Source organism: Bufo gargarizans, chromosome 3 (assembly GCF_014858855.1).
Source record: "Bufo gargarizans isolate SCDJY-AF-19 chromosome 3, ASM1485885v1, whole genome shotgun sequence".
In the NCBI taxonomy this organism is placed as follows: Eukaryota; Metazoa; Chordata; class Amphibia; order Anura; family Bufonidae; genus Bufo; species Bufo gargarizans.
In genome coordinates this window covers 281901468-281973556 of record NC_058082.1, presented here as the reverse complement: position 1 = coordinate 281973556, position 72089 = coordinate 281901468, and the positions used below count along the sequence as shown (strand labels likewise).

The 72089-nt window shown below is 42.6% G+C and overlaps 1 protein-coding gene across 1 annotated transcript; it reads left to right on the top strand.

Annotated features, from left to right (window-relative positions):
• The first annotated feature begins 29778 nt into the window (after positions 1-29778).
• On the top strand, positions 29779-58581 carry LOC122933224. The gene is made up of 6 exons (XM_044288079.1): positions 29779-29892; positions 34385-34540; positions 36499-36721; positions 42899-42975; positions 53875-54004; positions 57426-58581. Exons 1-6 carry the CDS (start codon positions 29835-29837, stop codon positions 57472-57474), a joined length of 693 nt encoding a protein of 230 aa, XP_044144014.1. The 5' UTR covers positions 29779-29834; the 3' UTR covers positions 57475-58581.
• Positions 58582-72089: the final 13508 nt, after the last annotated feature.

Below are 72089 nucleotides of genomic sequence, written 5' to 3'. Positions count from 1 at the left end.
ACTGCTACATTATTTTAATGTTTATATTTTTGTATTTTAACAGGTTTTGATTTATTTCGTGTCATATTCGGGATGCATGACGTGATTGTGTACGTTACGAGTTGGGAGTTGTGTGCCCTATGCCTGTTAACAGTGAGGTCTCGCTTGGAAGGATCCATATTGAGATGTTGGATACACTATATGGGGTGGTCGAGACCCTGGACACATGTGGCGAAATTCATGTCCCCCTAGGGGTGCGCTCACTCAGGTCTCCAGGTTAGTTCCCCTTTGAATGTTACTATTGATACATTTATGTATGTTTTCATGCTGGTTGCATATCTGGGTGCTGAGTGCAATTTGTGATTTATTATACCACTTGGTGCTAACAATCCTGTTGCACACTGCACCCACCCATACTTAGAATGAGGCTAGCATGGTGTTATTTATGTCTTTAAGCTGACGCCACTCTATGGTCTGGTTTATGAGATGTTTTATCTCAGATATTTTAGCCATTAGGTCTATGTAGACCAAGAGTGGACGTACGCTTGGGGGATAGTTTCATCATCTGGAACCTTGGTGTTGCGCTGGTCCACAGTGCCATTACATTACTGCTATTTTTGTTCATCAATTTTATCCATTATTGTCTTTATTGTTGTCCTTATGTGACTATTTAATAAAATATATTACTTTTGCATATGTGTTTTGTTGTTTTTCGGATTCATTCTACCAAATTTTGATTAAGGCCTACGATATACCTGCTTCCACAAAATACTGATTAAGGGGATTGATACACCTGTTTCCACCAAATGTTGATTGAGGCTTGCGAGATACCTGCTTCCACAAAATACTGATTAAAGGGTTTGATATACCTGCTTCCACAAAAATACTGATTGAGGGCTGCGATATACCTGCTTCCACAAAATACTGATTAAGGGGTTTGATATTCCTATTTTTTCCAAATATTGATTGAGGCCTGCGATATACCTGCTTCCACAAAATACTTATTAAGGGGATTGATATACCTGTTCTCACCAAATATTGATTGAGGCCTGCGAAATACCTGCTTCCACAAAATACTGATTAAGGGGTTTGATATACCTACTTCCACAAAATACTAATTGAGGGCTGCAATATACATGCTTCCACAAAATACTGATTAAGAGGTTCGATATACCTGTTTCCACCAACTATTGATTGAGGCCTGCGATATACCTGCTTCCAAAAAATACTGATTAAGGGGATTGATATACCTGCTTCCACAAAATACTGATTGAGGGCTGCGATATACCTGCTCCCACAAAATACTGATTAAGGGGTTTGATATACCTGTTTCCACTAAATATTGTTGGAGGCCTACGATATACCTGCTTCCAAAAAATACTGATTAAGGGGATTGATATACCTGCTTCCACCAAATATTGATTGAGGCCTGCGAGATACCTGCTTCCACAAAATACTGAGTAAAGGTTTTGATATACCTGCTTCCACAAAATACTGATTAAGGGGTTTGATATACCTGTTTTTACCAAATATTGATTGAGGCCTTCGATATACCTGCTTTCACAAAATACTGATTAATGGGTTTGATATACCTACTTCCACAAAATACTAATTGAGGGCTGCAATATACCTGCTTCGACAAAATACTGATTAAGGTGTTCGATATACCTGCTTCCACCAAATATTGATTGAGGCCTGTGATATACCTGCTTTTAGAAAATGCTGATTAAGGGGTTTGATATACATGATTCCTCTAAATAGTGATTGAGGCCTGTGATATACCTGCTTTCACAAAATACTAATTAAGGGGATTGATATACCTGCTTCCACCAAATATTTATTGAGGCCTGCGATATACCTGCATCCACAAAATACTGATTAGGGGGTTTGATATACCTGCTTCCAGTAAATATTGATTGAGGCCTGCGATATACCTGCTTCCACAAAATACTGATTAAGGGGATTGATACACCTGTTTCCTCCAAATGTTGATTGAGGCTTGCGAGATACCTGCTTCCACAAAATACTGATTAAGGGGTTTGATATACCTGCTTCCACAAAATACTGATTGAGAGCTGCGATATACCTGCTTCCACAAAATACTGATTAAGGGGTTTGATATTCCTGTTTTTTCCAAGTATTGATTGAGGCCTGCGATATACCTGCTTCCACAAAATACGTATTAAGGGGATTGATATACCTGTTCTCACCAAATATTGATTGAGGCCTGTGAAATACCTGCTTCCACAAAATACTGATTAAGGGGTTTGATATACCTACTTCCACAAAATACTAATTGAGGGCTGCAATATCCATGCTTCCACAAAATACTGATTAAGACGTTCGATATACCTGTTTCCACCAACTATTGATTGAGGCCTGCGATATACCTGCTTCCAAAAAATACTGATTAAGGGGATTGATATACCTGCTTCCACAAAATACTGATTGAGGGCTGCGATATACCTGCTCCCACAAAATACTGATTAAGGGGTTTGATATACCTGTTTCCACTAAATATTGTTGGAGGCCTACGATATACCTGCTTCCAAAAAATACTGATTAAGGGGATTGATATACCTGCTTCCACCAAATATTGATTGAGGCCTGCGAGATACCTGCTTCCACAAAATACTGAGTAAAGGTTTTGATATACCTGCTTCCACAAAATACTGATTAAGGGGTTTGATATACCTGTTTTTACCAAATATTGATTGAGGCCTGCGATATACCTGCTTTCACAAAATACTGATTAATGGGTTTGATATACCTACTTCCACAAAATACTAATTGAGGGCTGCAATATACCTGCTTCGACAAAATACTGATTAAGGTGTTCGATATACCTGCTTCCACCAAATATTGATTGAGGCCTGTGATATACCTGCTTTTAGAAAATGCTGATTAAGGGGTTTGATATACATGATTCCTCTAAATAGTGATTGAGGCCTGTGATATACCTGCTTTCACAAAATACTAATTAAGGGGATTGATATACCTGCTTCCACCAAATATTTATTGAGGCCTGCGAGATACCTGCATCCACAAAATACTGATTATGGGGTTTGATATACCTGCTTCCAGTAAATATTGATTGAGGCCTGCGATATACCTGCTTCCACAAAATACTGATTAAGGGGATTGATACACCTGTTTCCTCCAAATGTTGATTGAGGCTTGCGAGATACCTGCTTCCACAAAATACTGATTAAGGGGTTTGATATACCTGCTTCCACAAAATACTGATTGAGAGCTGCGATATACCTGCTTCCACAAAATACTGATTAAGGGGTTTGATATTCCTGTTTTTTCCAAATATTAATTGAGGCCTGCGATATACCTGCTTCCACAAAATACATATTAAGGGGATTGATATACCTGTTCTCACAAAATATTGATTGAGGCCTGCAAAATACCTGCTTCCACAAAATACTGATTAAGGGGTTTGATATACCTACTTCCACAAAATACTAATTGAGGGCTGCAATATACATGCTTCCACAAAATACTGATTAAGAGGTTCGATATACCTGTTTCCACCAACTATTGATTGAGGCCTGCGATATACCTGCTTCCAAAAAATACTGATTAAGGGGATTGATATACCTGCTTCCACAAAATACTGATTGAGGGATGCGATATACCTGCTCCCACAAAATACTGATTAAGGGGTTTGATATACCTGTTTCCAGTAAATATTGTTTGAGGCCTACGATATACCTGCTTCCAAAAAATACTGATTAAGGGGATTGATATACCTGCTTCCACCAAATATTGATTGAGGCCTGCGATATACCTGCTTCCACAAAATACTGATTGAGGGCTGCGATATACCTGCTTCCACAAAATACTGATTAAGGGGTTTGATATACCTGTTTCCATCAAATATTGATTGAGGCCTGCGAGATACCTGCTTCCACAAAATACTGATTAAGGGGTTTGATATACCTGCTTCCACAAAATATAGATTGAGGCCCTTGATATACCTGCTTCCACAAAATACTTATTAAAGTGTGCAATATATCTGTTTCTACCAAATATTGATTAAGGCCTGCGATATACCTGCTTCCACAAAATACTGATTAAGGGGATTGATACACCTGTTTCCACCAAATGTTGATTGAGGCTTGCGAGATACCTGCTTCCACAAAATACTGATTAAGGGGTTTGATATACCTGCTTCCACCAAATATTGATTGAGGCCTGCGAGATACCTGCTTCCACAAAATACTGATTAAAGGTTTTGATATACCTGCTTCCACAAAATACTGATTAAGGGGTTTGATATACCTGTTTTGCCAAATATTGATTGAGGCCTGCGAGATACCAGCTTCCACAAAATACTGATTAAAGGTTTTGATATACCTGCTTTCACAAAATTCTGATTAAGGGGTTTGATATACCTACTTCCACAAAATACTAATTGAGGGCTGCAATATACCTGCTTCCACAAAATACTGATTAAGGTGTTCGATATACCTGCTTCCATCAAATATTGATTGAGGCCTGTGATATACCTGCTTCCAGAAAATACTGATTAAGGGGTTTGATATACATGATTCCTCTAAATATTGATTGAGGCCTGCGATATACCTGCTTCCACAAAATACTGATTAAGGGGATTGATATATCTGCTTCCACAAAATACTGATTGAGGACTGCGATATACCTGCTCCCACAAAATACTGATTAAGGGGTTTGATATACTGTACCTGTTTCCACTAAATATTGTTTGAGGCCTACGATATACCTGCTTCCAAAAAATACTGATTAAGGGGATTGATATACCTGCTTCCACCAAATACAGGTCCTTCTAAAAAAATAAGCATATTGTGATAAAGTTCATTATTTTCTGTAATGTACTGATAAACATTAGACTTTCATATATTTTAGATTCATTGCACACCAACTGAAGTAGTTCAAGCCTGTTATTGTTTTAATATTGATGATTTTGGCATACAGCTCATGAAAACCCCAAATTCCAATCTAAAAAAATTAGCATATCATGAAAAGGTTCTCTAAACAAGCTATTAACCTAATCATCTGAATCAACTAATTAACTCTAAACACCTGCAAAAGATTCCTGAGGCTTTTAAAAACTCCCAGCCTGGTTGATTACTCAAAACCGCAATCATGGGTAAGACCGCCGACCTGACTGCTGTCCAGAAGGCCATCATTGACACCCTCAAGCAAGCGCCACACGCACTCATGCAACCCCATGCCATCAGAGATGCAGGCTTCTGAACTGAGCGTTGATAACAACTTGGGTTGTCCTTGTCCTCTTTGGTCCGGATGACATGGCGTCCCAGATTTCCAAAAAGAACTTTGAATCGTGACTCGTCTGACCACAGTCTTCCATTTTGCCACACTCCATTTTAAATGATCGCTGGCCCAGTGAAAACGCCTGAGCTTGTGGATCTTGCTTAGAAATGGCTTCTTCTTTGCACTGTAGAGTTTCAGCTGGCAACGGCGGATGGCACGGTGGATTGTGTTCACTGACAATGGTTTCTGAAAGTATTCCTGAGCCCATTCTGTGATTTCCTTTACAGTAGCATTCCTGTTTGTGGTGCAGTGTCGTTTAAGGGCCCGGAGACCACGGGCATCCAGTATGGTTTTACGGCCTTGACCCTTACGCACAGAGATTGTTCCAGATTCTCTGAATCTTCGGATGATGTTATGCACAGTTGATGATGATAGATGCAAAGTCTTTGCAATTTTTCGCTGGCTAGCACCTTTCTGATATTGCTCCACTATCTTTCTGCGCAACATTGTGGGAATTGGTGATCCTCTACCCATCTTGGCTTCTGAGAGACACTGCCACTCTGAGAAGCTCTTTTTATACCCAATCATGTTGCCAATTGACCTAATTAGTGTTAATTGGTCTTCCAGCTCTTCGTTATGCTCAAATTTACTTTTTCCAGCCTCTTATTGCTACTTGTCCCAACTTTTTTGGAATTTGTTGACACCGTGAAATTTTGAATCAACGCATTTTTCCTTTAAAATGATACATTTACTCGGATCAAACGTTTGATCTGTCATCTACGTTCTATTACAAATAAAATATTGACATTTGCCATCTCCACATCATTGCATTCAGTTTTTATTCACGATTTGTATAGTGTCCCAACTTTTTTGGAATCCTGTTTGTACCTGCTTCCACAAAATACTGATTGAGGGCTACGATATACCTGCTTCCACACAATTCTGATTAAGCGGTTTGATATACCTGTTTCCACCAAATATTGATTGAGGGCTGCGATATATCTGCTTCCACAAAATATTGAATAAGGGGTTTTATATACCTGCTTCCACAAAATACTGATCGAGGGCTATGCTATACCTGCTTCCACAAAATACTGATTTAGAGGTTTGATATATCTGTTTCCACAAAATACTGATTGAGGGCTACGATATACCTGTTTTCACGAAATACTGATTAAGGGGTTTGATATACAGTACAGACCAAAAGTTTGGACACACCTTCTCATTCAAAGAGTTTTCTTTATTTTCATGACTATGAAAATTGTAGATTCACACTGAAGGCATCAAAACTATGAATTAACACATGTGGAATTATATACATAACAAAAAAGTGTGAAACAACTGAAAATATGTCTTCAAAGTAGCCACCTTTTGCTTTGATTACTGCTTTGCACACTCTTGGCATTCTCTTGATGAGCTTCAAGAGGTAGTCACCTGAAATGGTCTTCCAACAGTCTTGAAGGAGTTCCCAGAGATGCTTAGCACTTGTTGGCCCTTTTGCATTCACTCTGCGGTCCAGCTCACCCCAAACCATCTTGATTGGGTTCAGGTCTGGTGACTGTGGAGGCCACGTCATCTGGCGCAGCACCCCATCACTCTCCTTCATGGTCAAATAGCCCTTACACAGCCTGGAGGTGTGTTTGGAGTCATTGTCCTGTTGAAAAATAAATGATGGTCCAACTAAACGCAAACCGGATGGAATAGCATGCCGCTGCAAGATGCTGTGGTAGCCATGCTGGTTCAGTATGCCTTCAATTTTGAATAAATCCCCAACAGTGTCACCAGCAAAGCACCCCCACACCATCACACCTCCTCCTCCATGCTTCACGGTGGGAACCAGGCATGTAGAGTCCATCCGTTCACCTTTTCTGTGTCGCACAAAGACACGGTGGTTGGAACCAAAGATCTCAAATTTGGAATCAGATCAAAGCACAGATTTCCATTGGTCTAATGTCCATTCCTTGTGTTCTTTAGCCCAAACAAGTCTCTTTTGCTTGTTGGCCTGTCCTTAGCAGTGGTTTCCTAGCAGATATTCTACCATGATGGCCTGATTCACACAGTCTCCTCTTAACAGTTGTTCTAGAGATGTGTCTGCTGCTAGAACTCTGTGTGGCATTGACCTGGTCTCCAATCTGAGCTGCTGTTAACCTGCAATTTCTGAGGCTAGTGACTGGGATTAACTTATCCTCCGCAGCAGAGGTGACTCTTGGTCTTCCTTTCCTGGGGCGGTCCGCATGTGAGCCAGTTTCTTTGTAGCGCTAGATGGTTTTTGTGACTGCACTTGGGGACACTTTCAAAGTTTTCCCAATTTTTCAGACTGACTGACCTTTATTTCTTAAAGTAATGATGGCCACTCGTTTTTCTTTACTTAGCTGCTTTTTTCTTGCCATAATACAAATTCTAACAATGCATTCAGTAGGACTATCAGCTGTGTATCCAAAGCAAAAGGTGGCTACTTTGAAGAACCTAGATATGACATATTTTCAGTTGTTTCACACTTTTTTGTTATGTATATAACTCCACATGTGTTAATTCATAGTTTTGAAGCTTTCAGTGTGAATCTACAATTTTCATAGTTATGAAAATAAAGAAAACTTATTGAATGAGAAGGTGTGTCCAAACTTTTGGTCTGTACTGTACCTGCTTCCACAAAATATTGATTGAGGCCTATGATATACCTGCTTCCACAAAATACTGATTAAGGGGTTTGATATACCTGCTTCCACAAAATACTGATTGAGGCCTGCGATATACCTGCTTCCACAAAATACTGATTATGGGGTTCGATATAGCTGTTTCTACCAAATATTGATTGAAGCCTGTGAGATTCCTGCTTCCACAAAATACTGATTAGGGGGTTTGATATACATTTCCACCAAATATTGATTGGGGCCTACGATATACCTGCTTCCACAAAATACTGATTAAGGGGTTTGATATACCTGCTTTCACCAAATATTGATAGAGGCCTGTGATATACCTGCTTCTAGAAAATACTGATCAAGTGGTTCGATATACCTGCTTCCATCAAATATTGATTAAGGGGTTTGATATACCTGCTTCCACAAAATTTTGATTGATGTCTGCGAGATACCTGCTTTCACAAAATACCGTTTAAGGGGTTTGATATACCTGTTTCCACCAAATATTGATTGAGGCCTGCGATATACCTGCTTCCACAAAATACTGATTAAGGGGTTTGATATACCTGCTTCCACAAAATTTTGATTGATGTCTGCGAGATACCTGCTTTCACAAAATACAGTTTAAGGGGTTTGATATACCTGTTTCCACCAAATATTGATTGAGGCCTGCGATATACCTGCTTCCACAAATACTGCTCTTCTCTAGGGACCTAGGCACAGGGTCATTTTGAAAATGACAGGCAGAGGAAGAGGCAGGCTGTTCCGCCAGGGTGGTAGGGGTCAGGCAGGTGCTCGAGGCCGGAGCCTAAGTGGGAAGTTGGAGAATGCTTGTGCGATTACTTCAAAGGACTCACCAGTTAGTTGAGTGGCTCATTCAGCCTTCTGCTTCTGCACCCTCCTCATCTGTCACAATGGGGATTGGGGGAAACCCCCACCGTACAATGTCAGGGAAGAAATGAAAGCCACCAGGCCTGAAACCAAGGATAAGGGAGCGGGAAACCTCCTAGCACATGCCTAATCCTCACCCTCCTAACTGCATGAGCAGACCTAGAGGGTAGGGCAGCTCATGCTCAGGAAACCTGATGATCCCTGGTAGTAAGGTCAGGGCCAGAGATGACCTGTTCTTCTAAGACACGGAAGAGCAGGAGTCTTTGCAGGCCTAACAGCAAGGAGAAGAACAGACAGTAAGCAGAGGACAAACTCGACAGGTAAGTGTCCTGTGGCAGAATGACAACAGACCACAGGACCACAACGTCACTTTCCTGCCCACAACAACTAAAAGGAACAAGTCGTCCGCAGCACAACAACTGGATCCTGTGAAAAGCACTGAAGTCCAAACACACATTCTGGACTCAGGACCAACACCAAACACAGGAGCAGTAGTAACTGCCTGGACCACTATGTGGCAAGATACATGGCGGACCCAGACAGCAATGCTTAACTAAGTTGTAGTTCCCCCTCCAGGGAACCCCAGGGACCCCCTTCCGGAGGTACAGGGGAAATGTCAAACAACCATGCTGGACTACAAACACCAAATAGACCAGACATGGGACACCAAATGACATACAACAAACACCCTGTACATCACATACCATACTCAAAACAACAAGGGAGGATAGGTAAAGGAATAGAAACAAAGGGAAGACAAGGGGATGACATCGCAGATGACATCGATGTCAAACTAGGATGGCCCTCAGATAGCATCCAAGAAAGGAGCAAGCTCCTTCTCATACAAAGACAGACATAACAACAATCTCAGTCTCACAGCAACAGTATATGAAGAGACCTGAGACCACACCCAGCTCTACCTTGCTCACACCTTAACCCCGTGCACACCAGAAAGGAAGGGCAACAGCCTGAAAGGGAAAGCACACAAGCATGCAATACAAAAACACGTTGCCACCGGCAACCAGCATGCGCAGGGAAAGTGTCACGGCAAACCACTTCAAAGCCGTGACATCATCTTCTGTATCTGCACCCTCCTCACTCTATGTTGCGTGCACCCCCAAAAACACCACCACCACCACCATAGCCCCTCCACCCGAGTCAGAGGAATTATTTTCCCATCCATTCCCAGACCTTACCGATGCGCAGCAATTCTTGACATCGGATGAGAAAGAGGAGGTAGCAATGGTCGCCACCCAGCGGTCTGATGACAGTACCCAGATCAGCCCAAGGAGGGAGGTCCCCGCTGTTGCTGCCTACTCCGAGATCTCTAATGTCAGTGGTGGTGATGACGTGTCGATAAAAAGCAGACTGCAAATGTATCTGGAGCGAGCCATCCACCATGCACGGTCACTTCTGGTGCTCCCAGGACGCCGGCACATGGCTCCACAGTGTGGGCTTTTTTTAACGTGTCAGCTGCTGACAATAGTGTTGCCATCTGCAGCCTGAGCTGTCAACGCCTAAGTCGCGGTAAGCCCAACACTCACCGAGGGACGACCGCTTTAAGAAGGCATCTGGCCTTCCATCACCGAGCCCAGTGGGAGCAACTCCATCAGAACCCACAAAGCCACACTCCTGACGCTCCACATCCTGCTTCTTCTCCTTCTCCTCTCTCCTCCCATTTGTCCTCCACTCCACCTTCCACCGTGCTGTCGTCGCATTCATCTGGCAGAAGGCAGGCTTCCGTGGCCCAAATGTTCAAGCGTAAAAAGTTTATGACGCCGGATAACCCTCTTGCCCAACGGCTGACCACTGGCTTGTCAGAACTGCTAGCCCGCCAACTACTGCCATATAAACTGGTGGACTCGGAGGCCTTCAGAAAATTTGTGGCCATTGGCACACCGCAATGGAAGGTCCCCGAAAAGGAAATATTTCTCCCAGAAGGGCATCCCAGAGCTATATGGCCACGCTCAGCAGCAAGTGAATGTATCTCTGACAGTGTCGGTGCCAAGATACATCTGACCACAGACACGTGGTCTAGAAAACATGGGCAGGGAAGGTACATAACTTTTACTGCCCACTGGGTGAACCTTCTGACGGCTGTCAAGCATGTAACCCGTGGCTCCCGTGCATGCAGGCCTGCCTCTTTTTCTCCTCCTCCTACTCCATCCTCCATCTCCTCCTCGGCTGACTCCTCCTTTTCCTCTGCAGTCACAGGCCGATCAGTGGCTAACCCCGCTCAATTTGACAGTTGGTAAAATGGTGTGCGACAATGGTGCCAATTTGCTGAGCACGCTGAAACAGGGCAAAATGACACCCGTGCCGTGCATGGCACACGTCCTGAACTTAGTCGTGCAGCGATTCGTTGCCAAAAACCCGGAGATCCAGGACGTCTTGCGGCAGGCCAGTAAAATCTCTGGCCATTTTAGAAGATCTTACACGGCCATGGCTCGCCTTGCTGATGTTCAGCGGCGACACCACTTGCCCGTCAGACTATATTCCAGTGGCCTACAGTAAAATTTGTATCCAGTGACCGCCTAATGTACCTCCAGCCACATAATCACAAGTTCTTTTCTGTCAGGTGAATGCCTAATTTTTGGGGCCTGTACTCTGGTGGCCTACAGTAAAACTTTTATCCAGTGACCGCCTAATGTGCCTCCAGCCACATCATCAAAAGTTCTTTTCTATGAGGTGAATGCCTAATTTTTGGGGCCTGTACTGGCCTGCAGTAACATTTGTATCCAGTCACCACCTAATGTACCTCCAGCCACATCATCACAAGTTCTTTTCTGTCAGGTGAATGCCTAATTTTTGGGGCCTGTACTCCGGTGGCTTAAAATAATTTTTTTCTAGGCTCCAGCAGGGCGCATTTTTGAGAGTTTCCCTTTAAGACGCATAAAAATGGCTTCTGATTAAAATACATATTTTTTTGTGGGAATTTTTGCCAATGATCCCCCTCTGGTATGTCACTGTCCATGTTGTGGGACTATTTGTGCACTTCTAGTAAGTATTTGGTGGCTCCAAATATGACCTGAAGGTTTTTCAGGTTCGCCTGCCATTAAAGTCAATGGGGCCCGCCACAAACCTGCGGTTCGTGAACATCGACCTGTGAAACGTCCAGGCCGATGTTTGTCCATCACTAATGGCAAACAGGTAGGCAACATTTAGGCTCATTTTTATGGGCAGATTTGGAGGAAAGACTTAGCCATGAGTATTTAATGACTGGCCTTGAAAGGGCATTCAAGGCCAGTTCTTTTAAAAATTTAGTGGCTTATAGCACAACAACCCTAGGTAATCTTAATTGGTGGCCTCCCTAGTATATTTGTGCCTGCTTCAATCTATCTCTGCTGCCAACCATAAACTTGTACCTTGGTATTCAAAACCCTAATCTAGTTGCAGGATACAGTAGCTAAAATAAAAGCCTTACTATTTTTATGTACCCTAAGCAAGATTCTCATTGTCAATGCTGTCCATAGTCATGTGACTTGCTTCTGCTTGCCTTCCCAACAGGCAACTTTTTGACCTTGATGATTGCTTTCCCACCTGACAGGTTCTTCTCTTCCCCTGATGGTGCCTCCTTACCTGCCAGGGGCCTCTCTTCTACTGATGATGCCTCCATTCACACTAGGTGGCTCTCTACATCCAATGGTGCCTTTAAACTCTTCAGGCACCTATCTACCCCTGTCAGTGGCTTCCCATCTGCTCCACTGCTTGATGGGAAATATATGTATATAGGGAACTGGTTGTTATACATTTGAATGCCACCCCAATGGATGTGCCATCAAAGAGATGCTCCATCAATGCTCACCTTCCTAGTCATTTCGCATGTAAAGACAGCGTAAATACAACTGCTCACATGAGCACTGTTACCTCATCAGCTGATCAGTAGGGTTTGGACCCCTGCCAATCTCATATTGAAGACCTATCCTAAGAAAACGTCATCAGTATTAACCCTTTTTCATTTTAGTTTTTTACTCCCAGCCCTCCCAAAGCCATCTATTTTATTTTTCTGTTCACATAGCTGTATAATGGTGTGGGACAAGATGTCCTTTCTAATGTCACTATTTATGGTTGCATACAATGCGGCGGGAAGCAGGAAAAAAATTATTAATGGGGTGAAATTGGACAAAAAACACAATTCCACAACAGTTCTTTGGGTTTAGTTTTTACGGCATTCCATATACCATAAAACTGACCAATTACTTTTTACTTTTACATTTAGACTTTTTTAGTCTCCATATTCTGACCAATATAGCTTCTTATATAACTTCAATATAGTACTTTTCAGTGATAACATTTTGGGGTGTGTACAACTTTTTGACTTTTTTTCACTTTTTATTATTTTTTTTTGTGATAGGAGAAGCGACTGAAAAATGACAAATCAGCCATTTTGACATTTTTTTTTTACGTTTTGACATTTTCTGTATCAGATTACATATTTTCTATATTTTAATAGCATAGGCATTTTTGCACGCCTGGATACCTATGATGTGTAGTTTTTATTTTATTTTATGTTTTTTATTTTTTTATTCCGTTTTGGGGAAAGGGTAGTGATTTGATTTTTTTTATATATTTTTTCATTTATAAAAAAAACATTTTACATAGGGAACTTTTAAGGGGTTGTCTCATCATGGACAATGGGGGCATATTGCTAGAATATGCCCCCATTGTCTTATAGGTGTGGGTCCCATAAAAGTGAATGGGAGCGCACCGCGCATGCGCGGCCCCCGCTCCCATTCATTTCTATGAGGCCGACGTAAATAGCTGAGCCAGCGCTTGGCTATTTTCGCCGGCCCCATAGAAAATGAATGGAAGGCTGCTGTGCATGCGTAATGCACCCTCCTTCACTTTCAGGACTCCGTTCTCGATATAGGTGCTGGTCCCAGCGGTATAAAACAGCAGGCTATGGCGCTTGCTCCGCTCAGGAGCAGGCGCCATCTTTAAAGTCCCGACCACCGACGTAAATAGCAGTATGGGGGTTGGGAACAGTGGCGTTGCGAGGGGGTGCGGCGGGTGCGGGCCGCACCTGGTGACACCAGTCCGATGGGGTGTCACCCGCCGGACCCAAGTTTCCAAAACCACTAGCACCCACCCACTTGTACTTGTGTCGCTGATTTGATCCTGTACTTGCCGGCAGGTTCAGTCACTTTGGCGTGCAATACCGCGAGACCCATGGCCTCCCGCGGTGGGTCTCGCGGGATCACGCGCCGCAGGACGGGATTGTGCGCCGAAGACACTGAACTTAACTGAACTCATGCTTGTGCAGCCGGCAAGTACAGACTGTACAGGATCAGCAACACAAGTACGGGGGGGATGGGGAGCAAACTACATAATGGAGGGCAGTGTGGAGGCACAATTACTTAGTGTGGAGGAAAATTACTTAGTGGGGGGCAAATTACATAATGGAGGGCAGTGTGGGGGTGCAAACAACATAATTTGGGGCAGTGTGGGAGGCAAAGTACTTAATGTGAGGCAGTGTGGGGGGCAAATTACATAATGTGGGCCAGTGTGGGGGACAAATTACTTAATGTGGGACAGTATGGGGGCAAATTACATAATGTGAGGCAGTGTAGGGTCAAATTACATAATGTGGGGCAGTGTGGGAGGAAAATTACATAATGTGAGGCAGTGTGGGGGGCAAATTACTTAATGTGGGGCAGTGTGGGGGCAAATTACATAATGTGGGGCAGTGTGGGTGGCAAATCACTTAATGTGGGGCAGTGTGGGGGCAAATTACTTAATGTTGGGCAGTGTGGGGGCAAATTACTTAATGTTGGGCAGTGTGGGGGCAAATTACATAATGTGGGGCAGTGGAGGGTATATTACTTAATGTGGGGCAGTGTGGGTGGCAAATTACTTAATGTGAGGCAGTGTGGGGGGCACATTACTTAATGTGGGGCAGTGTAGGGGGCAGTATTACTAATGAGGGCATTCTAGAAGGGAATTATTATTGGTGGGACTATGAGTAGCACTATTGCTATGGGGCACTATTATTTCTTCAGGATAGTATTTGTGGTATTGGGGCCGGGGCACAGCGAGCAGCAGGATAACACTGTGGGGACTCCAGGTTGGGGGATGATGATAGAAAAGTGAGGAGGCTAAGATGTCTGTGTGTCACACTCTGCAGAGACCAGGAGCAGCTCAAAGAAGTGTATGGACCAAAAGGAGAAGATGACAGAGAAGATCTACATTGGAGGAAATGTCACCTGGAGGCCCTGGATGTGAGAGGTATGTGCTGCTGTATAGCAAGTACAGCAAAATGCGGGGGGAGGGGGGGACTTAGAGAATTGGGCCATATTCATTGGGGCTGTATATATAGTGTATTTACAGTACAGACCAAAAGGTTGGGCACACCTTCTCATTCAAAGAGTTTTCTTTATTTTCATGACTATGAAAATTGTAGATTCACACTGAAGGCATCAAAACTATGAATTAACACATGTGGAATTATATACATAACAAAAAAGTGTGAAACAACTGAAAATATGTCATATTCTAGGTTCTTCAAAGTAGCGACCTTTTGCTTTGATTACTGCTTTTCACACTCTTGGCATTCTCTTGATGAGCTTCAAGAGGTAGTCACCTGAAATGGTTTTCACTTCACAGGTGTGCCCTGTCAGGTTTAATAAGTGGGAGTCCTTGCCTTATAAATGGGTTTGGGACCATCAGTTGCGTTGTGGAGAAGTCAGGTGGATACACAGCTGATAGTCCTACTGAATAGACTGTTAGAATTTGTATTATGGCAAGAAAAAAGCAGCTAACTAAAGAAAAACGAGTGGCCATCATTACTTTAAGAAATGAAGGTCAGTTAGTCCGAAAAATTGGGAAAACTTTGAAAGTGTCCCCAAGTGCAGTCACAAAAACCATCAAGCTCTACAAAGAAACTGGCTCACATGCGGACCATCCCAGGAAAGGAAGACCAAGAGTCACCTCTGCTGCGGAGGATAAGTTCATCCGAGTCACCAGCCTCAGAAATTGCTGGTTAACAGCAGCTCAGATTAGAGACCAGGTCAATGCCACACAGAGTTCTAGCAGCAGCCACATCTCTAGAACAACTGTTAAGAGGAGACTGTGTGAATCAGGCCGTCATGGTAGAATATCTGCTAGGAAACCACTGCTAAGGACAGGCAACAAGCAGAAGAGACTTGTTTGGGATAAAGAACACAAGGAATGGACATTAGACCAATGGAAATCTGTGCTTTGGTCTGATGAGTCCAAATTTGAGATCTTTGGTTCCAACCACCATGTCTTTGTGAGACGCAGTAAAGGTGAACGGATGGACTCTACATGCCTGGTTCCCACCATGAAGCATGGAGGAGGAGGTGAGATGGTGTGGGGGTGCTTTGCTGGTGACACTGTTGGGGATTTATTCAAAATTAAAGGCATACTGAACCAGCATGGCTACCACAGCATCTTGCAGCGGCATGCTATTCCATCCGGTTTGCGTTTAGTTGGACCATCATTTATTTTTCAACAGGACAATGACCCCAAACACATCTCCAGGTTGTGTAAGGGCTATTTGACCATGAAGAGAGAGTGATGGGGTGCTGCGCCAGATGACCTGGCCTCCACAGTCACCGGACCTGAACCCAATCGAGATGGTTTGGGGTGAGCTGGACCGCAGAGTGAAGGCAAAAGGGCCAACAAGTGCTAAGCATCTCTGGGAACTCCTTCAAGACTGTTGGAAGACCATTTCAGGTGACTACCTCTTGAAGCTCATCAAGAGAATGCCAAGAGTGTGCAAAGCAGTAATCAAAGCAAAAGGTGGCTACTTTGAAGAACCTAGAATATGACATATTTTCAGTTGTTTTAGACTTTTTTGTTATGTATATAATTCCACGTGTGTTACTTCATAGTTTTGATGCCTTCAGTGTGAATCTACAATTTTCATAGTCACGAAAAGAAAGAAAACTCTTTGAATGAGAAGGTGTGTCCAAACTTTTGGTCTGTACTGTTTGTATGTGTACCATGTATATGGTGTATTTATGTGTATGTGTGTTGGATATATATGGTGTATGTGTCGTGACGCCGCGGGTCCGCCGTTAAGTAGGGAACCTGTTCTTAAAAATTTTAATCCCACCCCTGACCCCCCCGTCGGCGATCTGTCAGCCCCCCTCCCCCACGTCAGCCTGGGGCAGTCGGCAGGCTCAGTGAAGAAAGTGAAGGGACGTTAGCAGCGCCGCCGTGGCAGGGCGGAGCTTGATGGAAGTCCCCTACGTGTCTCGTGCAGGGGAGGGTGACATCATTTTCTACCACACCAGCCCTAGCAATGCCAGTGGTTGGGAAGAGGTCGACCAACTGCACAGCCCCATTAAGTTTACATTACATGTCATTAAAAAATATATTACTACTGGATGGGCTTTAAAATATGTGAAGAGAACCTGAAAATCAACATGTATCAGCAAGTATTTTGATGAACTAGATTCCATAGTTTATACCACTATGAATATATTTATAACATTCATTTATGTTAATTATATTGCAATGACTACTGTGTAATTTGTTCTCAATAATTGTCATTGCTTCTATTATTAACCCTTGTAGTTCTTAGAAGTCCTCTGTCACAACCAACAAATACCTTTCATAAACTTTGCATAAATATGTATCAACAATTCCATACTACTTTGCTGCACAGTGTTCAGTTGCTTTAATATTTGGCACTGTGGCACTGGTAATTCATCGGTTATAGCATTATCCAAGAATATAGCAGTGTACTCGATTTTTGCATTGTCTCACTTCAGCAAGTACCATTTATCATGTAGATAAAGTTAATACAAGACACTTACTAATGTATTGCGATTGTCCATATTGCCTCCTTTGCAGGCTTGATTCATTTTTTTATCACATTATACACTACTCGTTTCCAGGGGTTATGACCACCCTGTAATTCAGCAGCGGTGGCAGTGCTTTCACAATATAGAGAAAAACGCCGGCCTCTCTGGTGGCCAGGATCGTGGGAGCATGCATAGACAAGCATGCGCAGTAGCTCCTGCCCCAACCACCCCATATCTGTGTTGCACTAGTAGCCATAACTCCTGGAAATTATCAGTGTATAGTGTGATAGAAAAATGCACACTCCCGTGGTTCCAGCCATCAAATAGGCCAATACCTTTTCCTATAGTGTGCAACCACAGCCAGCGCTGCTGGATTACAGGGTGGTCGTAACTCCTGGATAAGAGCAGTGCAAAATGTGATGGAAAAATCATGTTTGGAGTCATGAACTTATTGAGGTAGTTAAAGAAGCCAACATTGTTTGGATGCTCTTCTGGGATGTCCTCTTCAGGAGTTTTGTCAATGTATGGGATTTAAGATGTGCTTTGTGTGGCACAGCAGGGGAACAGCATTGACAATCATCAATTAGGGATCCAGAGGCATTTCAGCAGTCCATGTACAGTGGAGGAAATAATTATTTGACCCCTCACTGATTTTGTAAGTTTGTCCAATGACAAAGAAATGAAAAGTCTCAGAACAGTATCATTTCAATGGTAGGTTTATTGTAACAGTGGCAGATAGCACATCAAAAGGAAAATCGAATAAATAACTTTAAATAAAAGATAGCAACTGATTTGCATTTCATTGAGTGAAATAAGTATTTGAACCCCTACCAACCATTAAGAGTTCTGGCTCCCACAGAGTGGTTAGACACTTCTACTCAATTAGTCACCCTCATTAAGGACACCTGTCTTAACTAGTCACCTGTATAAAAGACACCTGTCCACAGAATCAATCAATCAAGCAGACTCCAAACTCTCCAACATGGGAAAGACCAAAGAGCTGTCCAAGGATGTCAGAGACAAAATTGTAGACCTGCACAAGGCTGGAATGGGCTACAAAACCATTAGCAAGAAGCTGGGAGAGAAGGTGACAACTGTTGGTGCGATTGTTCGAAAATGGAAGGAGCACAAAATGACCATCAATCGACCTCGCTCTGGGGCTCCACGCAAGATCTCACCTCGTGGGGTGTCAATGGTTCTGAGAAAGGTGAAAAAGCATCCTAGAACTACACGGGAGGAGTTAGTTAATGACCTCAAATTAGCAGGGACCACAGTCACCAAGAAAACCATTGGAAACACATTACACCGCAATGGATTAAAATCCTGCAGGGCTCGCAAGGTCCCCCTGCTCAGGAAGGCACATGTGCAGGCCCGTCTGAAGTTTGCCAATGAACACCTGAATGATTCAGAGAGTGACTGGGAGAAGGTGCTGTGGTCTGATGAGACCAAAATAGAGCTCTTTGGCATTAACTCAACTCGCTGTGTTTGGAGGAAGAAAAATGCTGCCTATGACCCCCAAAACACCGTCCCCACTGTCAAGCATGGGGGTGGAAACATTTTGCTTTGGGGGTGTTTTTCTGCTAAGGGCACAGGACAACTTATTCGCATAAACGGGAAAATGGACGGAGCCATGTATCGTGAAATCCTGAGCGACAACCTCCTTCCCTCTGCCAGGAAACTGAAAATGGGTCGTGGATGGGTGTTCCAGCACGACAATGACCCAAAACATACAGCAAAGGCAACAAAGGAGTGGCTCAAGAAGAAGCACATTAAGGTCATGGAGTGGCCTAGTCAGTCTCCGGACCTTAATCCAATCGAAAACCTATGGAGGGAGCTCAAGCTCAGAGTTGCACAGAGACAGCCTCGAAACCTTAGGGATTTAGAGATGATCTGCAAAGAGGAGTGGACCAACATTCCTCCTAAAATGTGCGCAAACTTGGTCATCAATTACAAGAAACGTTTGACATCTGTGCTTGCAAACAAGGGTTTTTCCACCAAGTATTAAGTCTTTTTTTGTTAGAGGGTTCAAATACTTATTTCACTCAATGAAATGCAAATCAGTTGCTATCTTTTATTTAAAGTTATTTATTCGATTTTCCTTTTGATGTGCTATCTGCCACTGTTACAATAAACCTACCATTGAAATGATACTGTTCTGAGACTTTTCATTTCTTTGTCATTGGACAAACTTACAAAATCAGTGAGGGGTCAAATAATTATTTCCTCCACTGTATGTAGTATTGCACTTAACAGTGCATGCAGGAGGTGACATTTAATATATCCTTGGAGCAATTCTGACAGATTCTGATTCCTGGATGCAGTGGCGTACCTACCATATTGGCAGACCACGCAGCTGCTATGGGGCCCATGAAGAAGAGTGGCCCTCAGTGAAGGAGAGGCCCCGCCCCCTAATTGCTCCTGTCTATCTTTCCAAAGCTAAATGACCTTTGATGATGTGTAAAGTGTAGTTCCCAGGTTAAAACAGTGCATCTGCCAGGACCTGTGATGACATCATCTTCAACATCACAGGATGTCCTGCAGGATCTAGCAAAGGAACTGCACCAAAAATTGTGTAGTTCCTAGGTTTGAAAGGTACATCTGCCAGGACCTGTCATGATATCATCACAGGTCCTTCAACAAACAGCAAGTATTAGAAGTTTACAATCAGCTCTGCATTGATCAATACAGACCGGAATGGAGTGATAAGAGGAGGTCCTCCACTAATTGTCATTTACCCCCCCCCCCCCATGCCCTTTTTTTACTCATTGCTCACTCATGTATAATACTTCAGACAGTTACTGTGACCACTACCTCATGTACCTCACACACACAGAGACCATAATATATAACTGACCATACAGGGAGTGCAGAATTATTAGGCAAGTTGTATTTTTGAGGATTAATTTTATTATTGAACAACAACCATGTTCTCAATGAACCCAAAAAACTCATTAATATCAAAGCTGAATATTTTTGGAAGTAGTTTTTAGTTTGTTTTTAGTTTTAGCTATTTTAGGGGGATATCTGTGTGTGCAGGTGACTATTACTGTACATAATTATTAGGCAACTTAACAAAAAACAAATATATACCCATTTCAATTATTTATTTTTACCAGTGAAACCAATATAACATCTCAACATTCACAAATATACATTTCTGACATTCAAAAACAAAACAAAAACAAATCAGTGACCAATATAGCCACCTTTCTTTGCAAGGACACTCAAAAGCCTGCCATCCATGGATTCTGTCAGTGTTTTGATCTGTTCACCATCAACATTGCGTGCAGCAGCAACCACAGCCTCCCAGACACTGTTCAGAGAGGTGTACTGTTTTCCCTCCTTGTAAATCTCACATTTGATGATGGACCACAGGTTCTCAATGGGGTTCAGATCAGGTGAACAAGAAGGCCATGTCATTAGATTTTCTTCTTTTATACCCTTTCTTGCCAGCCACGTTCTGGAGTACTTGGACGTGTGTGATGGAGCATTGTCCTGCATGAAAATCATGTTTTTCTTACCTTGCAGACTTCTTCCTGTACCACTGCTTGAAGAAGGTGTCTTCCAGAAACTGGCAGTAGGACTGGGAGTTGAGCTTGACTCAATCCTCAAGCCAAAAAGGCCCCACAAGCTCATCTTTGATGATACCAGCCCAAACCAGTACTCCACCTCCACCTTGCTGGCGTCTGAGTCGGACTGGAGCTCTCTGCCCTTTACCAATCCAGCCACGGGCCCATCCATCTGGCCCATCAAGACTCACTCTCATTTCATCAGTCCATAAAACCTTAGAAAAATTAGTCTTGAGATATTTCTTGGCCCAGTCTTGACGTTTCAGCTTGTGTGTCTTGTTCAGTGGTGGTCGTCTTTCAGCCTTTCTTACCTTGGCCATGTCTCTGAGTATTGCACACCTTGTGCTTTTGGGCACTCCAGTGATGTTGCAGCTCTGAAATATGGCCAAACTGGTGGCAAGTGGCATCTTGGCAGCTGCACGCTTGACTTTTCTCAGTTCATGGGCAGTTATTTTGCGCCTTGGTTTTTCCACACGCTTCTTGCGACCCTGTTGACTATTTTGAATGAAACGCTTGATTGTTCGATGATCACGCTTCAGAAGCTTTGCAATTTTAAGAGTGCTGCATCCCTCGGCAAGATATCTCACTATTTTTGACTTTTCTGAGCCTGTCAAGTCCTTCTTTTGACCCATTTTGCCAAAGGAAAGGAAGTTGCCTAATAATTATGCACACCTGATATAGGGTGTTGATGTCATTAGACCACACCCCTTCTCATTACAGAGATGCACATCACCTAATATGCTTAATTGGTAGTAGGCTTTCGAGCCTATACAGCTTGGAGTAAGACAACATGCATAAAGAGGATGATGTGGTCAAAATACTAATTTGCCTAATAATTCTGCACGTAGTGTATATATCTGTACACACTGCATCTACAGTATTATACCTTGTATGTCTTACATCAATACACGGCTCTGTATATATATATATATATATATATATATATATACTAGCAGAAGGAAACGGCTTTGCATGGGTATATTTTATCTATTTCACTTAATGTTTGTGTGTGTCGTTTAAAGATATCGACAGTATCCCCCATACCAGTGACCTCCACAGCCCCCCCACCCCTTAACACTGCCCCCCACAGTGCCCAGCCTTCTTAAAATGGGACCTCCACAGCAGTCCATCCCCTTAAATTTGACCTTCACAGCAGCCCACCCCTTTAACAGTGAGTTTCACAGCACGCCACTCCCTTGACAGTAACCTCCTCAGGGGCCCGCCCCCTTAACAGTGACCTCCACAGTGCCCTCCCCTTTAACAGTGACCTCCACATTAGCTGCCCGTTCAATAGTGGCCCCTGCCCCCTTAACAGTGAACTCCACAGCGCCCTGCCCCTTTAATAGTGGCCCCTGCCACCTACCCTTAAGCTGGCCTACAGCAGTGAAGAAAAATGGCTGGGTTGTTATGGAAACCTGGAGTAAAGCTGTGTGTATGTGGAGACTAAGGGCCTGCAAGCTTATATTGGCTGATAAGGGACATGTGTCCGTGTGAATGTCAGTTGGGATATGAAGTTGGAATATGAAGAGAAAGACCTGCAGGCTTCAATTGGCTAATGTAGGTCATGTGATGTGCCATATAAGAATTTTTTGGGAATATCTCAGAGAGCTGAGACCTGGTCTAAAACCTTCCTGGACACCTATTCGCTGACAAGGGACATGTGACCGTGTGTATGGCAGTTGGGGGCTTGAATTGCCTAATCCAGGTCATTTTTTGGGAATATCTCAGGAACGGTACGTCCTACAGAGCTGAGACCCCCACAAGATTTATTTCCAGGTCGCAAGGGATGTGTATACCAAGTTTAGTTGAAATCGATGGTTGCGTTTTTGAGTGATCGCGGAACATGCATACATACATACACAAACAAATATATACATACATACGTCCTTCTTTATATATATATAGATATACACACACACTGCATATATTACAAAGTATTATATATACAATATGTACAGATATATAGTATATACAGCAGTGTACTGATATGTTAGTACGAGGTATAATAGATGTTATGTACAGATATATAGTATATACAGCAGTGTACTGATATGTTAGTACGAGGTATAAATAGATGAAGTGTGTAGAGATATATAGTATATACAGCAGTGGAATGATATGTGAGGTACGGGCTGTAATTTATACCTAATACCTCATGTCAATACACTGATGTATTCACTATATACCTGTACACACAGCATCTATTATACCTTGTACCTCACATATTACACTATTGTATATACTATATACCTGCACACACTGCATATATTTTACCCTGTACCTCACATATCAGTACACTACGGTATATACTATATATCTGTACACACTGCATATATTATACCCTGTACCTCACATATCAGTACACTACAGTAACTATATATCTGTACACACTGCATATATTATACCCTGTACCTCACATATCAGTATACTACAGTATATACTATATATCTGTACACACTGCATATATTAAACCCTGTACCTCACATAGCAGTACACTACGGTATATACTATATATCTGTACACACTGCATATATTATACCCTGTACCTCACATACCAGTATACTACATTATATACTATATATCTGTATTGAAAAGAAAAAAATTGTGATGGCACACTCACATTTGGTTTAATAAACTGTATTTATTATTTTTAGTTAAATATTTGATTTACGTTGTTATATATAGTTAATAGATAATTGTATATATATTAAAAATAGAATAAAAATGGAGATGGGGATAAAAATAGAGATATTGAGAACAAAGAAAAAAATAAAAAATATATAAAATTATGTCTAGTGTTCAAGGTATTTGGGGAGTCTATTCATCGGATCCTGGAATATAGGTCATATAAATCGAATTACAATATGTTGATTCGTTTTTGTGGAGTATTATTGTTCTTCAATACATGTGCAATAAAGTTGCAAATAGGAGGCAGTCCAGTAAGAATCCAATCAAGAAAATGTGAAAAAAATATATGTTAAAAAAATATTTTCAAACAAGAAGAAAAGGGTAAAAAATGGTGTTCATTCAGTCAAATATATATTGTGCACAATAAATCAATATTGATTAAAAATAGTGAATTTCAAATGGATTAGGTAGTGTTTTTTATATATTAAGGGCTCTTTCACATCTGCGTTCTTTTCTTCCAGCATAGAGTTCCGTCGTCGGGGCTCTATGCCGGAAGAATACTGATCAGGATTATCCTAATGCATTCTGAATGGACAGTCCGTCCTTCAGGATGCATCAGGATGTCTTCCGTTCCGGAACGGAACGTTTTTTGGCCGCAGCAAATAGCGCAGCATGCTGCGCTTTTTGCTCCGGCCAAAAATCCGGAACACTTGCCGCAAGGCCGCATCCGGAATGAATGCCCATTGAAAGGCATTGATCCGGTTCCGGCCTTAAGCTAAACGTCGTTTCGGCGCATTGCCGGATGCGACGTTTAGCTTTTTCTCAATGGTTACCATGGCTGCCGGGACGCTAAAGTCCTGGCAGCCATGGTAAAGTGTAGTGGGGAGCGGGGAGCAGTATACTTACCATCCGTGTGGCTCCCGGGGTGCTCCAGAGTGACGTCAGGGCGCCCCAAGCGCATGGATGACGTGATCGCATGGATCACATGATCCATGCGCATGGGGCGCTCTGACTTAACTCTGGAGCGCCCGGGGAGCCGCACGGACTGTAAGTATACCGCTCCCCCGCTCCCCGCTCCTACTATGGCAACCAGGACTTTAATAGCGTCCTGGCTGCCATAGTAACACTGAAAGCATTTTGAAGACGGATCCGTCTTCAAATGCTTTCAGTACACTTGCGTTTTTCCGGATCCGGCGTGTAATTCCGGCAAGTGGAGTACACGCCGGATCCGGACAACGCAAGTGTGAAAGAGGCCTAAGACAATGTCAGATACTTGCTGGTTGGAAATCGGCAATGGTTATTCTTCTATTCACTGGGTTTCCTAATAGTAAAACATCCGCCTTTTGAGGAGAGAGCACGTCTCCTGATGATAATATATATAATTCAAGTCTATTATATGGTTTCCCGATATAGTTCTTTCGTGTATCCGTTATGTTTTGGCAAAATAAATATATTCAAATGCGGAGGAATAGTAGAGAGTTTAGAAAGTTTACTTTACCCCTCTTCATCTGTTACGATGTATTCCTTTGTGCAAGGACCTGCGTGGCGTCCCACGTGATCGCTCGCCTTACCATGTGATGTTGCACGTGATGATGATGCAAGTTGAGGTCACACGGTGTTTAGTTCCTGATTGGCCAATCCCTTTTGCTGCGGGAAATTTGAAAAGGTATCGCTGAGACGGATATGTTATTTTCCGATGATTTTCAATTCCAAGTAATGGATTTCCTTTTAGTCCTCACTGGTTCCTCAGACCAGACGCGTTTCGGGACACTTTTGGTCCCTTCCTCAGTGGTCAAGTTGTGGTATGTCAGGAGCGAGTGAGGATTTAAATGCTGGTTTCTTTAAGGGGTGTTACCTTCAATTTATTTGAGTTGTTTGTAAGTCCTGGTCTGGATTCGGTTCAGTAAATCCTGGTCTGGATTTGGTCAGCAGTTTGATGGCCAGAATAAAATAAATAAGTGCATATTCACATTGTCTGTATTGTAGTCCATTTCTCATTAAAAGTGTTTTATATTACAAACGTGAAAGTTATGTTATATATTTTGGATCTCATCCCTGGATTTATATTCCCTCTTCTTCCGCTGTGCATTGCTAGCGTTTTTATATATATATATATATATATATATATATATATATGCGGTTACAGTGCGCTTTATTCCTCTCCCCCACACGCATCCTCAATCTCCCATCTAATCAACCACCAGATGACAAAAGAAATCGGAAATAAGAAAACCATCTCAAGGATAAATACCAACGGAAAGTTAAACCATCGCCAACAGGAAATCATTTAGTCAGACTTTAAATATGAAAGGAAATAGTAACCCTAATTTCAAAATAAACTTGGATATCACATAAAACCACATTTAAAAAAAAAAGCACATAAACCTCACCATAAACGCAGGGACTGCATGAATATCAACAATGGAGCAACACCCTTTTTAGACACCGATATATACAATTGAAATAACTAGGTCAACATAAAATAAACCATGATTGCTAACAAACTCCTACCAGGTCACAACCTGAAGTGATAAACCATATAACAGAAAGAAACCATCATGAATACCACTCAGATAAGACCAAAATAACAAAGTGACGGCAAAACATGACACATATAATTTACATTATATTTACATCCGAAAATCCGATTTTAAACAAAAAGCAACATCCTGAAAAAAAGAGAAAGGAATAAAGCGCACTGTAACCGCATATATATATATATATATATATATATATATATATATATTTATATTTAAAAAACCACTAGCAACGTACAGCGGAAGAAGAGGGAATATAAATCCAGGGATGAGATCCAAAATATATAACATAACTTTCACGTTTGTAATATAAAACACTTTTAATGAGAAATGGACTACAACACAGACAATGTGAATATGCACTTATTTATTTTATTCTGGCCATCAAACTGCTGACCAAATCCAGACCAGGATTTACTGAACCAAATCCAGACCAGGACTTACAAACAACTCAAATAAATTTAAGATAACACCGCTTAAAGAAACCAGCATTTAAATCCTCACTCGCTCCTGACATACCACAACTTGACCACTGAGGAAGGGACCAAAAGTGTCCCGAAACGCGTCTGGTCTGAGGAACCAGTGAGGACTAAAAGGAAATCCATTACTTGGAATTGAAAATCATCGGAAAATAACATATCCGTCTCAGCGATACCTTTTCAAATTTCCCGCAGCAAAAGGGATTGGCCAATTAGGAACTAAACACCGTGTGACGTCAACTTGCATCATCATCACGTGCAACATCACATGGTAAGGCGAGCGATCACGTGGGACGCCACGCAGGTCCTTGCACAAAGGAATACATCGTAACAGATGAAGAGGGGTAAAGTAAACTTTCTAAACTCTCTACTATTCCTCCGCATTTGAATATATTTATTTTGCCAAAACATAACGGATACACGAAAGAACTATATCGGGAAACCATATAATAGACTTGAATTATATATATTATCATCAGGAGACGTGCTCTCTCCTCAAAAGGCGGATGTTTTACTATTAGGAAACCCGGTGAATAGAAGAATAACCATTGCCGATTTCCAACCAGCAAGTATCTGACATTGTCTTAATATATAAAAAACACTACCTAATCCATTTGAAATTCATTATTTTTAATCAATATTGATTTATTGTGCACAATATATATTTGACTGAATGAACACCATTTTTTACCCTTTTCTTCTTGTTTGAAAATATTTTTTCACATGTTTTTTTCACATTTTCTTGATTGGATTCTTACTGGGCTGCCTCCTATTTGCAACTTTATTGCACATGTATTGAAGAACAATTATACTCCACAAAAATGAATCAACATATTGTAATTCGATTTATATGACCTATATTCCAGGATCCGATGAATAGACTCCCCAAATACCTCGAACACTAGACATCATTTTATATATTTTTTATTTTTTTCTTTGTTCTCAATATCTGTATTTTTATCCCCATCTCCATTTTTATTCTATTTTTAATATATATACAATTATCTATTAACTATATATAACAACGTAAATCAAATATTTAACTAAAAATAATAAATACAGTTTATTAAACCAAATGTGAGTGTGCCATCACAATTTTTTATTTTCAATACAACACATTCTCACGTTTTTTTAGGTCTACCGGTGATTGAGCACCTCCATCAATATTGACCGACTGGTGAGCCTCAGTAATACTTCTATTTATACTATATATCTGTACACACTGCATATATTAAACCCTGTACCTCACATAGCAGTACACTACGGTATATACTATATATCTGTACACACTGCATATATTATACACTGTACCTCACATAGCAGTACACTACAGTATATACTATATATCTGTACACACTGCATATATTATACACTGTACCTCACATTTCAGTACTCTGCTGTAAATACTATATATCTGTACACACTGCATCTATTATACCTCATACCTCACATATCAGTACACTGCTTTACATACTATATATCTGTACACACTGCATCTATTATACCTCTTTTGTGTGCCAGGGCTGTTTTGTAATCCCAATCCGGCCCTGATGGCATAAATGATAAAACGCAGCAGCAAGCATAGTTCATGGAACAAAGGGAGAGGCCTGGAATGGGAAGTGGGGGGGGGGGGCTATAAAAGGGTAATGGGGGCCCAATTTAGATTCTTTCTATGGGGCCCAGTGATTTCTATGTACGCCCCTGTCTGAATGGATTTGTTTTTGGCTTGATCAAAGCTCTAGACTATGTTACAGAATTTTATGCTATAATATGAAGGCCTATTTACATGCCTGATACTCAGGGCAATGAACTAATCTTTTGTTCCCAATCCTTGCCAGCTTGTTTAAGCTACATAAAGCTGCATTTAGATGCAGCAATCATCCCCTCTTAGTTAGTTCTTATACAGATTAGGCTGAGTTCACACTTCAGTTATTTGATCAGTGATTTCCATCAGTTATACGGTATAATGGAAATATATGCTCCTGTTCTCTGTTTTTGACCCGCACCTAGTTTTGGCTCCCAATAACTGATGGAAATAACTGATCAAATAACTGATTCCTGATACAGTAATTGTTCCAGTCCTCCATAAGGGTGTCTAACATAGAACACAAGACCATAATTAAAGGGGTTTTGCGGTACTTAGATAGTGATAATATATCTGTCGGATAGGTCATCAATATCATATAAGTGGTAGTCTGACATCCTGCAATCCCTACTGACCTGCTGTTTTAGGCAGCCACCAGTGGCAGAAACTATATAGTGGACAAAGGCTCTGTCCACTGTATTGTTCCCACAGAACTTCAGTATTGAAAAATACACAATGGATGGAGTCTTCCAAAACAGATAAATAGAGGGAGATTGGGGGCGACGTGTCAGACCCCCACCATTCTGATATTGATGACTTATCTTGACAATAGCCATCAAAATCTAAGTCCCAGAAAACCCTTTTTACACAATGCAAATCAATGACTATAGGTCATCAGAATGAAACTAGAGCAATGAATCCTCTGTGAGCTTCAGTAAAGGTTCCATTGAGTGACCCATAAACAGGAACACTTTTTTAGAGGCGAATACCACAATACACACAGTGTGAAGCACACCGTTTTTTGCATTGTATTTGCACAGAATCTGACAAAAAAACATCCCTACAACTCCATATAAAATCTGAGGCCTATGGATTAACAGTCGAGAACCTATGTTTCTCTATGGAAGACTTATTATAGCATCTGATTGATCTCTTACAGATGTATGTTATTGAATTCAGCACACCCAGGACACTTGGAAATAGCTCATTTCCATTGAAATGTGTAGTAAAAGAATAATTAGCACCTTACTATGTATCACATGGGTACAACCAGTACAAGCATGTTAACTATTTCATTTATGAAGTCATTTAAATTACTCCACCATTTCCTGAGGGCAGACACTTGACCTGAATATGGAGCAATAAATATTTTATTAGTTTTTGATAGTTTATATCAACCGAGAATGGAAACAATATTTTATTTAACAGAGCAGAAGGTACAAGAGACGGTCGAGAGCAAAACTGAACAGGACTCAACCCTGTAGGACAGCAATGTGGTACCTGGCAATACTCGTAGCTTTTGGTGCCTCTACCGTAAATGGTCAATTTAGTAAGTCTATTTGAGATTTTTAATCTAATTTTACTTAATTTTAGTATTTTACATAGGGAATGTTTTGATGTACAATGTGTGTTCTACAGTTAGCACATGTCTTTCATTGTAGACTTATGGAGCAACAGCATAAACAGTTTTCAGGCTTAGACTTACCTCTCTCCACCATAGTCTGAACGCGATAAGGACATATTGTGCAATATAGATTTCTGCAAAAACGAGTATCGTTGGTGATCTCAACAATTCTTTATGTACTCTCTCTTTAAATAAATTGTAGAGTCATTTGTCAAATTCTGAGTGTCAATGAAAGTATTTGCCCTCGGGCATTAAGATACTTTACATGCTTGCAAAACATATGGGAATGTATGTTATACAGTAAAGCCAAATGTTGAAATGTATAAGAACAAAATGAATACTAAAATTAATAAGAAGCAAATTGGGCCCACAAATATTCCATGTGCACTCCTTGTGCTCCAGTGGTTCCAGGGGTAAAGAATAGGTATGCAATGGAACATGCCACATTTGTTTTCTCCAACAGGATACATCAGAAAACCCTTGATGTGTAAAATGAGACATATAGAGGTACAGTTTTAGCTCATAGCTTTCTATGGATGCCATATTTGGGATCTGTATAATGCCTTGTGTATGGGGCCTTACTTGTATATTCAATGACGCGATCACAAATTATGATTGTTTTTACACAAGATTCAAGTACATGTGATTTGTTTGTGTTTAAATCATTTGCACTTCCCGTATTTAAAAATTTTAGACACAAATTTTTTACTCAGTTAATTATACATGCCTTCAGTAATGACCCATTCCAGAGTTCATACAGTAGATGACTTGGAAAACCCCATTCTCAGATACTCTATTAGGAAATAATGAGTTAACAGAGGAGAGTTCCCCTGTGCAGGATCCTCTTCTATTTGTGGCTACAAAAAGTGTTAATCCTTTGGGAAAACCTAGCCTAGCCTATTTAAGTGTTACACAGACAGCCCATTGATTTCAATGTGAACTGTGTAATGCTTTATTTCTCCTATAGTGGCTCCGACGGAGTTCCTCCATACATTAAAAGGAAGCTGTCACCATGAAATTGCAGTGTAATCTGTCAGCAGCATGTTATAGAGCAGGAGGAGCTGAGGAGATTGTGTGTGTGTGTGTGTGTGTATATAAATAAATATATATATATATATATATATATATATATATATATGAAAAGATTCAGTAAAGCTTGTATTTCATTATATAAATTCCTTCTCATTATGGGCTTTGAAGTCAAGCAGGCGGTCCTATCAGTGACTGACAGCCATCTGTATACACAGTGAAAGGGAGAAGGCTGTCAGTCACTGATAGGACCGTCTGCTGGACTTCAGTCAGTGACTGACAGCTATCTGTGTACACAGTCATAGAGGGGAGGCTGTCAGTCACTGATAGGACCGTCTGCTGGACTTCATTCAGTGACTGACAGCTATCTGTGTACACAGTCATAGAGGGGAGGCTGTCAGTCACTGATAGGACTGTCTCCTGGACTTCAGTCAGTGACTTACAGCCATCTGTATACACAGTCATAGAGGGGAGGCTGTCAGTCACTGATAGGACCGTCTCCTGGACTTCAGTCAGTGACTGACAGCTATCTGTGTACACAGTCATAGAGGAAAGGCTGTCAGTCACTGATAGGACTGTCTCCTGGATTTTAGTCAGTGACTGACAGCTATCTGTATACACAGTCATAGAGGGAAGGATGTCAGTCACTGATAGGACCGTCTCCTGGACTTCAGTCAGTGACTGACAGCTATCTGTATACACAGTCATAGAGGGGAGCCTGTCAGTCACTGATAGGACCGTCTCCTGGACTTCAGTCAGTGACTGACAGCTATCTGTGTACACAGTCATAGAGGGGAGGCTGTCAGTCACTGATAGGACCGTCTCCTGGACTTCAGTCAGTGACTGACAGCTATCTGTGTATACACAGTCATAGAGGGAAGGCTGTCAGTCACTGATAGGACCGTCTCCTGGACTTCAGTCAGTGACTGACAGCTATCTGTGTACACAGTCATAGAGGGGAGGGTGTCAGTCACTGATAGGACCGTCTCCTGGACTTCAGTCAGTGACTGACAGCTATCTGTGTACACAGTCATAGAGGGGAGGCTGTCAGTCACTGATATGACTGTCTCCTGGACTTCAGTCAGTGACTGACAGCTATCTCTGTATACAGTCATAGAGGGAAGGCTGTCAGTCACTGATAGGACTGTCTCCTGGACTTCAGTCAGTGACTGACAGCTATCTGTGTACACAGTCATAGACTGAAGGCTGTCAGTCACTGATAGGACTGTCTCCTAGACTTCAGTCAGTGACTGACAGCTATCTGTGTACATAGTCATAGAGGGAAGGCTGTCAGTCACTGATAGGACTGTCTCCTGGACTTCAGTCAGTGACTGACAGCTATCTGTGTATACACAGTCATAGAGGGAGGCTGTCAGTCACTGATAGGACCGTCTTCTGGACCTCAGTCAGTGACTGACAGCTATCTGTGTACACAGTCATAGACTGAAGGCTGTCAGTCACTGATAGGACCGTCTCCTTGTCTTCAGTCAGTGACTGACAGCTATCTGTATACACAGTCATAGAGGGAAGGCTGTCAGTCACTGATAGGACCGTCTCCTGGACTTCAGTCAGTGACTGACAGCTATCTGTGTACACAGTCATAGAGGAAAGGCTGTCAGTCACCGATAGGACCGTCTCCTGGACTTCAGTCAGTGACTGACAGCTATCTGTGTACACAGTCATAGAGGGAAGGCTGTCAGTCACTGATAGGACTGTCTCCTGGACTTCAGTCAGTGACTGACAGCTATCTGTGTACACAGTCATAGAGGGGAGGCTGTCAGTCACTGATAGGACTGTCTACTGGACTTCAAAGACCAGAATGAGCAAAGTTTAAAGGGATTCTGTCACCAGATTTGAGGCCTATAACCTAAACATCTGGCCAGGTCCCTACTAATACGCTGAATCCGAAACTCACCTTATTAAATGTGCCTGTGGCTCTATTAGCACATAAAACAGGTTTTTATAACCTGTCATTCACCTAACTAAAGTGCCCAAGGGGAAGTCTCTTCACGCAGGGTGTCCGGCTGCAGCCATCTCCGTCTGGTGCCCAGTGCCGCCTTCCCACTAGAAATCGCCGCCCTCCCTTTCAATAGAGCCGCCTACCTCACCTCAGCGCCGCCTCCCTCACCTCAGCGCCACCTCCGAAATCGTCCGCTCTCCTCAGCCAGATCAGTGCGGCTGTGAGAGGATGGCTGCAATAGGGCGGTCAAGGCAGGTTTGAGCGAAGTGCGCCGGCCAGCGCATGCGTACTTCGCTCAACGAGGCCGCTGCCAGGAGTCCGCACGGGCGCATCAGGTTATACCTAGTGCGCACGCGCGGGATCTGGCTGAGGAGAGCGGACGATTTCGGAGGCGGCGCTGAGGTGAGGGAGGCGGCGCTGAGGTGAGGTAGGCGGCTCTATTGAAAAGGAGGGCGGCGATTTCTAGTGGGAAGGCGGCGCTGGGCACCAGATGGAGATGGCTGCAGCCGGACACCCTGCATGAAGAGACGTCCCCTTGGGCACCTTAGTTAGGTGAATGACAGGTTATAAAAACCTGTTTTATGTGCTAATAGAGCCACGGGCACATTTAATAAGGTCAGTTTCAGATTCAGCATATTAGTAGGGACCTGGCCATATGTTTAGGTTATAGGCCTCAAATCTGGTGACAGAATCCCTTTAATTTAATAAAATTCAAGTTATACTGAATTTTTCCCACAAAACTATGTATCAATCTGCTCAGCTCCTTGTGCCCTATAACCTGCCTTCATCAGCACAGACACCATGTACAACATGACAGGTTCTATTTAAAACTGTCTCCCAACCCCCCCCCCCCCCCCCCTCGCCCACCCATATATGTAAGGTTCATCAACAATGGGAAAAGGTTACTTTCTCAAAAAGCACTCCCAAATCCTTTGAATGTTCCTTACTGGTAAGGTCTGATGAGCAGGACCTACAGCTTTGTTTCAGTATTTAATTCAGAGGTCTCCTCAGTTCACTTTTCAGTTGCTTTTTACTATAGTTTGGCCAGGATCGGGTTTTCTGTTCCTTGCACCCTTACACAACATGATTCTCACTGATGATTTCTGGCTTTGGGCGGTTACTTTTGTGGTGTCTTTATTCCATTGATAGCACTAAAAACGGCAATGCAAATTAACTTGTAGAAGGTCAAATTTATGTTTGTTTTTTTAAGATACAGACTGTTGTTGATATAACAAATACATCAGTATGGTGAGGAGCAATGGTCCCTGATATTCAGTCATAGAGATTAGATTCCTAGGATATATATATTGCGTACAGTATATAGCATTCAGTGTGCACTAGCCGATAATCTATCATACAGTGTATATATAGAAACATAATGTAATAAAATCTTCTCTGCATTCACTAATACCTGACTGTCATTACCAGTTCTATTGGACTGCATCCCCAACCTCGTGTCAAGTAACTTACAAGGAGGAATCACGGCCTCTAGTTTTGCATTACAAAACCCCTTCTGCTGTATTCGTCAGGACAATAGAATTCAACTGACAGACAGTGCAGTGTTGATAGTGGGCTTAAATACCGGTAAGTGAAGTAAATGAACTAATATATGGAATTAATACTGAGATGACTGGAGAATTTCCGCCAAAAACATAAAATGGCACAATTATTAGTAATGGTGGATATACACTGCACAATTGTCGGTCAGATTCTCACGAGAACAGGCTATGTAAACCAGTACGGCGAGTTCTGTGTTCACTCACGTAGCTTGTTCTCATGAGATTTGACAAATGATAGGAGCAGTCAAACAATACAATGGACATAGGACATAGGACATAGGAGTCTGCTGTATTCATAATGAGAGCATTCCTTCAGCCTCCCGCCATTCCACTGACCTCTTCACAGAGATTGATGGGTCACATGTCCTATCAATCACAGCCAAGTAGGAGAGCAAACCTGTTGTCTGGGACCTGCATCTATCTCGAGAACGTAGATCTACCAACACCTGTCTCACAGCTCTGAATGGAGAGGTGGCTGCACATGTGTGGCTCTCAGCAGTCAATCATATTGGCTTTCCAAAAAAAAGGTCAAGCATGTTTACTTGGCTATTTTTAGAACTCCCAAAAATGTGATTCCTATTAGATATTTATGGCATATTCTGTGGATCATACACCATAAATGTCAAGATAGGATAACCCCTTAAAGAGCTTATGACACGATTGATGTAAAAAATTAAAATCGGACATCATATAGTACATGCCAACATCTTTCTAACAAAGCTAGAACCAGCCTTGTACCTCACATGGATCCAGAGATCTCACTATTCAGTGATCCAATTGCTCTGCTAGATTCTCTTCAGCCTGTCAGGTCGGGGGGCGTGTCCTTTCTGCTGCAGTTCTCTCCCTGTAACTGCCACTGCTTTTAGCAGAACATATGGTTGGTGGCAGCTGAAGATTTAAACTGAGCACGTTGGACTATCTTAGTGAGATGGATAAAAAATAAGGAAAAGAACAAACAGCAGGTGGCGCTATACAGATACATTTTATTGAATAGCTATATGAAATTTTAATTACATGCAATTACAAAAGTATTCAGATTAAGGTGCTGGTTTGGCAAATGTAGAATATGCTTTGTGACACAAACCCTTAAAATAGTTGTCAAGGACTAGAAAAACAGGATGCTTCTACTTAGAAACAAAGCCACTTTGATTCTTGGCTCATGTCCTGCATTGTGAATAGGCCTAGGCTGCAATACCAGACACAGCAGTTTGAGACATATACACAAGAGTGATACTGTTTCTGGAAAGAAAGCAGACCTTTTTTCTTCAAATCCTAGAAAATGATGGGCCCTTTACATGGGCCGACAATTGAAACAATCATCGCTAACCGTTGTTACTAGTAACGCTTGTTAGCGATGATCTGGCCGTATAAATGCACCGCCGATTACCCGATGAACAAGCAAAACGTTCATTCATTGGGTAATTGTCTCTTTTGTGCCACACAACCTTTGTTGCTCTATGATTGGCCACAACGATGGACTCACTGACCGAACCTCTTATCTTCATAGAACAATGTGACCCAACTGTAAGTCAGTTGATTAATAATGAACTCTTAATAACATTGCAGCCCACTATGTTGTGTCCTTGATATAGGTTTCTATCATATGACTCTGTATTTATGCACACTTATTGCGATATGCATCTGTTCTGTTTTTGTCCTTCTTTTTATTCTCCTCAATAAAAAAAAGAATATACAAAAAATAAAATCATCGTTTCCCAGTAGCAGATCGTGCTGTTGGTAAACAACGAGTCTGTATGGGGAAGAGTGATGGCATTAGCGATCGCTTCTCCCCATATCGGTGCATGTAATAGCACCAGTCTCCCCTGCTAGCGATCAGCAAATTGTCGGGACAATCTGCTAGATTATTGGCCTGTAAAAGGACCTTAAGCTCAACCAAAAAACAGCTTCCACTCCATTGTTCTATTAACTAGCACTTCCTTCCTATAAATGTATAACTTATCGCTGTTTCTTCCTATTTTTCAGCACTATTGAACTTAGATCCAGTATCTATCGATATAAATAATCTATTGTTCTCCAACTTCCCTAAGAGTGGGTTGTTTGTCGCTATAAATGGATCTATTATCGATCTTTGTCCTTTGAATATAAATCTACCAAATGCAATATTTATTGGAATTAATCTAACTTGCCCGATAAATACAAACCTAGTCGTTTGCAATGGACCTCTATTACAAGTCGGAACTTACGGGTAAGTATTACACTCTGGTCATTTTTACATCATTTTCCTTTTTGTATTTGTAAAATAAAAAATGCATGTGTAGTGGAATGGGTTAACTTTATCTTTCAAAGGCATCTAAGAATTTTATAAACATGTGCCCCAAAATACTCTAAATCGGGGAAGCCCAACCTGCGGCCTTCCGGCTGTTGCAAAACTAGGTGTCCTGGAACATAACCATACCTTTCTAACCATAAGGCTTTCAGTGCGCGGTGGAAAGGGCTGCACTCGGTTTACTATTCTATTGCTTCGTCTGAACTCTGCCGAGAGACCCCCCCTTTCTAGATTGACCGTCCCTGAGATTTCAGAGCAGGCTGCAATAACGCAGGGGAACCCAGTGCGCCTAATGTTGCCCACCTTGCAACAAAAACCTTAATTGCATAAAAAGGAGTACTTCTCAAGATTAGAGCTCATGCACGCTACCGTATCCATTTCTGCAGTCTGCAAATCGCGGACCTCAAAACACAGATACCGGCCAAGAGCCTGCCGCCATTTTTTTTTCTCCTGTCTTATACTTGTCCACACAACAGAAAAGAATAGCAGATGTTCTATTTTTTTTTGTGGGGTCGCAGAACGGGTGTGCTGTCTGCATCTTTTGTGGCCCCGCTGAGATGAATGTGTCCGGATTCAACCCACAAAAATGTGTATCGGATGCAGAACAAAACCACAGCTGTATGCATAATTCCTTAGAGGATGGGATTTTCACAGGTAAGGAATGGTTATGTTTCGGGGCATCTACCCTACATAGCAGTATGATTAATTTGAAACAGATTTTGGAGCTGACAGCCTCCGTTTAACTAGATTGTACTGAAAGATGCAGTTATCTTTATTTTCTATAAAGTGCCCCTCCTGTTCAAGAGTTGTGTCTAGTATTGCAGCCCAGCTCTGCTAATGTGAATGTGGCTGAGCTGCAATACCATTCACAACCTGTGGGCAGCGGTGGCAGTGTTTATGGAAGAAAACAGCATGTCTTTCTAATCCTGTATAGCTATTCTCAATAAAAAAAAAACTGAATGCATAGCCTCAAAATATTTCATAAAACCCCAATAATATACATTGTTATGTGCTCTTACTTAAGGGGTCTGACAGGGTCTCCATGAGATAGCAAGCCAGGGTGTTGATGAGACATTGGCATCAACAGTGCCTCTGTGCCATTACAATAGTGCCATTACTGGAGCCAATAGTCCCAATGGCTGCCCACCTGAGCCCTTTTGAAAATTATCATGTAAAAGGAGAATAGATAACAACTGAAGGGCCTACAATGAGAGTTTTTTTTTGTTTTGACTGGTTGATGTTTTTGATTATTTCTTTATTCTATTGATTTGCTTTCATTGAATATCATTGCTTCACCCCAAAACTCTATGGGGTAAATTTATCAATCCCCTGCACCAGAAATGTAGCGCCAAAATGTTGCAAATTTGTGCTCACAGCTATTTCTGTGCAATAAATTGCAACTTTTTGTGGGAGATTTATCAAGACTGGCACTTTCTTCGCTGGACTTAATGTTTCCCTGGGCTGCCGGAGTCAACACCTAATTTATGACAAGGTGCAGGCCTCATCATAAATTTAGGCCCATCCTCCGGGACTAGTGGTGTACATATAGAAGTGAGGGCCACATAGCAAGGATCAAACCAGGCCCCCCACACAGGACAGAAGGGTTTCTGCCTAAAACCCTTTTCAATTACCCTTGGATAGTTTCTCTCTGCCTCATTTGCTAAAAGTTGTTCCTTTAGAGGGTAGAGTCCTGACCAAGTTTTCACCCCCAGTAGAAGAGGGGATAATCCCAATTAAGACTGGGCCCCCTCTTGCCCTGGGCCCCATAGCAGTCGCATGGTCTGCCACTATGGTAGTTACGCCGGGAGTCTATGCACCTAAACAGAAATCTGTGGTAGCTGTGAGCGGCCATAGTTTTCTGGCTTTATTTTCACCAGAAAACTGGTGCAAATAAAGATAAATTTGTCTCTGATGGGAAAGTGGCGAGGGTGGCGTAAAAAGTGGCATTTGCGACTTTTGCATGCAAACACTGACAACCACACAGCTTGTGACTTTTTAACCACCTCCCGACCGCCTAACGCGCCGATGCGTCCGGGAGGTGGTTGATTTGTTCCTCCTGGACGCATCGGCGCGTCATCTCGCGATACCCGAGATTTCCTGTGAACGCGCGCACGCAGGCGCGTGCGCTCACAGGAACAGAGGGTAAGCGAGTGGATCTCCAGCCTGCCAGCGGCGATCGCTCGCTGGCAGGCTGGAGATGTGATTTTTTTTAACCCCTAAAGGTATATTAGACGCTGTTTTGATAACAGCGTCTAATATACCTACTACCTGGTCCTCTGGTGGTCCCTTTTGTTAGGATCGACCACCAGAGGACACAGGTAGGTCAGTGAAGTCGCACCAAACACTACACTACACCCCCCCATCACTTATTAACCCCTTATAAACCCCTGATCACCCCATATAAACTCCCTGATCACCCCCCCTGTCATTGATCACCCCCCTGTCATTGATCACCCCCCTGTCAGGCTCCGTTCAGACGTCCGTATGATTTTTACGGATCCACAGATACATGGATCGGATCCGCAAAACACATACGGACGTCTGAATGGAGCCTTACAGGGGGGTGATCAATGACAGGCGGGTGATCACCCATATAGATTCTCTGATCACCCCCTGTCATTGATCACCCCCCTGTCATTGATCACCCCCCTGCAAGGCTCCATTCAGACGTCCGTATGATTTTTACGGATCCATGGATACATGGATCGGATCCGCAAAACACATGCGGACGTCTGAATGGAGCCTTACAGGGGGGTGATCAATGACAGGCGGGTGATCACCCATATAGATTCCCTGATCACCCCCTGTCATTGATCACCCCCCTGCAAGGCTCCATTTAGACGTCCGTATGATTTTTACGGAGCGATGGATACATGGATCGGATCCGCAAAACACATGCGGACGTCTGAATGGAGCCTTACAGGGGGGTGATCAATGACAGGCGGGTGATCACCCATATAGATTCCCTGATCACCCCCTGTCATTGATCACCCCCCTGTCATTGACCACCCCCCTGCAAGGCTCCATTCAGACGTCCGTATGATTTTTACGGATCCATGGATACATGGATCGGATCCGCAAAACACATGCTGACGTCTGAATGGAGCCTTACAGGGGGGTGATCATCCCATATACACTCCCTGATCACCCCCTGTCATTGATCACCCCCCTGTAAGGCTCCATTCAGACGTCCGCATGTGTTTTGCGGATCCGATCCATGTATCCATGGATCCGTAAAAATCATGCGGACGTCTGAATGGAGCCTTACCAGGGGGGTGATCAATGACAGGGGGTGATCACCCATATACACTCCCTGATCACCCCCTGTCATTGATCACCCCCCTGTAAGGCTCCATTCAGACGTCCGCATGTGTTTTGCGGATCCGATCCCTGTATCCTTGAATCCGTAAAAATCATGCGGACGTCTGAATGGAGCCTTACAGGGGGTGATCAATGACAGGGGGTGATCACCCATATACACTCCCTGATCACCCCCTGTCATTGATCACCCCCCTGTAAGGCTCCATTCAGACGTCCGCATGTGTTTTGCGGATCCAATCCATGTATCCATGGATCCGTAAAAATCATGCGGACGTCTGAATGGAGCCTTACCAGGGGGGTGATCAATGACAGGGGGTGATCACCCATATACACTCCCTGATCACCCCCTGTCATTGATCACCCCCCTGTAAGGCTCCATTCAGACGTCCGCATGTGTTTTGCGGATACGATCCATGTATCCATGGATCCGTAAAAATCATGCGGACGTCTGTATGGAGCCTTACAGGGGGTGATCAATGACAGGGGGTGATCACCCATATACACTCCCTGATCACCCCCTGTCATTGATCACCCCCCTGTAAGGCTCCATTCAGACGTCCGCATGTGTTTTGCGGATCCGATCCATGTATCCATGGATCCGTAAAAATCATACGGACGTCTGAATGGAGCCTTACCAGGGGGGTGATCAATGATGGAGGTGATCAGGGAGTCTATATGGGTGATCACCCCCCTGTCATTGATCACCCCCCCTGTAAAGCTCCATTCAGACATTTTTTTGGCTCAAGTTAGCGGAAATATATATTTTTTTTGTTTGTTTTTTCTTACTAAGTCTCATATTCCACTAACTTGTGTCAAAAAATAAAATCTCACATGAACTCGCCATACCCCTCACGGAATCCAAATGCGTAAACATTTTTAGACATTTATATTCCAGACTTCTTCTCACGCTTTAGGGCCCCTAAAAAGCCAGGGCAGTATAAATACCCCACATGTGACCCCATTTCGGAAAGAAGACACCCCAAGGTATTCGCTGAGGGGGATATTGAGTCCATGAAAGATTGAAATTTTTGTCCTAAGTTAGCGGAAAGTGAGACTTTGTGAGAAAAAAACAAAAAAAAATCAATTTCCGCTAACTTATGCAAAAAAATAAAAATTCTATGAACTCGCCAGGCCCCTCATTGAATACCTTGGGGTGTCTTCTTTCCAAAGTGGGGTGACATGTGGGGTATTTATACTGCCCTGGCTTTTTAGGGGCCCTAAAGCGTGAGAAGAAGTCTGGGATCCAAATGTCTAAAAATGCCCTCCTAAAAGGAATTTGGGCACCTTTGCGCATCTAGGCTGCAAAAAAAGTGTCACACATCTGGTATAACCGTACTCAGGAGAAGTTGGGCAATGTGTTTTGGGGTGTCATTTTACATATACCCATACTGGGTGAGAGAAATATCTTGGTCAAATGCCAACTTTGTATAAAAAAATGGGAAAAGTTGTCTTTTGCCAAGATATTTCTCTCACCCAGCATGGGTATATGTAAAATGACACCCCAAGACACATTGTCCAACTTCTCCTGAGTACGGCGATACCAGATGTGTGACACTTTTTTGCAGCCTAGGTGGGCAAAGGGGCACACATTCCAAAGTGCACCTTTCGGATTTCACCGGTCATTTTTTACACATTTTGATTGCAAGGTACTTCTCACACATTTGGGCCCCTAAATTGCCAGGGCAGTATAACTACGCCACAAGTGACCCCATTTTGGAAAGAAGACACCCCAAGGTATTCTGTGAGGGGCATGGTGAGTTCCTAGAATTTTTTATTTTCCGCTAACTTGTGACAAAAAATAAAAAGTTCTATGAACTCACTATGCCCATCAGCGAATACCTTAGGGTGTCTACTTTCCGAAATGGGGTCATTTGTGGGGTTTTTCTACTCTTTGGGCATTGTAGAACCTCAGGAATCATGACAGGTGCTCAGAAAATCAGAGCTGCTTCAAAAAGCGGAAATTCACATTTTTGTACCATAGTTTGTAAACGCTATAACTTTTACCCAAACCATTTTTTTTTGCCCAAACATTTTTTTTTCATCAAAGACATGTAGAACAATAAAGTTGGCAAAAAATTTATATATGGATGTCGGTTTTTTTGCAAAATTTTACAGCTGAAAGTAAAAATGTCATTTTTTTGCAAAAAAATCGTTACATTTTGATTAATAACAAAAAAAGTAAAAATGTCAGCAGCAATAAAATACCACCAAATGAAAGCTCCATTAGTGAGAAGAAAAGGAGGTAAAATTCATTTGGGTGGTAAGTTGCATGACCGAGCGATAAACGGTGAAAGGAGTGTAGTGCCGAAGTGTAAAAAGTGCTCTGGTCATGAAGGGGGTTTCAGCTAGCGGGGCTGAAGTGGTTAAAGCCACTTTTTTTGCACAAAGGAAATGATAAATCTCCTTCTTTCTGATTTACGCCTCTTACTTCCCTTTTGAAAAGTTGGTGGGAAAGTGGGCATGGTTAATGTTTATTTGATATAAGCAACATTTATTTATTGCACCTTTTTTAAAAAGTCACCCCAAAAAAAAGTTTGCGATCTTACTTTAGTATAGAGGTGGTAAAAGACTATAGTAACCTCTCTAGAGAAAAGTGCTATTTTAAGGAAGCACAAAATGTATCAAATAACTTGCATCATTTGATAACTTTGGTAGATATTTCGCAGCTGCAGATTCAAGCAAAACAGATTTTAAAAAATTCCATGTATGTATAGTTTGTAGTAACATATTGTATATTAATACACTAATTATTTGTTTAATTGTGGTCTTCAACAGTGTTATAATATTTGTTTATCGAAACCGCACACTTATAGCGACAACTAGACCATCACTGGATATCGTCCTCAAGAAACGTGAGTTAATACATATAGAAGCTATTGTAAATCATATACTGCATCTAAAAATACCAAGATTATTGTTCTACATGTAAAATATGTAAATATCATATGAAGAACCTAAAAGAACTGATTCTAATAATACCAACATACCACAATCCATTGCAACTAAAATAAAAAGCAACCTTGTAAGTAACCTTTATTAAAGGGTAAAAGATGTGTATAGTCTCATGGAATATTAGAGGGTTAGGTACTGGTGCAAAAATAATAGCAGTACTTAATGCAATTAAAACATTTTTGCCAGCAATCATATGTCTACAGGAAACTGATTTAACTAAAGAAAATAGTAAAGTATTGGGGAAGACCTGGGTGCAATATGCATGCCACTCAAGGCTCTCCACATACTCGAGAGGTGTAAGCATTTTGATTAAAGAAAATGTTAAAATAAAAGTGAACAAAGTAATAATGGAAAAGGAGGGGCAATATGTGATAATAGACAGTATATTGGAAGGTAAACCCTGGATAATCGCCAGTAGATATATCCCTCCTGCATTTGTTATGGAAGTCTTGATTAAAAATTCACGAGTTTTCAATTAGTAGAGGAAATAGAGCAGTGTTAGTTGTAGGTGAGTTTCATATGGTTAAATCTAAACTGAAAAATATTACAAAATAATTGGAATGGGTGGATATTTGGAGATTGTTAAACCCTAGAGAAAATTTATTTTTCATGTTTTTCTGAAACTCACAAAGTGTTATCACGAATTGATATAGCGATGGTAAATAAGAAAGCGATGTATGAGATTAACAGACTTAATTATACACAGAGAGGTATGTGTCAGATCACTGTCCAGTAATGGTGAATATCAGGGAAGAAGTTATGGGGAAGGGTGTACGGTTTAAAATTACGACAGGGTGGATAGATAAAAGAGAGACACAAGAGGAAATATCAAAAGAAATCAGGGAATACTTCATAGTGAATGAAGTATCTGCAGATAAAAATATAATTTGGAAATCTTGGAAAGCCTATATAAGGGGGATCCTTATGAAACATACCTCTATATATATATATATATATATATATATATATATATATAAAAAAGAGAGAGACAAACACCTGAGGGAGTTAGAAGTGGAAGTTAGTAAATGTGAAGGGGAATACGTCGAGAACTGTACAGAAAATAATTAACAGAAATGGGATAAAGCACAAACTAGATATAAAAATAAGTGATACTTGATATCTGAACAACAACAGTTAGACAATGTAAAGGGACAATTTATAATGGGTCACCTGCCGGGTAAAAGACTTGCTTCTATTATCTTGGCTCAGAAGGGTGTTAATTATATTTCTCAGTTAGAGAATGGATATGGGCAAGCAATTACAGACCAAATGGGCAAGATGCAGCTATTGAGAGAATACTTTGAGGATATCTATAAAAGTAGATTATTTGAGGGAATGGAGAGGATATAAATGAGTCCTGGATGGTATGGAAATTAAAAGCCTATCAGAAGAACAGAGAAAGAAATTGGATGCCGAAATTAGCTCGGAGGAAATTAACAGATCCCTTAAAGGTATAGTCAAGAATAAGTCCCCGGGGCTAGACTGGTATTGATAATAAACTCCTAGCGAGGGTCCTAGTGAACAGATTAAAAGGAGCTATAACAACACTTATTCATGAATATCAAACAGAGTTTATGCCTGAGAAAAGCACAGCGGATAATATTAGGAGATGTTTTATAAATATGCAGATATCAGGAACTATTATTGGTCAGAGACTAATTCTCTCAATAGATGCTTTTGAAACAGTGGAATGGCCATTTATGTTAGCCATATTAAAAAAAAAATGGGGTTTGGAGAAAACTTTATTTCATGGGTAAAACTTTTATATGCCGAAATAAAGGCTAGTATTGTTGTAAATGGGGAAAGGACAGATCCCTTTGAAATTCAGAGAGGTGTAAGGCAGGGTTGTCCCTTGTCCCCTCTTTTGTTTGCTATTGTCATGGAACCGCTTGCTTCCTTGATCAGACAAGACAGTGCAATAGTATGGTTTAAATATGGGAACCATGAAGAAAATATCTCTATGTATGCAGACAATCTGATGATGTCCTGGGAACTCATGACTCCTTGCCATGAGTAATTGCTCTGTTTGAGACATATGGAAGACTGGCAGGATTAAAAATAAACTGGAGTAAATCTGGCTGTATTCCTCTGGACCCATTAAAAGACCTGGGGTTCTACAGATTAAAAAAACTGAGGAAAGTATTAAGTACTGAGGTATTAACATATCAAGAAACCCACAGGACTTTATAAAGCTAAACATTTTGCCCTTAATAAACAAAGTCAGAGCTAAGATACAGATCTGGAGAATTCTACCTTTCTATGACAGGTAGAATATCATTGATAAAAATGTGCTTACTTCCAATGATGAATTATGTATTTTGGAATGCCCAGATAGAAATACCAAAGAAGATCTATAAGACCTTGGAGAGTATACTTAGTGAGCTGATCTGGAGAGGGCGTAGGCCAAGGATGAGATTACAACTTTTACAGTTGGCAGAGGATGAAGGCGGCCTGAATATACCAGATTTAAAATTATACACCCTCGCAGGTCAGCTCAAAAATTGTCTGGATTGGGGGAAAACCAATCTATGTAATTCATCTATAAGATCATTAGATAGTAATATGATTATAAGTGATAAGTGGGATTTTTCAAGCATTGGAAGCGGGCCTCCATCTACAGGAACAATTTAAAAGCTCCCAAACATGGAGATTAGTGTATGTGTAATACATTGAACTCAGTTAAATCCCTTTGGGATAATACTGAGATACATGAAGAAACTTTGCTATGGAACAATATGTTCCTGGAAGGATTAATGACAATAGAAAAAAAAACACCATGGCAAAGCTTAGGGATATATTAGTTAGGCCAGATAATACAAAATGGGGATCTATTGGGGTTCCAAGAATTGAAAGATAAATACGGCATCAAAGACAAAGAGTTCTTTTACTATATCCAATTTAGACATGCCATTAAACCGTGTTTACGTAATAGGAAAGAAATTGAAGCACTCCCACAGCCATTAAAAAATATGGGTGGAATGACAAAGGTAAGAGGAAGAATAACTAGGATCTATAATATCTTATCACAGCAAAGTAGAAGCAAGCTGGGAAATAGGGTAGAGGTAAATAAATGGGAGGATAGGTGGCGTCAATGACTTCTGAAGATTGGAGTAGAGCATATTCTGAAATTAGAAGGGTCTCCCCCAATCCAACCCATTGACGCAATTTTTTGTGGTACACAGATTATATTACTCCCCAGCTAAATTTCTGAACTGGTATAAAAGATTTTCAAATGTCATAAATGTGGAGAAGAGGGAGTAGATGACATACATTTACTATGGGAATACCAATGTCTACAAAAGTTTTGGAACAAAGTTATTACCTTAATTTGAAGCTATCATAAAATAAGAATTCAAAAAAGTTTAAATATGTGTGTTTTGGGCGACATGGAAGCTCTTTGTAATACCAGATCCCAAGAAATTGCAGCTAAACTCTTATTTCAAGCCAGAATATGTATAGTAAAGCAATGGGTAAGCAAAAGATCTCCAACGATAAATATGTGGGAAAGCTTGGTAAAATGCTCATTGGCTTGTGAGAAGGTACATATAAGATCCTGGAAGAAGAAGGAAAAATTTGATAAGCTGTGGGGAAAGTGGAATAATGAGCGTGACTAGATGGAGGTGCGGAGGGGATGAGGGAGTGGGGTAAGTGAGATGGGGGAGGGGTCTCTTTCCCCTTCTTTCTCTATTTCTGCCTCCTTTTTTTTTTTTCTCTGGGGGTATGGGGTGGGGTGGGAGAAAGCAGGGGTGGGATCAGGAGTTATAAACTAAGGCCTCTTGCACACGACCATATGGCATCTTCAGTATTTTGCGGTCCGCAAAAAACAGATCTGCAAAAAATACGGATGACGTCCGTGTGCATTCCGTTTTTTACGTAACAGCTTTCCCCTGATAGAACAGTACTATCCTTGTCCGTTATGCGGACAATAATAGGACATGTTTTATCTTTTAACGGAACGGAAAAATGGAAATACGTAAACAGAAGGCATACAGAGTACCTTCCGATTATTTTTTTTTGCGGATCCATTGAAATGAATGGTTCCATATACGGTTTGTATACGGAACGCAAAAAACTGAACTTAAACGGGAAAAAAATGTTTGTGTACAAGAGGCCTAATAAAAAAGGACGTGGAAAAAAAGATAAATGGTCAATAGCCGGAGATGGTAAAATTGTTTTATACATGTTTATACTAATGAATTGTTCTTGTTAATGGGAATTTCTAAATAAGGAATATATTAAAGAACCTTTATTAAAGGGAGTTGGCCCACAAACAACAAAAGACCCAGTAACAGGATAGGTGATAAATGTACGATTGCTGGGGCTATGACTGCAGAGTGCAGACAGTCACGCATGCATATCTGCAACCCTAATCAAATGGGCAGCATGGTCCCCAGTTCACGCAATCAGCGGTAGCTCTAGTGATTGGACCTATCACGCACTTACCCCCTATCACGCACTTACCCCCAACCCCAGGAAGTTGGGAAACAACATTCATTTGCATAGGAGTTGCAAGTAAAACCGAGCAAGTGTGCATGCTGGGACTCGCAGCTTTACCGCAGTTGGAGTGCTAGAAGTTGCTGATCCCAACCCTATCCTGTGGATAGGGGAAAAGTTGTCTTAAGACTACCCCTTTAAGACTTCTTGCATGAAATACTTTATAATAAACATGGGTATTTCATGTAAAGAGGCTTAAAAACACACACATTCCTTGAGTATAGCTATCTTCACATTTGTATCAATCAATATTTTTACAACACACTTCCTGAACCAGTTCCTCACAACAGACCTTCAATAGAAACCTTTATTGTTTACTTCCAGGGGATAAAAATCTGTCCAGGATATGTGATGGACGCAATGATCTTTACAAGACACAGCACTGATAGCTGTCCTCTAATGCATCATGCACACAACAGTATGCATTTTGCTGCTCAAAAATTGTGGATCCACAAAATACAGATAGTGTCCGTGTTGCATCTGCATTTTTTGAAGACCGATTGACTTGAAGTGGTCCCCTTTTTGCATCTGAGTATAGGGCATGTTCTACTTTTTTGTGGAATGGACATTCAGATATGGAAAGCAAAATCATAATCCGTGTTCTTTTCTAGAGATGAGCGAATTTCTAAAAAATTAGACTCGGCCGGTTTGCCAAATTTTTCTACACAGAGTGGCAAGGTGACATAGTGTGAAGGTGGCAGCAGCATCAGGAGACCACAGAGTGGCAGGGTGACATAGTGTGAAGGTGGCAGAAGCATCAGGAGACCACAGAGTGGCAAGGTGACATAGTGTGGAGGTGGCAGCAGCATCAGGAGACCACAGAGTGGCAGGGTGACATAGTGTGAAGGTGGCAGCAGCATCAGGAGACCACAGAGTGGCAAGGTGACATAGTGTGGAGGTGGCAGCAGCATCAGGAGACCACAGAGTGGCATGGTGACATAGTGTGAAGGTGGCAGCAGCATCAAGAGACCACAGAGTTACCCGGTGACTGAGTGGGGAGGTGGGTGGCAATACCAGTACAAGTTGAAGATGGTGGGTGAAAGAAGGCATCTAAGGCATCTTGGTATCAGATGCAAGGCATCAAGCGGATGGCAGCATCAGAATAGTAGCTGAGGCAGGTAGCCAGAAGAAACCGGTCTCTTTTGTCAAATTGTTGATGTGGTACCATGGATGATCTAGTCTGATGCATCAGGCATTAGTGGGTGGCAATCATGGCTGATCCATCTTGACAAAGGTCAGTCTCTCCACATTTTGGGTGGACAGGGGAGTTCTTTTTGGGGTAATTATGGCCCCTGCTGCACTAAACACCCGCTCTGATGCCACACTACTGGCCGGGCAGGACAGCTTTTCAAGGACAAAGTCTGCCAGTTATTTGTGGCGAATCGCGTTAAAAAAGGGTATTTCCTGGCTGCAGATTGCCTTTATAGTGGTGTAGAACACTGCGCCTTGCAGTAACATGCATTGGGAGTCTGTGGTAGAGAAACAATACTGTGAGTCAGTATGACATGCAGATGACAGGCGTCACTCTTAGAATCACTGCACACTTCACTTATTTGGGCAGTTACGGGCCAAAACTGACCAAATAACTCAAGTGTGAACTCAGCCGTACAGGTCAATGTTAGTGTCAAGAAGAAGTGCACTCCTTTTACAATGTCGGCATATGTTTGCATATAGATGTCTATAGAACCTGTAAATAGGGCAAAATAGGGACCATGTCATGCAGGCCTTGCAGCTTTTACATAGACAGGATCTGTTGTGGATCTCATTTTTCCTTCCTTTTGACAGATCAGAAGTAGGGTCAAATAAATGATTATGTCAGCCAAGCCAAAAGGCAAAATAGTGGACCAGTCATGAAGTGGGGAGGGTGGGAACAGCATGAGAAGTCCACAGAGTGGCCCTATCATATAGTGGTGAGGTGGAATCAGCATGAGGAGCAGTAGCGTACACACAATCCATGGTGCCCCGGTGCGAAATTGATCCATGGGCCCCCCCAACCCGCCGCACCCACCCCCAATACCTCCCCTACCATTCACCCAACATGCCTCCAGTCCCAATAGTCCCCAGCCATCCCCCATGCCCATCAGACCTCACATCAGCCCAAAACCCCCCCCATCAGCCACCAGATCAATCATCAGCCGAATTGCCTTGCTTTGATGGGATTGCCAGATTGGGGCCTGGGCTGATCTGATCATCTGAGGGGTCTTTGAAAGCAAAGACCCCTCAGATGATCAGATCAGCCCAGGCCCCAATCCCATCAATAAATTCAGGCTGCCCCCCAGGGCCCCACTGCTGCTGGTCATTGTTCTCAGCAGGCCAGGGCCCCCTACTCGAGTAGTCAGTGACTCAGTGTGCCCTGATGCGGGCTTTTCCTGCCAGAGTGCCAGTGACTGTGACTGCAAACCCTCCCCCCCCCCCTTCCTCCCCGGGACGCGCTCTACTGTTTCTTTGGATGGTGCCAAAATAAAATAGACGGAGGCATGGAAATTGTTTGCAGTTAACAAGACTTTACAATATCTTACGCATGATCACTCCACAGCATGGCACGTTACATCTAAACATTGCATAGCACAGAATCACAGGGGGTTTAATGGCACTATCTCTTAAAGGCTCCCTGATCCAGAGGCAATGTTTGGCCTATAGGCCTGAATATCCTTAGCTTGCCTGGGACATTACTTCTCCCACTGGTCCAGTGTTTCCAGGGGCTGACATACGGACTAGGGCATTAGCTACTCTTGAAGCCTGGTGCACTAACCCTACTGCTTTGTCTTCTATGCCCCTAGCTTTTCATAGGCACTTTAGTCTCTCAAATCCTGAATGTCAGTTATCACTGCAGCCGTCTCATCTGCAAGACATCACACCTTCTGCAGCCGTCTCATCTGCTTTGCTGGCACGACTGCAGGAACTGGCATGGGCCGGGGGGGGGGGGGGGGCTTGGGGCCCTCACCTCACTAGTAGTCTATTCCAATTCCAACTACAAGTTCAAGTTGCGGCCCAGCCCACGGCTTTTCCTTAATTACTGTCGAGTTACTGGCTGGCAGGGGAACCCGAACTTCTTCTGTTCTTCTGGTCGGTCGGCGCCTCGGCGGTCCTCTTCTTGTGCGTCCTCTCTCAGTCACGTCCGGATCCCGTCTGAGTTCAGGCGCGCGCCGCATGCTCATGTTCCCGTGAGACCTGCCACAGGAGTTCACACAGGTCTCGCGGGAGTTCACGGGCCTGGCACCGGCGCTGACCGCAAGGAGGAGGGGGCCCGGTCGCAACTGCGACCCCTATATGAATGCCACTGATGAGGAGACCACAGAGTGGCCCAATGACATAGTCTGGAGGTGGCAGCAGCATCAGAAAGAGGCCACAGAGTGGCACAATGACAGAGTGTAGAGGTGGTGGCAGCACCAGAAGGAGGCCACAGGGTGGCACAATGACAGCGTGGAGGTGGCAGAAGCATGAGGAGACCACAGAGTGGCACAATGACAGAGTGTGGAGGTTGCAGCAGCATCAGGAGATCACAGAGTGGCAAGGTGACATAGTGTGAAGGTGGCAGCAGCATCAGGAGACCACAGAGTGGCAAGGTGACATAGTGTGGAGGTGGCAGCAGCATCAGGAGACCACAGAGTGGCATGGTGACATAGTGTGAAGGTGGCAGCAGCATCAGGAGACCACAGAGTTACCCGGTGACTGAGTGGGGAGGTGGGTGGCAATACCAGTACAAGTTGAAGATGGTGGGTGAAAGAAGGCATCTAAGGCATCTTGGTATCAGATGCGTGGCATCAAGCGGATGGCAGCATCAGAATAGTAGCTGAGGCAGGTAGCCAGAAGAAACCGGTCTCTTTTGTCAAATTGTTGATGTGGTACCATGGATGATCTAGTCTGATGCATCAGGCATTAGTGGGTGGAAATCATGGCTGATCCATCTTGACAAAGGTCAGTCTCTCCACATTTTGGGTGGACAGGGGAGTTCTTCTTGGGGTAACTATGGCCCCTGCTGCACTAAACACCCGCTCTGATGCCACACTACTGGCCGGACAGGACAGCTTTTCAAGGACAAAGTCTGCCAGTTGCGGCCACAAATCCAGTTTGGCTGCCCAGTAGTCCAGCGGTACTTCAATGTGGGGTGGCAGGGTGCTGTCCAGGTCTAGCTGCTGCTGGTGAGTAGTGATGAGCGGCAAAGGGTCATATTCGAATTCACAATATTTCGCAAATATTTTGTAGAATATTCGTCGAATATTCGCGAATTCGAATATTATATAATTTTTTTTTTACTTGAAAATCAGCAATGTAATGATCGCATAACATGCAAATATTATGCCATCAATACAGGAGTGGGTGAAAAAGGAATATATAGCACTCCGCTGCTGCCTCACGGACAAGCTTCCTTTCTTCTCTCTCTCGATGATGAAGCCCCTAATTCACCCGGTTCCCAAGTGCGATCAGCTACATCATCATCATCAAGTACTGTCAACGGTCTCTGACCGCTCGCAACACCAGCACCCACGCCACTCTCTTCATCACTACTTGCCCATCTACCGGAGGAAGCAGTGGATGTCTCCTCCACATCTTGGCTGGCCAGTAGGTACTGACTGTCCTCTAGTAGCTCGTCCTCGCTGTATAGCATATAATACTTCTCTGGCTGAGAGAACAAAAAAGGACAGAGCCAGGTTGAGGACAGGTGAGGGCACAGGGCCTGCTCCCGGCCAATGCCAACTAAGGGTTGTGTCTGATAAACCTACCGACTCTTGGCTGGGGGTGTCTGATGTCACTTGGGAAAAAGTGGATGACTGAGTCAACCATTCAAGAACTGCTGGGTTGCTGACACGACCGCTAAATGACACTGGGATTTCAGGCCTCTTGCTGCGACTCCTGCTGCCACACCCCCTTACTCTGCTGCAACCTGTGCCTGCGCCAAAAACATTTAGGCCTCTGCCATTCCCCTGTACAGGGCCTGGCACTTTTCTGTCTGACATACTGTTAGATCAAATAAATAAATAAAATGGAAATTAAAACACCCCAAAAAAGTTTGTAATTTTCTCACTTTACCACACAACTAATAATCCCTTTTCCCCCACTAATACAAGCCCAAAAATGCTTTAGAACATATAACTGCACCGCACTAGGACAAATAAGACATAGAAATAGTTCCTTGTAATAAACCCTGTTAATGGGTGTATCACACAGCACTTGTACCCCAATAACAAGAACGGTTTGCTGGAATTACAGAGCTGTATAATGGCAATTTGGGTCCCCAGTCAGTGCAGCAAGGTGTAATAGGATTGTTCCTATTACCCAGGCTGTAACCTCCCATACTGAACCCTGTTCTACATAAATGCTGTGGAATGATTCCGCCCTATCTTTTCCCTACACCTTGAATTATCTTTACCTGAACTTGTAAATCGCTTTTTTAGCATAATTAAGTTTTTTTTAGCACTGTCCCTAGCGCCTGCTGACGTCTCTCCCTGCACTAAGTACACTGGAAAGAGGCAGAATCCAAGAAGGCTGAGTCTATTTATAGGGCTGTGACATCACAGGGCTTCTGATTGGCTGCATGCATGGTATTATGGGTGATCCCTCGTTCCCAAAGTTTTTTGCTCCATGTCCTAACACGTGCAGCAGCCATTTTATGAAAAAATGTGATTCATTACCACAAAGTGTGAGGAAATTTGGATTCGGTGCAAATCTAATTTTTCCTGAAATTCGGATCAAAATTTACTTTCTCAACTTCAATTTGCTCATCTCTATCCTTTTCACATCCGTATGTTCACAAAAAAATGGAAATGAGACAAGGACCTCAAAATGGATGCGGTCGTGTGCATGAGGCCTTATAAGTAGCGCCCCCGTGTCACCACCACATGACCAGAACAGATTTTTAACCCCCACAAATAAACAGTGAGAGTTTCTATTGAGTGGCTGCAGGCAGAGATATTTAAAACTGCGAGGAACTCATATACTAAACTAGAAAACTGTATAACTTTTCATTATATACTGAAGGATCTTTATTTTCTAATCGCCCCTTTCAGTAGAGCAAGCTGTAGGAACCCTGTGTGATGCTTTATTTGCGTTGTGCATCTCTGTGGGTTTCCCATCCTCACCTATACCAGGGTATACAGTACTTGCCATTTGCAGAAAGCTTTTGCAGATGTCAGCTGTGGGGAAATCTAGATAAATGTAGCGTATACCATCTAGACTGAAAATCAAAAAGGGTAATGTTTTGTACAACTTATTTTTTGCCCATTGTATCTAATCCCATAGTGTTGTATAGGTGTGTATAAATATTTGATATTATATTTCTAATGGGGACCACTCGTGTCTTGCAGCTAAAGATCATCATTCCATTGACACTACAATTAACAAGCACAGTGCCAGCATGATTGTCATTACTACTGTCCTGCCCATTCTCCTAGCATTGTCCCTGGTCATCTTTACTACTATTCTACTCATGAAATGGTAAGTACTAACAGTATTTAATGCTTTCATATTTAAGGACCATAATATTACAAAATCATTATCTTTGAGCGCACAGCAATGCATAAGCAAGGGATTTGTCACACATCTGCAGCAATGGCTTCTTTGAATTATTGCAAGCTACTCAGCTCTCAAAGGGGTTCACTTTGGACAATTCCTACCTGTTAGGCAGGTCCCTTTTGGAATAAACATTTTACGAGATGTTTCCCTGCTCGGAACTCCGACAATTAGCTGTACCTGGAAGTAAATATTGGAAGTTCCCTGAAGTTCAAGATGCAGAAAGCCAGGAGGAGGATGGGAGTGGTAGTGGTGGCACAGACAGAAGTACTAGTGGTTTACAGACGTCTTCAGTCTGATGCTCCCTGTGTCCATGCAGTCAATTGATGGTGCTGGCCCTTATGGGGATTTCCACCTGGTGGTAGTTGAGGTACCCTTTATGGTGAACGGTTGGTAGGGTGTGAGGCAGGAGGGTAGATGTGAGGGCTGGCAGATGGTACAGGCAATAACCAGGCCCAGTTTAGTTGAAACAGATAACAATCTCTTTACTGAGGATGGTAGTCACTGCAGAACAAGCATATATTAGGCACAATTCTGAGGTATTTCACAGTTGCTTTTCCCAAAGTGTGTAGGCAGTGACAATAAAAGTAGTAAAAGTCCCTTAGTCTCTCTCTATAGGTGCTAGCAATCTTCTCAGTTTATCACAGACATGTAAAACTCTCACATTCTGTAGTGGAATTCCCACAGTGGGGTGCAGATCTTCAAACGGACAGCCAATCTATTATAAAAGCGTAGTGGGCGCCGGAGCCAGTATACCCTCACCACAAGCAGCAATGTCTATAGCCATACAGTAAACGAGTGTTATCTTTGCTATCATGCGTAGTCCCTTGTGATCCTCACACGATTGCTTTTGCCCTGACAGCTTCTCATGCCACAGAAGTGGTGTTTTTCCTGGAGAACAATTCTATTTCCATAGGCCTCACACACACAACAGTTTTTTTTTCATGGTCCGCAAAAACGGGGTCCGTAGGTCCGTGATCCGTGACCATTTTTTCGTCCGTGGGTCTTCCTTGATTTTTGGAGGATCCACAGACATGAAAAAAAAAGTCGTTTTGTTGTCCGCCTGGCCGTGCGGAGCCAAACGGATCGTCCTGAATTACAATGCAAGTCAATGGGGACGGATCTGTTTGACGTTGACACAATATGGTGCAATTGCAAACGGATCCGTCCCCCATTGACTTTTAATGTAAAGTCAGGAGTCCCTTTTATACCATCGGATCAGAGTTTTCTCCAATCCGATGGTATATTTTAACTTGAAGCATCCGCATCACCATGGGAACGCCTCTATGTTAGAATATACTGTCGGATATGAGTTACATCGTGAAACTCAGATCTGACGGTATATTCTAACACAGAGGCGTTCCCATGGTGATGGAGACGCTTCAGGTTAGAATATACAAAAAAACTGTGTACATGACTGCCCCCTGCAGACCCCCCCCTGTTTTTAACTCATTGGTGGCCAGTGCGACTGACCCCCCCCTCCCCTGTAGTTAACTCATTGGTAGCCAGTGGCCCCCCCCTCCCTCCCCTGTAGTTAACTCATTGGTGGCCAGTGGGCCCCCCTTCCCTCCCCTGTAGTTAACTCGTTGGTGGCCAGTGGGCCTCCCTCCCTCCCCTGTAGTTAACTCGTTGGTGGCCAGTGGGCCCTCTCTCCTCCCTCCCCCTCCTAATAAAAATCTCCCCCCCTATCATTGGTGGCAGCGGAGAGTACCGATTGGAGTCCCAGTTTAATCACTGGGGCTCCGATCGGTGACCATGGCAACCGGGACGCTACTGCAGTCCCGGTTGCCATGGTTACTTAGCAATTTGTAGAAGCATCATACTTACCTGCTGGCTGCTGCTCTGTCTGTGACCGGCCGGGAGCTCCTCCTACTGGTAAGTGACAGATCATTAGGCAATGCACCGCACAGACCTGTCACTTACCAGTAGGAGGAGCTCCCGGCCGGTCACAGACATCGCTGCTCGCAGGTAAGTATGATGCTTCTACAAATTGCTAAGTAACCATGGCAACCGGGACTGCAGTAGCGTCCCGGTTGCCATGGTTACCGATCTGAGCCCCAGCGATTAAACTGGGACTCCGATCGGTACTCTCCACTGCCACCAATGATAGGGGGGGAGATTTTAATTAGGAGGGGGAGGGAGGGGAGAGGGCCCACTGGCCACCAACAAGTTAACTACAGGGGAGGGGGGGGGCCCACTGGCTACCAATGAGTTAACTACAGGGGAGGGAGGGGGGGCCCACCGGCTACCAACGAGTTAACTACAGGGGACGGAGGGGGGGGGCTGGCTACCAACGACTTAACTACAGGGGAGGGAGGGGGGGCACTGGCTACCAATGAGTTAACTACAGGGGAGGGAGGGGGGGGCGGCCACGGATCACGGACACGGATGCCAATCTTGTGTGCATCCGTGTTCTTTCACGGACCCATTGACTTGAATGGGTCCGTGAACTGTTGTCTGTCAAAAAAATAGAACAGGTCATATTTTTTTGACGGACAGGATACACGGATCACGGTCTCGGCTGCAAAACAGTGCATTTTCCAATTTTTCCACGGACCCATTAAAAGTCAATGGGTCCGCGAAAAAAAGCTGAAAACGGCACAACGGCCACGGATGCACACAACGGTCGTGTGCATGAGGCCTTACAATTAGCTTCTGCCAGGCTCACATACTGTAACCTCATCCATAGCCACACTGATCTGTAAAAACCAGCCACAACAATCCAGTTGGAGTAGTAAGAAACTGCGTAAAAAACTAGCAGCATAAATTGACCTACGGTGAGGATTTGAAATTTATGCAGTGGATCTCCACCATGGATTTCACCTTTCTAATGGAAATGGAGGGGAAAAAATGTAATACAGGGGGTGTGGATCCACAGCAAAAACTGCAGTGGACTTTTCCGTTGAATTATTAGGCATGTGTGGACATACTCCTAATCTGCCAGTGCCTATTGCGGGACTTCACTAGGATGCACTCTCTGCACTGAGCTGCTTCATAGCCACGCCCCTCTGCTCTGAGTGACAACTGTACCATCCAACCAGGAGACCTGTATATCTGGAGGGGCTGTGAGGCAGATCAATGTAAAGAGCACATTACAGTGACGCTCCACCCTGGGCACTTGCAAGAGCAGAATCTTGCAGAATAAACTTCATAGTTACACTACTCCTGATGATAAAAGCTCCACAAAAAGTATGTTTGTACTTCTCTTCCCAGGCCCACCCTAGTGCTGTCAGCAGTTTAGCACGGTCAAAAGTGTTGACAGACTTCCTGTTTGATGAAATAACTTTTGTACAACTATTTAAACATAAAATAAATTTGAATTAAAAATCTTTTTATTCTTTTTTAGTTGCTGTTGCAGTATTTTCACACCAACAAAATGTCAGCAGGAGCAATAAGAATGAATATTCAGAAACAGACAGTGTTCGGAATGTTACTTTTGACTGTTAGCTATATGTACCTGATTTGAAAGATGGGTAAAGCAGAATTCACTCACTTGCTTGAAAACAATATACATTTTAGAAAATTGCTTAACTGAAACATTTTGTTATTTATTCTGATCTCTGCATACAATAAGAGAGGTTCTGAAATATCCACAGGCTTAAAGCCACTTTCAGATATGACAACATGGTATTCAGCCACGTTGAAAATGAAAGTGACTGCGCGATACTTGGATTTGATAATCATTCTTGGCTCTCTATGAACTAATTTAACATTAGTGGGTGTTTAAAGAGAATTTGTAACCTTTCCATGTCTGTTTTAGTAACTACTTGCTTTCCCATTGTAATACTAATTCTTGAGCATCTATTCTTATGACTCTGTTGTACCATTCCTATATTATAATGTCTAAAAGTTATGGTTTAATTACTAGTAGTTTGCAGTTAAAGTCAGGCTGGGTGTTACTGGTTGGGTTGGTGTCCCTGCAGTAACACCCCCTCCTACACTGGTAACACCCAGCTGGACCTTCTTTGCAAACTGCTAGTAATTCATTTAATTCCGAAAATTCCAGCAGTAATAATGAATGAATGGCACAACATGCAGTCATACTGATAGATGTTCCTGAATTGTTATTATATGAGGACTATAAGTAGCTACTAAAACAATAGAAAATTTTCAGGAGTGGTGACGGGTCCTACTCCTCTCTAAGAAATATCTAATACTCTTCTAAGCTACAAGACTTCATTTCCCTTCTTCCTCTTCTTCCAGTGGCTATGTTAGCTGTTCTAATCTTCTACATTCACTTAGCTTACATTTAATTACAGTGTTTCACTACCGATTCCCCCATATTTCCACAGGGTTGGAACAGTAGTCTGAATGATCATTTTATGATCCTACAACTAACGGCTATGAACAAACATAGCAAAGATATAAACTCAGCTTAATAAAATGAAGTATATAATATACATATGATTACTTTCCTGAATATCTGTACAACTGTGTCATCCATATACTTTATTCTGAATCTCAAACTATGTCTTGATGATATGTTTATATATTTATTTCACATACAGTAGTTGTGTCATTGTGAATTAATCACATACAAAAACAAAATGTTTTTTTTCCCCATTAAAATTATATGTATGTAGCAGTACGATGGTTGTGTTTTGACTTCATTAAATATGATAGTCTAATTAAAGAGTTAAAGTTACCCCTCAAAACAAATTAACCCTACAAAATGATATTTTTTGACTAAACAGTCAATTTGTTCTGAACAGAATTTCAGAAATGTTTGCAAACTTATTAAAAAGGAAAGTAACATTTTGTATGGACATAAGTATTCAGACCCTTTTCTATGACACTTGACATTTAGCTCTGTGGGCCTCTGGTTTGTCTTGGTCATCTCTGAGATGTTTCTACACCTTGATTGGAGTCCACTTGTGGTAAATTCAGATGATTAGGCATGATTTGGAAAGACATATCCCTGTCTACATAAAGTCTCACAGCTGACAATGCATATCCAAGCAAAAACCAAGCCATGAAGAGGAAATAACTGCCTGTACAGCTCAGAGACAGGATTGTGTGGAGGCACAGACCTGGAAAAGGGTACAAAGAATTTCTGCTGCATTGAAAATTCCAAAAAGTACAATGGGCTCTGTAATTCTTAAAGGGAAGAAGTTTGGAACAACTGGGACTCTTCCTAGAACTGTCTGCCCCACCAAACTGAGATGGGCCACCGATGAATATAGGAAAACTGAGATGACAGTTTCCAGCTGAATACTGTTTTGAATGGGAGGTGTATCTATTATAGTGATGAGCGGCAGGGGCAATATTCGAATTTGAGATTTTTCGCTAATATTCACCCAAATAATCGTCATATATTCGGGGTCGCTGTTGCTACATTTTTCAAGATGCTACCGTGTTCTCCGAAAAAAGGGTTAGGGCTTATTATTGGGGTAGGGCTCCATGAACATATTTTATATAGACACATGCCAATTACAGAACAGTCCCTGGACAGTGTTTATATTAAATATGACAATAACCCCCGTCCTCCATAGGAATGCACCCATATACTGCAGTACATGTTTCATTCTGGTACCGTATATTGTCCCTGAGCTGTCCTTACCCAAGGGACCTACGCAGCAATCTATGGTACCAGGGAGAGCAGATACGGCACGGGAAAGATGTAGGGAGCTCCTCCAGGCAGCAGAGAAGAGAAGGAGATTTAGCATTTAGTGAAGCCGCCAGCCCGCCTGTCAGGTGCTGCTTAGTGCCGCGATGTGTGTGCGGGCTGGCGGCTTCACTGAAGGCTAATTAACTGAACCCTGCGCTGCCCGCCCGCTCACCCACACTTTCATGGCAGCTCAGGAGCCATTAGAGAGCGCTCCTGAGCTGCTGCAGCCCGCACATTTCCCCCACCTTCCGTTTATATAAAATACGGCTGTATCTAGGGCTTATTTTTGGAGTAGGGCTTATATTTAAGCCTACTCCAAAAGCCCTGCAAAATAGCGCTAGGGCTTATTATCGGGATAGGGCTTATTTTCGGGAAAACACAGTATAAGTTTTCTGAGAAAATGGTTAGCACAGCAGAACATTACAATAGCTTTACACAGGGAGTGCAGAATTATTAGGCAAGTTGTATTTTTGAGGATTAATTTTATTATTGAACAACAACCATGTTCTCAATGAACCCAAAAAACTCATTAATATCAAAGCTGAATATTTTTGGAAGTAGTGTTTAGTTTGTTTTTAGTTTTAGCTATTTTAGGGGGATATCTGTGTGTGCAGGTGACTATTACTGTGCATAATTACTAGGCAACTTAACAAAAAACAAATATATACCAATTTCAATTATTTATTTTTACCAGTGAAACCAATATAACATCTCAACATTCACAAATATACATTTCTGACATTCAAAAACAAAACAAAAACAAATCAGTGACCAATATAGCCACCTTTATTTGCAAGGACACTCAAAAGCCTGCCATCCATGGATTCTGTCAGTGTTTTGATCTGTTCACCATCAACATTGCGTGCAGCAGCAACCACAGCCTCCCAGACACTGTTCAGAGAGGTGTACTGTTTTCCCTCCTTGTAAATCTCACATTTGATGATGGACCACAGGTTCTCAATGGGGTTCAGATCAGGTGAACAAGGAGGCCATGTCATTAGATTTTCTTCTTTTATACCCTTTCTTGCCAGCCACGCTGTGGAGTACTTGGACGCGTGTGATGGAGCATTGTCCTGCATGAAAATCATGTTTTTCTTGAAGGATGCAGACTTCTTCCTGTACCACTGCTTGAAGAAGGTGTCTTCCAGAAACTGGCAGTAGGACTGGGAGTTGAGCTTGACTCCATCCTCAACCCGAAAAGGCCCCACAAGCTCATCTTTGATGATACCAGCCCAAACCAGTACTCCACCTCCACCTTGCTGGTGTCTGAGTCGGACTGGAGCTCTCTGCCCTTTACCAATCCAGCCACGGGCCCATCCATCTGGCCCATCAAGACTCACTCTCATTTCATCAGTCCATAAAACCTTAGAAAAATCAGTCTTGAGATATTTCTTGGCCCAGTCTTGACGTTTCAGCTTGTGTGCCTTGTTAAGTGGTGGTCGTCTTTCAGCCTTTCTTAGCTTGGCCATGTCTCTGAGTATTGCACACCTTGTGCTTTTGGGCACTCCAGTGATGTTGCAGCTCTGAAATATGGCCAAACTGGTGGCAAGTGGCATCTTGGCAGCTGCACGCTTGACTTTTCTCAGTTCATGGGCAGTTATTTTGCGCCTTGGTTTTTCCACACGCTTCTTGCGACCCTGTTGACTATTGTGAATGAAACGCTTGATTGTTCGATGATCACGCTTCAGAAGCTTTGCAATTTTAAGAGTGCTGCATCCCTCTGCAAGATATCTCACTATTTTTGACTTTTCTGAGCCTGTCAAGTCCTTCTTTTGACCCATTTTGCCAAAGGAAAGGAAGTTGCCTAATAATTATGCACACCTGATATAGGGTGTTGATGTCATTAGACCACACCCCTTCTCATTACAGAGATGCACATCACCTAATATGCTTAATTGGTAGTAGGCTTTCGAGCCTATACAGCTTGGAGTAAGACAACATGCATAAAGAGGATGATATGGTCAAAATACTAATTTGCCTAATAATTCTGCACTCCCTGTATGAGTGCTCCTATATATTCGCGCAAATCGGCAATTAATGATGCGTATATAGTTGCAAGAATAAGTATGTGAACCCTTTGGAATGATATGGATTTCTGCACAAATGAGTCATAAAATGTGATCTGACCTTCATCTAAGTCACAACAATAGACAATCACAGTCTGCTTAAACTAATAACACACAAATAATTAAATGCTACCATGTTTTTATTGAACACACCATGTAAACATTCACAGTGCAGCAAAGCAGCCCCAAACCATGATGCCCCCACCACCATACTTCACAGTTGGGATGAGGTTTTGATGTTAGTGTGCTGTGCCTCTTTTTCTCCACACATAGTGTTGTGTGTTTCTTCCAAACAACTCAACTTTGGTTTCACCTGTCCACAGAATATTTTGCCAGTACTGCTGTGGAACATCCAGGTGCTCTTGTGCAAACTGTAAATGTGCAGCAATGTTATTTTTGGACAGCAGTGGCTTCCTCTGGTATCCTCCCATGAAATTCATTCTTGTTTAGTGTTTTATGTATCGTAGATTCGCTAACAGGGATATTAGCATATGCCAGAAACTTTTGTAAGTCTTTAGCTGAAACTCTAGGATTCTTCTTCACCTCATTGAGCAGTCTGCGCTGTGCTCTTGCAGTCATCTTTATAGGACGGCCACTCCTAGGGAGAGTAGCAGCAGTGCTGAACTTTCTCCATTTATAGACAATTTGTCTTACCGTGGACTGATCAACAAGGCTTTTGGAGATACTTTTATAACCCTTTCCAGCTTTATGCAAGTCAACAATTCTTAATTGTAGGTCTTCTGAGAGCTCTTTTGTTCGAGGCATCATTCACATCAGGCAATTCTTCTTGTGAAAAGCAAACCCAGAACTGGTGTGTGTTTTTTATGGGGCAGGGCAGCTGTAACCAACACCTCCAATCTCATCTCATTGATTGGACTCCAGTTCGCTGGCTGACACCTCACTCCAATTAGCTCTTGGAGATGTCATTAGTCTAGGGGTTCACATAATTTTTCCACCTGCACTGTGAATGTTTACATGGTGTGTTAAATAAAAACATGGTAACATTTAATTATTTGTGTGTTATTCGTTTGAGCAGACTGTGATTGTCTATTGCTGTGACTTAGATAAAGATCAGAACACATTTTATGACCAATTTGTGCAGAAATCCATATCATTCAAAAGGGTTCACATACTTTTTCTTGCAACTGTATTTTTTAGCAATATGTGCAACTTCACATTTTAGCAGGTCTGACTACATATTACTGATTGGTGCACTAAGTATTGTTGTGACATCACAGTACTATGTCTATAGCATGTATGTATGGACAGCAGAACCTATCAGCTACACTATATCACAATCTAACCTACACTGACTATCTCCCACTAACTATCTGTATTATATATATAAGCTAACTAACAAACTAATTCACCATATTTTCCGCCCTATAAGATGCACCTAGGTTTTTGAGGAGGAAAAAAAAAAATGTTGAACCAAAAGGTGTGCTTTTGGTGGGTTTTGAACTAATGGTGGTCTGTGGAAGACACTATTATGGGGGATCTATGGATGACACTGTTATGGAGGGGATCTGTGGATGACACTGTTATGGGGGGGCTCTGTGGATGACACATATACACCTATAGAATTATTAGGAACACCTGTTCTATTTCTCATTAATGCGATTATCTAGTCAACCAATCACATGGCAGTTTCTTTAATGCATGTAGGGTTGTGGTCCTGGTCAAGACAATCTCCTGAACTCCAAACTGAATGTCAGAATGGGAAAGAAAGCAATTTTGAGTGTGGCATGGTTGTTGGTGCCAGACGGGCCGGTCTGAGTATTTCACAATCTGCTCGGTTACTGGGATTTTCACGCACAACCATTTCTAGGGTTTACAAAGAATGGTGTGAAAAGGGAAAACATCCAGTATGCAGCAGTCCTGTGGGCGAAAATGCCTTGTTGATGCTAAAGGTCAGATGAGAATGGGCCGACTGATTGAAGCTGATAGAAGAGCAACGTTGACTGAAATAACCACTCGTTACAACCGAGGTATGCAGCAAAGCATTTGTGAAGCCACAACACACACAACCTTGAGGCGGATGGGCTACAACAGCAGAAGACCCCACCGGGTACCACTCATCTCGACTACAAATAGGAAAAAGAGGCTACAATTTGCACGAGCTCACCAAAATTGGACTGTTGAAGACTGGAAAAATGTTGCCTGGTCTGATGAGTCTCGATTTCTGTTGAGACATTCAAATGGTAGAGTCCGAATTTGGCCATCCCTCATGACCATCATGTACCCATCCTCTGATGGCTACTTCCAGCAGGATAATGCACCATGTCACAAAGATCGAATCATTTCAAATTGGTTTCTTGAACATGACAATGAGTTCACTGTACTAAAATGGCCCCCACAGTCACCAGATCTCAACCCAATAGAGCATCTTTGGGATGTGGTGGAACGGGAGCTTCGTGCCCTGGATGTGCATCCCTCAAATCTCCATCAACTGCAAGATGCTATCCTATCAATATGGGCCAACATTTCTAAAGAATGCTATCAGCACCTTGTTGAATCAATGCCACGTAGAATTAAGGCAGTTCTGAAGGCAAAAGGGGGTCCAACACCGTATTAGTATGGTGTTCCTAATAATTCTTTAGGTGAGTGTATAGCATCTTATGCAATATATGTGTCATCCACAGATCCCCCAATAACAGTGTCCCTGTGTAAATAGTGAATGACCCCCAATACAAGGGCTGGGTGCTGGCAACTGGTATTGGAATGGCAGCGGGGCCCGGTGCAGTCACTGTTAGGGATGAGCGAACCCGAACTGTATAGTTCGGGTTCGAACCGAATTTTGGGGTGTCCGTGACACGGACCCGAACCCGGACATTTTCGTAAAAGTCCGGGTTCGGGTTCGATGTTCGTCGCTTTCTTGGCGCTTTTTGAAAGGCTGCAAAGCAGCCAATCAACAAGCGTCATACTACTTGCCCCAAGAGGCCGTCACAGCCATGCCTACTATTGGCATGGCTGTGATTTGCCAGGGCACCATGTGACCCAGCCTCTATTTAAGCTGGAGTCACGTAGCGCCGCACGTCACTCTGCTCTGATCAGCATAGGGAGAGGTTGCAGCTGCGACGTTAGGGCGAGATTAGGCAGTGATTAACTCCTCCAAAAGACTTCATTCAGAGATCGATCTGCAGCTGTGGATGATTGAACTGCTGCTATTGAATTGCTCACTGTTTTTAGGCTGCCCAGAGCGTTTTTCAGTCACTTTTTTCTGGGGTGATCGGCGGCCATTTTGTGTCTTGTGGTGCGCCAGCACAAGCTGCCACCAAGTGCATTTAACCCTCAATGGTGTGGTTGTTTTTTGGCTAAATCCTACATCAGGGTCAAGCTGTCACACCAAGTGCATTTAACCAGCAATAGTGTGGTTATTTTTTGGCCATATACTACATCAGGGGCAAGCTGAGCCTGTCACCAAGTGCATTTAACCCTCAATGGTGCGGTTGTTTTTTGGCTAAATCCTACATCAGGGTCAAGCTGTCACACCAAGTGCATTTAACCATCAATAGTCTGGTTATTTTTTGGCCATATACTACATCAGGGGCAAGCTGTCACCAAGTGCATTTAACCCTCAATGGTGTGGTTGTTTTTTGGCTAAATCCTACATCAGGGTCAAGCTGTCACACCAAGTGCATTTAACCATCAATAGTCTGGTTATTTTTTGGCCATATACTACATCAGGGGCAAGCTGAGCCTGTCACCAAGTGCATTTAACCCTCAATGGTGTGGTTGTTTTTTGGCTAAATCCTACATCAGGGTCAAGCTGTCACACCAAGTGCATTTAACCATCAATAGTCTGGTTATTTTTTGGCCATATACTACATCAGGGGCAAGCTGAGCCTGTCACCAAGTGCATTTAACCCTCAATAGTGTGGTTGGTCAAGCTGTCACACCAAGTGCATTTAACCATCAATAGTGTGGTTATTTTTTGGCCATATCCCAGTCTAATTCTGTCAGTAAACGTATACCTGTCACCCAGCGCCTAAATAATAGGGCTCAAATTTATATCCAGCTAAATCTGTCGTTACTGCTGTGGCTGGTCAAGTTATTTAGTGTCCGTCAAAGCACATTTTTTGTTCTGGGTTGAAATACAATTCCCAATTTAGCAATTTCCTAATTTAGTGGTTTCTGCTGCATCAGAGCTATTTTAAATCTATCCCTAAAAGGGTATATCAGATTCAAGGTGCACATAGGGTCATTCTGAATAACTTCACACACACGCTACTGTGCATTTCCAAGTCTAATTCTGTCAGTAAACCTATACCTGTCACCCAGCGCCTAAATACTAGGCCTCAAATTTATATCCAGCTAAATCTGTCGTTACTGCTGTGGCTGGTCAAGTTATTTAGTGTCCGTCAAAGCACATTTTTTGTTCTGGGTTGAAATACAATTCCCAATTTAGCAATTTCTTAATTTAGTGGTTTCTGCTGTATCAGAGCTATTTTAAATCTATCCCTAAAAGGGTATATCAGATTCAAGGTGCACATAGGGTCATTCTGAATAACTTCACACACACGCTACTGTGCATTTCCAAGTCTAATTCTGTCAGTAAACCTATACCTGTCACCCAGCGCCTAAATACTAGGCCTCAAATTTATATCCAGCTAAATCTGTCGTTACTGCTGTGGCTGGTCAAGTTATTTAGTGTCCGTCAAAGCACAGTTTTTGTTCTGGGTTGAAATACAATTCCCAATTTAGCAATTTCCTAATTTAGTGGTTTCTGCTGTATCAGGCCTACTTTAAATTTGTCCCTAAAAGGGTATATTAGATTCAAGGTGCAGATAGGGTCATTCTGAATAGGGTCATTCTGAATAACTTCTCATACACGCTACTGTGCATATCCCAGTCTAATTCTGTCAGTAAACCTATACCTGTCACCCAGCGCCTAAATATTAGGCCTCAAATTTATATCCAGCTAAATCTGTCGTTACTGCTGTGGCTGGTCAAGTTATTTAGTGTCCGTCAAAGCACAGTTTTTGTTCTGGGCTGAAATACAATTCCCAATTTAGCAATTTCCTAATTTAGTGGTTTCTGCTGTATCAGAGCTATTTTAAATCTATCCCTAAAAGGGTATATCAGATTCAAGGTGCACATAGGGTCATTCTGAATAACTTCACACACACGCTACTGTGCATTTCCAAGTCTAATTCTGTCAGTAAACCTATACCTGTCACCCAGCGCCTAAATACTAGGCCTCAAATTTATATCCAGCTAAATCTGTCGTTACTGCTGTGGCTGGTCAAGTTATTTAGTGTCCGTCAAAGCACATTTTTTGTTCTGGGTTGAAATACAATTCCCAATTTAGCAATTTCTTAATTTAGTGGTTTCTGCTGTATCAGAGCTATTTTAAATCTATCCCTAAAAGGGTATATCAGATTCAAGGTGCACATAGGGTCATTCTGAATAACTTCACACACACGCTACTGTGCATTTCCAAGTCTAATTCTGTCAGTAAACCTATACCTGTCACCCAGCGCCTAAATACTAGGCCTCAAATTTATATCCAGCTAAATCTGTCGTTACTGCTGTGGCTGGTCAAGTTAGTGTCCGTCAAAGCACAGTTTTTGTTCTGGGTTGAAATACAATTCCCAATTTAGCAATTTCCTAATTTAGTGGTTTCTGCTGTATCAGGCCTACTTTAAATTTGTCCCTAAAAGGGTATATTAGATTCAAGGTGCAGATAGGGTCATTCTGAATAGGGTCATTCTGAATAACTTCTCATACACGCTACTGTGCATATCCCAGTCTAATTCTGTCAGTAAACCTATACCTGTCACCCAGCGCCTAAATATTAGGCCTCAAATTTATATCCAGCTAAATCTGTCGTTACTGCTGTGGCTGGTCAAGTTATTTAGTGTCCGTCAAAGCACAGTTTTTGTTCTGGGCTGAAATACAATTCCCAATTTAGCAATTTCCTAATTTAGTGGTTTCTGCTGTATCAGAGCTATTTTAAATCTATCCCTAAAAGGGTATATCAGATTCAAGGTGCACATAGGGTCATTCTGAATAACTTCACACACACGCTACTGTGCATTTCCAAGTCTAATTCTGTCAGTAAACCTATACCTGTCACCCAGCGCCTAAATACTAGGCCTCAAATTTATATCCATCTAAATCTGTCGTTACTGCTGTGGCTGGTCAAGTTATTTAGTGTCCGTCAAAGCACAGTTTTTGTTCTGGGTTGAAATACAATTCCCAATTTAGCAATTTCCTAATTTAGTGGTTTCTGCTGTATCAGAGCTATTTTAAATCTATCCCTTAAAGGGTATATCAGATTCAAGGTGCACATAGGGTCATTCTGAATAACTTCACACACACGCTACTGTGCATTTCCAAGTCTAATTCTGTCAGTAAACCTATACCTGTCACCCAGCGCCTAAATAATAGGGCTCAAATTTATATCCAGCTAAATCTGTCGTTACTGCTGTGGCTGGTCAAGTTATTTAGTGTCCGTCAAAGCACATTTTTTGTTCTGGGTTGAAATACAATTCCCAATTTAGCAATTTCCTAATTTAGTGGTTTCTGCTGCATCAGAGCTATTTTAAATCTATCCCTAAAAGGGTATATCAGATTCAAGGTGCACATAGGGTCATTCTGAATAACTTCACACACACGCTACTGTGCATTTCCAAGTCTAATTCTGTCAGTAAACCTATACCTGTCACCCAGCGCCTAAATACTAGGCCTCAAATTTATATCCAGCTAAATCTGTCGTTACTGCTGTGGCTGGTCAAGTTATTTAGTGTCCGTCAAAGCACATTTTTTGTTCTGGGTTGAAATACAATTCCCAATTTAGCAATTTCTTAATTTAGTGGTTTCTGCTGCATCAGAGCTATTTTAAATCTATCCCTAAAAGGGTATATCAGATTCAAGGTGCACATAGGGTCATTCTGAATAACTTCACACACACGCTACTGTGCATTTCCAAGTCTAATTCTGTCAGTAAACCTATACCTGTCACCCAGCGCCTAAATACTAGGCCTCAAATTTATATCCAACTAAATCTGTCGTTACTGCTGTGGCTGGTCAAGTTATTTAGTGTCCGTCAAAGCACAGTTTTTGTTCTGGGTTGAAATACAATTCCCAATTTAGCAATTTCCTAATTTAGTGGTTTCTGCTGTATCAGGCCTACTTTAAATTTGTCCCTAAAAGGGTATATTAGATTCAAGGTGCAGATAGGGTCATTCTGAATAGGGTCATTCTGAATAACTTCACATACACGCTACTGTGCATATCCCAGTCTAATTCTGTCAGTAAACCTATACCTGTCACCCAGCGCCTAAATATTAGGCCTCAAATTTATATCCAGCTAAATCTGTCGTTACTGCTGTGGCTGGTCAAGTTATTTAGTGTCCGTCAAAGCACAGTTTTTGTTCTGGGCTGAAATACAATTCCCAATTTAGCAATTTCCTAATTTAGTGGTTTCTGCTGTATCAGAGCTATTTTAAATCTATCCCTAAAAGGGTATATCAGATTAAAGGTGCACATAGGGTCATTCTGAATAACTTCACACACACGCTACTGTGCATTTCCAAGTCTAATTCTGTCAGTAAACCTATACCTGTCACCCAGCGCCTAAATACTAGGCCTCAAATTTATATCCAGCTAAATCTGTCGTTACTGCTGTGGCTGGTCAAGTTATTTAGTGTCCGTCAAAGCACAGTTTTTGTTCTGGGTTGAAATACAATTCCCAATTTAGCAATTTCCTAATTTAGTGGTTTCTGCTGTATCAGGCCTACTTTAAATTTGTCCCTAAAAGGGTATATTAGATTCAAGGTGCAGATAGGGTCATTCTGAATAGGGTCATTCTGAATAACTTCACATACACCCGCTACTGTGTATTTCCAAGTCTAATTCTGTCACTAAACCCATACCTGTCACCCAGCGCCTAAATACTAGGCCTCAAATTTATATCCCGCTAAATCTGTCCTAGTGCTGTAGCTGGGCGAGTTATTTAGTGTCCGTTCAAGCACATTTCTTGTTCTGGGTTGAAATACAATTCCCAATTTAGCAATTTCATAATTTAGTGGTTTCTGCTATATCAGAGCTATTTGAAATCTATCCCTAAAAGGGTATATAATATTCAAGGTGCACATTGGGTCATTCAGAATAACTTCACACACACCCGCTACTGTGTATTTCCAAGTCTAATTCTGTCACTAAACCCATACCTGTCACCCAGCGCCTAAATACTAGGCCTCAAATTTATATCCCGCTAAATCTGTCCTAGTGCTGTAGCTGGGCGAGTTATTTAGTGTCCGTTCAAGCACATTTCTTGTTCTGGGTTGAAATACAATTCCCAATTTAGCAATTTCATAATTTAGTGGTTTCTGCTGTATCAGGCCTACTTTAAATTTATCCCTAAAAGGGTATATTAGATTCAAGGTGCAGATAGGGTCATTCTGAATAACTTCACACACACGCTACTGTGCATATCCCAGTCTAATTCTGTCAGTAAACCTATACCTGTCACCCAGCGCCTAAATACTAGGCCTCAAATTTATATCCAGCTAAATCTGTCGTTACTGCTGTGGCTGGTCAAGTTATTTAGTGTCCGTCAAAGCACAGTTTTGTTCTGGGTTGAAATACAATTCCCAATTTAGCAATTTCCTAATTTAGTGGTTTCTGCTGTATCAGAGCTATTTTAAATCTATCCCTAAAAGGGTATATCAGATTCAAGGTGCACATAGGGTCATTCTGAATAACTTCACACACACGCTACTGTGCATTTCCAAGTCTAATTCTGTCAGTAAACCTATACCTGTCACCCAGCGCCTAAATAATAGGCCTCAAATTTATAGTCAGCTAAATCTGTGGTTACTGCTGTGCCTGAATTAGTGTAATACGGTACCTAAATAGATAGCCAGATAGTGTTAGTTGTCTTTAAAAAAAGGCCTGAATTTGAATTCAATACATTGGGTCAAATAATATTTTTGTTGTTGTGGTGAACGATAACAATGAGGAAAACATCTAGTAAAGGACGCGGACATGGTCGTGGTGGTGTTAGTGGACCCTCTGGTGCTGGGAGAGGACGTGGCCGTTCTGCCACAGCCACACGTCCTAGTGTACCAACTACCTCAGGTCCCCGTAGCCGCCATAATTTACAGCGATATTTGGTGGGGCCCAATGCCGTTCTAAGGATGGTAAGGCCTGAGCAGGTACAGGCATTAGTCAATTGGGTGGCCGACAGTGGATCCAGCACGTTCACATTATCTCCCACCCAGTCTTCTGCAGAAAGCGCACAGATGGCGCCTGAAAACCAAGCCCATCAGTCTGTCACATCACCCCCATGCATACCAGGGAAACTGTCTGAGCCTCAAGTTATGCAGCAGTCTCTTATGCTGTTTGAAGTCTCCGCTGGCAGGGTTTCCCAAGGGCATCCACCTAGCCCTTCCCCAGCGGTGGAAAGACATAGAATGCACTGACGCACAACCACTTATGTTTCCTGATGATGAGGACATGGGAATACCACCTCAGCATGTCTCTGATGATGACGAAACACAGGTGCCAACTGCTGCGTCTTTCTGCAGTGTGCAGACTGAACAGGAGGTCAGGGATCAAGACTGGGTGGAAGACGATGCAGGGGACGATGAGGTCCTAGACCCCACATGGAATGAAGGTCGTGCCACTGACTTTCACAGTTCGGAGGAAGAGGCAGTGGTGAGACCGAGCCAACAGCGTAGCAAAAGAGGGAGCAGTGGGCAAAAGCAGAACACCCGCCGCCAAGAGACTCCGCCTGCTACTGACCGCCGCCATCTGGGACCGAGCACCCCAAAGGCAGCTTCAAGGAGTTCCCTGGCATGGCACTTCTTCAAACAATGTGCTGACGACAAGACCCGAGTGGTTTGCACGCTGTGCCATCAGAGCCTGAAGCGAGGCATTAACGTTCTGAACCTGAGCACAACCTGCATGACCAGGCACCTGCATGCAAAGCATGAACTGCAGTGGAGTAAACACCTTAAAACCAAGGAAGTCACTCAGGCTCCCCCTGCTACCTCTTCTGCTGCTGCCGCCTCGGCCTATTCTGCTGCTGCCGCCTCGGCCTCTTCCTCCGCCTCTGGAGGAACGTTGGCACCTGCCGCCCAGCAAACAGGGGATGTACCACCAACACCACCACCACCTCCGTCACCAAGCGTCTCAACCATGTCACACGCCAGCGTTCAGCTCTCCATCTCACAAACATTTGATAGAAAGCGTAAATTCCCACCTAGCCACCCTCGATCCCTGGCCCTGAATGCCAGCATTTCTAAACTACTGGCCTATGAAATGCTGTCATTTAGGCTGGTGGACACAGACAGCTTCAAACAGCTCATGTCGCTTGCTGTCCCAC

What these genes read in the sequence shown, in the direction of transcription:
- LOC122933224 (XM_044288079.1), top strand. Translation starts at nt 29,835, where the DNA reads ATGTGGTACCTGGCAATACTCGTAGCTTTTGGTGCCTCTACCGTAAAT. An exon ending in GATAGTGGGCTTAAATACCG is followed by an intron (nt 34,541 to 36,498) that starts GTAAGTGAAGTA and finishes CCTATTTTTCAG; the next exon opens with CACTATTGAACTTAGATCCA. An exon ending in GGATATCGTCCTCAAGAAAC is followed by an intron (nt 42,976 to 53,874) that starts GTGAGTTAATAC and finishes CGTGTCTTGCAG; the next exon opens with CTAAAGATCATCATTCCATT.